Below are 72,089 nucleotides of genomic sequence, written 5' to 3'. Positions count from 1 at the left end.
TCTTTGGCAAACATGAGGTGCACAACAATGTTTTTGGTGGAAAGCAGTGACTTCCTTTGTGGTGTCCTGCCATGGACACCATGCCTATTTAATGTTTTCCATAGACTCATGAACAGAGATGCTAACCAGTTCCAATAATTCCTTTAAGTCTTTAGCTGTCACTGTAGGGTTCTTTTTTTACCTCATTAAGCATTCTGCGGTGTGCCCTTTGAGTCATCTTGGCTAAACGGCCACTTCTAGGGAGAGTAGCCACAGTACTAAATCATCTCCATTTATAGACCGTTTGTCTAACTGTGGACAGAAAAAAATCCAAGCTCTTTGAGATAACTTTGTAACCCTTTCTAGCTTCATGCAAAGCAACAATTCTTGATCATATGTCTTCTGAGATCTCTTTTTTGCGAAGCATGGTCCATGCCATTCGATGCTTCTTGTGAATAGCAAAATCAAAATGTTTGAGTGCTTTTTAGAAGTCAAAGTAGCTCTAAACCACACCTCCAATCTCGTTTCATTAATTGGATGACAGGTTTGCCAACTCCTGACTCTAATGATGTTATTAGCCTAGGGGTTCACATACTTTTTCTAACTTACACTGTGAATGTTTGAATGATGTATTCAATATGTACAAGAACAATACAAACTTTTTTGTGTTATGAGTTAAAACAGATTCATTATTGTAACTTATATGAAGATCATACCAGATTTTTAGACAAATTTATACATAAATATACATAATTCCAAAGAATTCACATAATTTTTCTTGCCACTGTGTGTGTGTGTATGTATATATATATATATATATATATATATATATATATATATATATATATATATATATATACTGTATATTGAATTATATGTTATACATTCATTTTTTTGATGTGCGGTCACAGGTGTGCATACAGAATTTTAATTATTTTACAACTATCCGTTTAATAATAAATAGCTGAAAACTATTAAATGCTATTTAGATATAATTCATATAGAATATGAATATATATTCATATTGATATAGAAATATGTTTAGAAGTACAGCAGACCCGGTGTCTACATTCACGCTCTATAAAAGCATAAAAACTGATCATGTATTTATTGTAAATTGGCATTGCCTAGGTTGTATTTTAAACTGTGCTATCATAGTTCTGTCAATTTTTATTGTGTTTATTCCCCTGTAAGAAATCGGTGCAACTTTTCACTAAAGCATAACAAACTCAACTGTGATTAGCAGGAATTTATGTCTAAGGAAGCATGACATTATTGGCTGGTGTACAAAAGCATAATTTGTTATTATTTTCAGATGACAGACTTCTAGTGTTACTGCAACAACAAATGCTTTCAAACAATATCAACCCCTTTAGATTATCCAAAGTTACTCCAAATCAGTAGTTCAAGTGTGATCTAACCAGCACTTTAACTGTGGGATTGCAATGACATGAGGGCGAGTAAATGAACTATCCCTTTAAGAAGTCTCTCTCTCTTCAGTATGAACTCCTCACTCTCTCATTCCGAACAGACACACACATCTCATTTCACACTAACACAAATAAAAACCCCAGCCGTCTCCAGCACTCTCTGATAGTGGCACATGTATAATTGCATTGTGCAACAGTGTGCACCTTAGAGGAAATAATTACCACCATAAAAAGAGCAATTACTAACATGGCAGAGAGCAGCCGTGGGTTTTAATGTGTCTGCCTGTTGAAGGCAGCTCCAGCAAATCTGTTTGTTTATTTGTCTGAGTTACAGCATTGACAGACATACACTAAAACCCCTCCAACCCATAAAAAAAAAGAAAAAAATGAGATCTCTTTAACATCTCAATTGTTTCTCCTAGACAAATAGATAAAATGGAGAGCAAATTTTTAAAAGGGATAGTGAAAATTCTGTCATCATTTACTCACTCTCATGTTGTTGTTCTGTGAAACACAAAAGGAGATGAAATATTGGCTTCAATCACCATTCACTTTCATAGTTTGGAAAAAGGATGCAATGTAGGTGAATGATGACTGAGACTAACATGATTCTTGGGTGACTTATTTCTTTATGTCTCCTGAACTATGAAAGAGCAATAAAATGTGCAAATGTTTCAACAGATGCAATGAAGACCGATCTTCACTTCTCACTTTATGTTTTACTTGTAGCCATTATGATTTTATTCCAGTTTCAAAAATTGAGCTAAGGACACAATATGGCTCATATGCATCTCTGATTGAGTAGATGTTGTTCAATTAATCTCACTGTACTAAAAGATTCTACAAATTGGAAATCATTGTGAGAGGGTAATTCGTTTTCATCTTTAAAACCCCAACTCGTAATAAAGAATTATCAAAATGATACGAATACACGAGTGAATGGTTTCTGTAATTTGCATCGCAAGCAGTAGCATAAATGAAAGGATGTATTATAAAGCACAATACAATTCCTGCGTCAACATCCGCAGTTGCACGTCAAAAAAAAACCTTTTGGGCGACGATTCTAGAAGATATCCCTGTCAGAAAATGAATCACAATCTACTAGCTGTCTCCGTTTGAAAAACTGTCATCAGTCAAAGAGTTCTTTGCATTATAATGGCTGGACTTTGATTTGCAAATCAAACGCACCGCAGAAAATACTCTTTTAAAGTTGAAAATTTTAAAAAGTTGAAAAAAACGAATTGATTGTAAGAGGCATCTTAGCATGCTGTCATTTAGTCTGAACCACATTGAAGAGGGTTACAAGCTCGGAGAAGTGTTCATTTATTAGGTGACAGTAATTTTAAAGCTTGGAAGTTAATAGCTTAAGGAGAGATGGCCTTGCCTTAATGGTGGCCTTTGGTTAGGCAAGCAGGGGCATAGATTCTGGGGGAGGAAGGAAGGAGGTAACCCCCCAATAATTAAAACAAGCAAGTACCAGGGCCTGGGTAGCTCAGCGAGTAAAGACGCTGACTACCATCCCTGGAGTCTCCTAAGCAACCAAATTGCCTGGTTGCTGTTACATGGGGTAACCACCTCGTGGTCGCTATAATGTGGTTTGCTCTTGGTGGGGTGCGTGGTGAGTTGTGCATGGATGCCGCAGTAGATGGCGTGAAGCCTCCACACGTGCTATGTCTCTGCGGTAATGCTCCCAACAAGCCACGTGAAAAGATGTGCGGGTTGACGGTCTCAGACATGGAGGCATCACCCGGAATGAGGCGAGTCACTACGCCACCACGAGGACTAAGAGTGCATTGGGAATTGGGCATTCCAAAAAGGGAGAAAAAGGGGAGGAAAAAAAAGGTGGGAAAAAGCAAGCAAGTACCCCCCACCAATGTTCAAGTCAAATCTACGCCCTTGAAGGCAAGTATCATTATATTACATATTGCTCATACTTGGGGTTCGGTATTTGAACAAACAAGTAAATAAATGACATAGACTTACATTAAAGGAGGGACTTCAGCCATATCTAGAACCATAGAAACTTATCATAGAAACTTGTGGGTGTGCTCTTTTGACTTGGGTCAGTCAAGTCAGCAATTACCCAAAACACACTAGCTAACACAAAGTAGCACTCCACAAATTACTCTAAATACCACATAGCAACATGACAAAAGCCACTCAGAAGTTAGAAAGCCCTAGCAGCCACTTTACCATGAGCTAAAGACCACAAGGAACACCAGCAACCACATAGCAATGCCCTAATAACCACCCAGAACACCCTAGGAATTGCAAAGCAGTGTGTCAAAGACACTTAGAATACATTATCAGCCGCATAGCAACACCCTGACAACCATCCATAAGACTTTAGTAACCACATAGCAATGCCCTAGTAACTGCCCAGAACACACAACATAACAGTGTGCAAAAAACACTTAGAATACCTTAGCATCTTAGCAACTTCATAGCAACGCCCAGGCAACCTCCTAAAACACCCTTGCTACCACATAACAAATCACTAAAAAAACTCTGAAAACAACTTAGCAACTACATAGCAATGCCCTGGCAACCACTGTGAGAACACCCTAGCAATCGTGAAGCAATGCATTAACAACTACTCAAAACACCTTAGTAACTAGATAGCAACATACTGAAAAACCACTCAGAACACCCTTGCAACTGCATAGCAATATGCAAACAACAATTCAAAACACTTTAGCAACCACAAACAACGCCCTGGCAACAACCCAGAACACATTAGCAACTGCATAGCAATGCCCTGGCAACCACCCAAAACACCCTAGCAACCGCATAGAAACGCCCTGACAACCACTCAGAACACCCTTGGTACCACACAACAACACACACGAGAACCACTCACAACACCTTAGCATCTACATAGCAACTCCCTGGCAACCACTCAGAACACCCTTACGACTGCATAGCTAATGCTCTTAATTATAAAGGAACCTTCTAGACAGCGCTTCTAGGTACAATTCGAAAACATTAAATGTAACAAATTATATTTTATCATTAGTTTTACCTCAAATTGGTCACATTTTAGCTTTTGAAAAATGTTCAAATTCAGTCTATTCCATCAATTAATGTCTTGAAATTGCATACTATGTTAAATATATATATTTGTTAAATTTTTATTGTTTACTTGCATAATTTGTACTGTTTATAAGTATTGTACTGTTTCTCTTATTTGTTGCTTTTAATCAAAAACTGACTGTAAAAAACAGAAAGGGTATTAAAAGAGACCTTATTTAATGACATATGGATTCGTGGATCTCATCTTTGGACACACAAAACGTGTTAAACCAAACTTTTTCTCTCAACATGTAGTGAAAGGACCTTTGCTTCATTGCAGATGTAAGTTGTAATATTATATTAATGCTGCTGAAGGCTTGTTTATCTCATATACTTATATGATGCGTTTGAAAATAGGTGATTAAAAAAGCGCTTAAGTTTACCAGGGATCGGTGCTTTCATCTCTCGACATGCATCTTAGATGAAAAAAAAATTCTTACAATACTATGTGGATCATTTGAATTAACAAGGTTTTATTCAACAAGGTATTTCATCTTCTAAAAGATTGTCATTGCATTGGTAATATCTTGCTGTGTTGTTTATTTCTCATCATATTTTCGTCAACGTTTTAATTAACAAAAAATTAAATTATCCTCATAATCCCGTCTTTGTTAATGGAATCAAAGAACACCTCAAACATTTGTTTGTAACTTCGTTGACGAGATTAACACCGCATTCTGGATGTGTATTCAGTGCAGCTGGAAACATCATAACTCACAAAAAAATAAAAGCATCTGACAATTGAAAAGTGTCCAGCAAAGGTAAGACTGAACTGTTTTATTACTGTCCAGCTGTTTAGTGATATTTAGTCGTGTTGAATATTGGAGTTTCACAATATTAACAGAATCTGACATCTGGAATATAATCCTTACTTCTGATGTATAAAATCAACGGTATAGTCCAATAACAGACAGAAATGGTAAACCAATGCAAAATGTTTTGTTTATTTGTTATTTGGGGTATTTTGTTATATTTTATAAAGGGTTTAATTTTTATTTTGTGTTCAATTATGCACTTTTCAAGTATGATGCACAATAAACGCGTAATTTGCGAGCACTCCCTCCCCCACCCTTCAACCACCGTATGACATTATCCACCAGCGGCCCCTAACCACCGCGGTGGTAAACTTTTGCCATCGCAACAGCCCTATAAATCCTAATTGGGGGATTTCCATCTCATATCTGGCAACCCTGAGCATGTTAAACATTTGTGGAGGCACATTGGTTCCCAGTGCAAGATAACTCAAATATCCATTGAAAAAACACTTTTAGAATAAATGAGGACCCGCCAGATTAAACCATGTGGCGGGCCGTAAGCGGCCCGTGGGCCGTAAACCCTTGCAACTGCATAGCAATGCCCTAACAACCACTCACAACACCTTAGCAACTACATAGAACCCACTGGCAACCACTCAGAACACCACACAACAACACACTTATAACAACCTTAAACACCTAAGTAACCACACCCTTAGAATCATGGTGGCATGTTTTGCACAGGTAATCAAATTTTGTTTCAAAAATGTAAAAACATAGTTTTGACTGTTATTCATTGCGTTTTGGTATCATGTTTCTCACTTAGTATAATTTCATCTGTATGCTGAGTCTGAGTTGTGTTCTCACATCACTTTAAATTCACTACAGTCTCCATCAAATCAAAGCAACCTCCAAAAAAATGCCATAGCACAAGCAACACTGTCAATGCAGATAACACCATTGATTGATGACTGTAAAATATGCTTACAAAACACAATACTGCTACTGTGCCAAAAAGAAAACTTGTGCTGTTGAAAGCTTTGCTTGATGCAAATAATGGTTATCCTTTTACAGGGCAACAGCTGTCAATCAAACAGCATTCAATGGCGTGGGCGGCACTATAGCGTTGCCAATGTGACTGAACTTGATCTGGCATGACTCCACTTGCCACTTACTATGTTTCTATATCATTTATTACTCTCAACTTTTAAAAAAAAAAAAAGCCTTACATAAATCCAAATAAAGCAGCCGGAATGGGTTTGGAGGGTGAGTAAACGATATCAGAATTGGTTTTGCAGTTGGCCACAACAAAATTAGTTATCCTGAAAATATGTGAGGCTGCATTACTCTACTACAAACTTTATGGCTTCCAACCTATTTTAAGGTAGACAGCTGTTTCCTAGTTTTTATAGGGGTAAGGCCAAAATGACACTGAAGCAAACCCACAAACAAAACAAACAAACCCAAAGCTATGCCCGCAGTTGGTCACTGTACCCCAAGAGTCTGAGATGAGACAGATTGCACTCTGGGTTATGCAGCCATCAGTGTCTGATGTAAGTAACATAATCTGCTGTCTAACATCCACCAGCTGTTCAAATAGCCACCGGAGAGGAGTGCATTGCGACCAGGAAAGAACACCTTGATGATGCGCGGCCAAACAGATGACAATTAATTTTTCATACTGAGCAGATCGCATTAAAAGAGGGACATGAGAGTGCTTAGCAAGAGGGGATGGATGGATGGAGACACACATGCACAACAATGTACGTAAACACACACTGTTGGCTGTGGATTCATACCTTCACACACACAACACATACAAACTTTTTCTTTTGTTTGTTTATTGTTTTTTATCAGAAAATCCTTATATCTGAATAAAAACAGGACACTTTAAAGCTGATGTGTGCAATAGAGCGCATCAGTGGCCACCTAGTTTTTCAGCCGCCTTGGTTCCGGAAGTAATTTCCCATTCATTTTTTTCCATAGGGATTTTATTAAATACTTCATAAAAAAAAGTTCTAAGCCATGAACCAAACCAACCAGCTCTGAGGTGAATCACAACATTACAAACTTAATTTGAAGCAAAAGAAATATTTGAAAATCGGATAAAAAGACAAAAGTTACAAGAATGTGTACTTAACGTATTAAATGAGGAAATGAACTACAGTCCCATGAAGCATTGCGAATGATGTAATCGAATTAAAAACTAGGGATGCACCATATGAAAATTTCTGGCTAATACCAATACCGATTTTAACAAATAACTACTGACCCGATACTGATATTTTGCTACTTACCTTTTATGACATCAGATCATTGTTTTGCTCAGGAACTGTGTTTTAAAAACAAAGAGGTATAAAAGCTTTTGTTCTAACAATAAATAATTTCCATTGAACATGTATTGGATCTGTTGAACACATGATAGGCCAAAAATTTAAAGAGAGCCACAGTGAAAGCCCTTTTAAATTCTATAATGGTGTAATGGATAATGGATAATGGAAAATGTCGTACAGACCGCTAGAGGGTGCCGCTTGCTTACACAATGCTGACTGAAGCACTAACTGAAGAGACAATTGCAGTCTATTTTTAAACGCAGCCTTTCAAGCTTTTGTAATCGCACAAGACCTTATTTACTGCAGTTTCAAATTTAACTTAATCAATCGTGCAACTTTAATGGATACCATACCAATGTCTCAGAAGTCAAAGTTTGCTGGTTTCAAAGCGTTTGGCTGGTTTTACCTCATCATGTATAGGTAAGTGCCGCTTTCACAAGTGTCACGTAACAACGGTTTTTCCTCGTTAATGTGGGAACGAGAAAGAATAAAAATTTAATATTACAAATTTAGGGGGGCCTGGGTAGCTCAGTGGTAAAGACGCTGGCTACCACCCCTGGAGTTCGCTAGTTCAGCCACGTGATAAGATGCGTGGGTTGACGATCTCAGACACGGAAGCAACTGGAATTCGTCCTCCGCCACCCGGACTGAGGCGAATCACTACGTGACCACGAGGACTTAAAAAGCACATTGGGAATTGGCCATTCCAAATTGGGAGAATAAGGGAAAATATATATATATATATATATATATATATATATATATATATATATATATATATATATATATATATATATATATTACTAATTTAATTCTCTAATTATTAATATGTTTATTGGAGTGCCAACCCTTCTACATTCTGTGGCTATCATTATTTCTGGATTGTACATTTGAATTCAGAGAGTTTTTACAAAGTGTGATGATAATTAATTATAAATGAACCATCTGTATTTTTAAATATCAGCAGCTGATAAATCAGTCCATCCCTAATCAAAATTATGGAAAAATACAAAACTCTTGATAAAAGGTTGTTGATTATAACTATATAATCAATATATTTAATGTATATTGCAAAATATTCATATATGCTGTATACAAATATATTTGTACTTTTAGAGTGTAGGGAGACCGGCTCGATTTTGGCATTCAGTGCATCATGGCAGTGGGCGGTCGCTGCAGAGCTCTTTTGATGCGATCTGTTTGCCCCAATTCTATGATTGGTGGATTTCCCCTTTAGAATAATGGGTAGTATAGTTCTACACCAGGAAATCCACTTTTTTATCAATATTAACACTATTAACACAATAAAAAAAAATGGAGTTGAAATAACGCAGACTGATGGCTTCAGCAAAAACATATTCCATCGATTAACAACCTCAGAGCTAATGGGATTTTTACGTCTGGAACCAGACTGTTGCTCTCTATTTTTCTGTTAAAATACTGTTAAATATAAAAGTATTTCACTTTTATACTTTCATAAATACTTTCAAACTATAAGTAAGCCATTCATTGGTTGATGCTCTGTTGAAGAAAAAAAAACATATTAAACCTGGTTTAGCTAGTTTTCTGGTTGTTTTAGGCTGGTATTTGCATGTTTATGCTGGTCTACCACCCTGACCAGATGAAAAGTGCTCAAAACCCCCATCCTAGTCTGGTTTAAGATGGTTTAAGCTGGTCTCCTGGCCTGACCAGCTAAAAAGTATTAAAACCCCCTTTCAAGCCAGCCAAATGACTTGCCTGGATTCAGAGACCAGCTAAGATCAGCAAACAAGCTTAGGCTGGTTTTAGCTGGTTTAAGCTGGTCTCCCAGCCTGATCAGCTAAAAAGTAGCAAAACCCCCTTTCAAACCAGCCAAATGACTAGTTTGGATTCAGAGACCAGCTAAGACCAGCAAAAAATATTAGGCTGGTTTAAGTTGATCTCCTAGCCAGACCAGCTGGAAATTGCAAAAAAAAAAAAGAAAAAAAAAGAAAAAAGAAACTCTAAAACTGGCAACAGACCAGTTTTGGCTCAGAAACCAGTACAAGGCAGTCCATGCAAATGCAAACAATACATAACAAAAGGGTATGTGTTATCAAGACACCATTTTATTAGTGCAGGGTAAAAATATTGATTTTCCGATGCACCGCAAAATTTGTTTGAAGGATCTTGATATTGATTCTTAAATCCCAAGATAGATCTTTCACTCTATATTTCAACCCTCTATAATGCATGTAAATCACTTGCATGCGCAACCAAATCTCAAACTATGCAACTAAAACTTTCTATAATTAGTCACTTACTAGAATATTTTCAGATTTCACTCACCAGTGATAGAGTAGTACAGTAGACGAGAAGTTATTAACACAAAGGTCCTTTTACTATGTGTTGAGAGTAAAAGTTTGGTTTAACTCATTTTGTGTGTCCAAAGATGAGATCCACAGATCCAAATGTAATTAAATAAGGTCTCATTTAATACCCTTTCTGTTTTTTACAGTAAGTTGTTGATTAAAAGCAACAAATAAGAGAAACATTTAAATCTAATCATGCATGAAAAAAAAACAACAAAAAAAACACAGGTCTTCTCTCGTTATATGCGCTTGTCTTAAAGAGACAGTACCCATTTAGCACGTGTTCTACATATCACTGCAAATATTTGTAAACAGTACAAATTATGCAAGTAAACAATAAAAATGAAACATATATATATATATATATATATATATATATATATATATATATATATATATATATATATATATATTCAATATAATATGCAATTTCAAGACATTAATTGATGGAATAGACTGAATTTAAACATTTTTCAAAAGCTAAAATGTGACCAATTTGATGAAAAACTAATGATAAAATATAATTTGTTACATTTAATATTTTCGAATTGTACCTAGAAGGGGTTGTCTTGAAGGTTCCTTTATAATTAAGAGTATTAGCTATGAGAGAATTTATTTTATATGCAAGCAAAACAGAACAGAAATGTACCCATATGAATCTATAGTATATCGAATCGAGATCGGAATCGAACGCTTGTGAATCGGATTCGAATCAGAAAATCTGTATCAATACACAGCCCTACATTTTATGATGTGTTAGTATGTCCAAAACTGGTGTACTCTTTTGCTACACACTCAAAAGTATGTACTTTGCCATCACCAGCAAAGTACTTTGAGTGCATATTATAACTTCATGACTTGGAATGTTGCAACACACTCACACACAAGGACTCTTTTTGGTCCAAAAGAAGCACGAATAGCATACTACTGTTGTACTCTTTCTATTTCTGCAGTATATACTACAAGAGTTTACTATTCCGAACTTGGTGAATGTCTTTGGCAGACTTGTCATCAAAGGGGGAAAACTTTGACTAATCAATTACGATGAAAAGTTCTCGCCCCAATTGCCAGCCAATCAAAAGCACTTAGTGGAAACTTGTATATTGGAGTCAAATATACAATTTGCACATTACAGCCATTTATGCATAATGCAGATACATACCAGCATAATAACCCATTTACCCCCTCACGCTGCGGAAACAGTCACATTTAATAGTATTTCATTTCACAACCTTTTTGTAATTAATTTAAATACGATTTCTGCTGTGCATTCCCATAATCCAGTTCTGATTTTCTTTTTATCTTGCAGAATTTACTCACTACACGTTTTGAATAAACATTTATTCTCTCTACACTAATCTCGCTAATAAATTGGATGGCGCATGAGGAGAGCGTTCGCTATCGGTGCCGAGACGCCTCACTGCCCACTGGGACGCCTCGCCGCAGAATAGGACTGACACTGTGGTCACTTATTCGAAAGTGTGCGCTGATTGCTCTCGCAAAAATGGCAACCACACATTTTTTGTGAAGGATTACAATTTATCTGTGAGGAGGAGAAGAGACTTTCTAATCAACCTTTGGCAGAGAGTTTCTGGCGACACAGGCTTTGGTTATTTGGAGTGTGTAGCCCCTTATTTGACCTGAGACCTCTATATATAGTGAGGTTTTGAGGATGGAATATCAGTTTTTATCTTAGTCTTTATATATTTGATTTCTATGCTTATTTATGTATTGCTGTCTAATATCAGCATGCGTTTTGGGGTCCGTTTTATTGCTTGTAGACAATGGTTATGTTCAGAATGTAATTTTAGCATACTGCTCACTGTATTATGTGTATATATATTGCTTACACCTTTTTTTTTTTAAAGTAGTTGGTAACACTTTACAATAAGGTTCCATTTGTTAACATTGGTTTGTGTACTATGAACTAACATGAACAAACAATGAGCAATTGTATTTGTATTAACTAACATTAACTAAGATTAATAAATGCTGTAAAAAATATATTGTCCATTGTTTGTTCATGATACCTAATGCATTAACTAATGTTAACAAATGGATCCTTTTTGTAGTGTTACCAAATAGTATGTGAAACACTTTGTATATGTATTGCTAAGCTATGTTGTTGTTAATGTTTCAATTAGTATTATGCATAGATGTTGTCACATGACCTCACTACGTTGCATTTTTAGTTCAACAAGTGGCATCCAGTTACTGTCTCGCAAATTAATAAAAATATAAATTAATAATTGGATCTATTTATTATTTAATACATTATTAATTAGTTATCATTTTAAAAAGTAAAACTTCATGTTTCTAGTTTGCAGAAATGTTTTCAACTGCATTTTTAATTCAGATCATTAACGACATAACAGCCAGAAAGCTGTACATCTACTAGTCTGCATTTACACTGCAAAGTCTAATGCACAGATCTGATATTTTGACACCTACCTGAATTTTTTGCACCTGTTTGCATTCACAAAGAGATAACCGACTGTGTTTACACTAACCCCTTGCAGGACAGGCATTAGAACCAAAATGCCTTTCCATTCGTGTAGCTGCATCGTTTTTACCAATAGCGCTAGCGCCTTGAGGTAAACGCAGTAATGCGTTTATTTACAAATTACGTGCTACGTATTTCCACCTTGCTTTCAATGTGTATCACGGTGAAAAAAAAATCAATGAACATTCGAATGGAACCTAATTGAATCACTGATAATTCATTCAGCTCTGATTCAAAAAAATCTCTGTTTTCCTACACACTCTTGAGTCCGCCATCTGTTCTGATATTTTTTCTGCCTGCGCGGGAACAACATCAGAAGTAGCATAGCTTTGAGGAAACATTGGCCTCATGCTGTTCCAAACCCATATGACTTTGTGAAACCTAACCCTAAAAACTGCTTGGTTGATTGGAATGTTGTTCCAGAACATTGTTGATGTCCAACTTGAGTAAATCACATTAACTCACACAGCGTACATTTTCTCCCTCCCCCTCAGCACCGCATAATCCCTTGACAGTGCAACACTGAGTCCTATACGCTCAGATAAAGATGTATAGAGACAGATAGCAACATTTAAAGCTCTCTCCATGGTGTATGTGTGCGTACGTGTAAAACTGTGTACTTGCGCTGCTGAACTGTGAAGGGGAGACTGCCTCGGGCCAAACGCTGATGGGGACCTTTCAAATCCCATTGCATTGTCTCCGTCCTTCATTTTCCCATCGCATTGCCATGGCAGCAAATAACATGCTGAAGTAAAGGTTATAACGCACACTGACATTTCTGCTGAAACCCAACAACAACTAGATTCTTAATAATAGTGGGCCACTTTGTACATTTGTGTGTGGGGATCAGGCCCGGCTCCAGCTCTAATATGTAAGGTGGGCCACTGGACCCTCCGGGTGGGACATACAGTTGGAGGGGTGGGTGGGAGTGTGATTGCCAAGGTGGGCCAAGCTCATGATTGGGTTGGACAGGCCCACCCAACTTTAACTCAACTTATCAATAAAATTATCATTACAGTTAATTTTCCTTGAAAAAAATAAGCATCTAATTTTCATCTGGGTCTTTTCTGACCCACATACTGTATGCATTGTTTTGGGGGTGAAGTCACATGCATTCTACGGTTAAAATTTGAAATAATGTATTCACTCCTCTAGAGTGTGCATCGCAAACTGGACGTAGTGTGGAAATTTCTAACCTGTTAAAAGAACAAATTCAGTGCTAGTACACCCAGCCTATCATCTTAAATGCTGTCAACATGGTTTCAGCTGGTTTTGTCACACTCTGTCCTACCCAACACCTGCTGAGCAGTCTGTATACACAACACTTCCTTCTCCCCTCTCATGACCATTTTTTATCATTCTCTTACCAGTGCCAGTCCAGTAACTGTGCACCCGAGCCTCATATTATAGACGTGGGGAGACCGGCTTAATCTGGTGACACATCTTTTAATGCCTGTTCATAATTGAGATGGCTTTCTGAACAGGTGATGTCTGTCTAGCGTGACAAATGGGACCTCTCTCTCACCCAATCTTTTGCTGGCTATCTTATTTCTCAACACTTTTTTCCATCATTAAGTGATTCTGCCACTTTTTTCAGCTGGAAAAAAAATTACATTTACATTTATTCATTTAGCATACGCTTTTATCCAAAGCAACTTACAAATGAGGAGAACAATATATGCGATTCGTCCAACAAAAGGGACAACAATATAACAAGTGCTGTAATACAGTCTCACATAGCTTAGAGGAGTACACATAGCAAAGAAAATTTTTTTTCTTCTTCTTCTTCTTTTAAGAGCATGAAGGTAGTGCGTTAGTATGAATGGGTTAGGTGTTCATGAAAAATATGTCTTTCTAGCTGTTTTTTTTGAAAGAGGCTAAACACACAGCCGCTTGGGTGGAATAAGGCAGGCCATTCCACCAGCGGGGAACAATCAAGGTAAAGGTCCGGGACAGTGATTTTGTGCCTCTATGAGATGGCACCACGAGGTGCCGTTCACGCAGGCTTCTGGAGGGCACATATGTCTAAAGTAGTGAGTTTAAATAGTGGGGTGCAGAGCTAGTGGTTGTTCTGTAAGCAAGCATCAATGTCTTGAACTTAACGCGAGCAACCATTGGCAGCTAGTGCAATTTGATGAAGAGAGGCGTGACATGCACTCTCTTGGGCTCGTTGAAGACCACTCTCGCTGCCACATTCTGGATCAATTGCAGAGGTTTGACAGTACATGCTGGAAGGCCTGCCAGAAGAACATTACAATAGTCCAGCCTGGATAGAACAAGAGCTTGGACGAGGAGTTGTATAGCATGCTCCGATAGGAAGGGTCTGAGGTTTCCTAATGTTGTACAAGGTAAATCTGCACAATTGGACAGTCCCTGCATTGTGGTCTGTGAAGTTCAACTGATCATCAAACACAACTCCAAGATTTCTGGCTGTCCTGGATGGTGTAATCGTTGACAAGTCTAGCTGAATGGTGAAGTTGTGTTGAATTTCTGGGCTCGCTGGAAGCACGAGCAGCTCTGTCTTAGCAAGGTTGAGTTGGATGTTGTGATTTTTCATCCAATACAAAATGTCTGCTAGGCAGGCTGAGATCCAGGCCGCTACCATTGGATCATCAGGAATGGAATGAGAGGTGGAGTTGTGTAATCAGAATAGCAGTGATAGGAAAAGCCATGTGTCTCAATGACGGATCCTAGTGATGACATGAATGTGGAGAAGAGGAGCGGTCCAGCACTGAATCCTGAGGCACCCCGGTAGCTAGTTGTTGAGACTTAGACACCTCCCCCCTCTAAGACACCCTGAAAGACCTACCTGTGAGGTAAGACTTGAACCAGTGGAGCGCGGTTCATGTGATGCCCTTTGTCGTGAGGGTTGACAGGAGAATCTGGTGGCAGCAGACAGATCCAGCAGGATGAGTACGGATGATTTGGATGCTGCTCTCGCCAGTCTCAGAGCTTCAGTAACTGATAGCAGGACAGTCTCTGTAGATTGTCTGCTTTTGAAGCCAGAGTGGTTGCTGTCTAGCAGGTTGTTCTGTGTTTTGAGACTTGGTTGAACACAACTCATTCAAGTGTTTTAGCAATGAATGGGAGGAGGGATACTGGTTTGTATTTTTCTAAAAGTGCAGGGTTTAGGATGGGTTTCTTAAGCAGTGGGGTTACCCGAGCCTGCTTAAATGCGGTGGGAAAGGAGAGAGGAAAAAGTTTTGAAAAGTGTGCGAGTATCAGAAGAATTGTTAATTTTGTTATTATAGTATGATTTTTTTGCAGTGGAGACATTAGCAGAGATGGCAGAGAGGAGAGACTGATACATCCTTAGGTCAGGGAGATCTTTCGATTTGCGCCATTTCCTCTCCAGTGCTCTAAGTGTAGAGCGATGTTCACAGAGAACATCGGATAGCCAGGGGGTGGAGTGCAGGCTGGCCTGGATGAGAGGGGACAAATGTTATCTAGACAAGATGTTAAAGTGGATCATACAGAGTTAGTAGCATTATTTGCATCAAGTGAGGAGAACTGGTTAGAGGGAGGAAGTGAGGATGACACCATAGAGGAGAGACGGTAGGGCGAGAGTGAGTGTAGGTTAGGCCGAAAAGAGACCTGAGGAGGAGTGTGTTGTAATGAGGAGGAGAGCCCCAATCGGGCTAATCAGCCGAGGAGAGGGATAAATGTAGCCGGATGCGGTAGTTCGAGAGAGAGAGAGCCACACGCAGCTGCCGTGTGTACATTTGTGTTTGTGTCTTTTTGTTTCATTAAATATTACTTTGACTGTTCAGCCGGTTCCCGCCTCCTCCTCCTTATCAGGGTTATAATTTATTATTATAACCTGATAAATGTGTGTTGTGCCAGGAGGCAAGTTAAGGTTGAAACTAAGGAAGAGGTGATCAGAAGTGTGCAGTGGAGTAACAAGAACATGATCTGTGGAGCAGTTACCTGTGTAGATGAGGTCCAGTTGGTTACCTGATTTGTGAGTTGCCGCAGTTTTGAGTTGTTTGAGGTCTATATCCCAGCCCATCATAGTAAGGAAAGAAGAAAGAAGGAAAGAAAAATGGGAAATTAATGAAGACACTGCCTGTCAGAGGGAGAGAGCTGGTTAACTGGTTGTTTCCTCTTTTGCTACAGATGGATTGAGTGTCTTACAGCTGTATTTCAGCAGTAAGGTAAATTACCTGATGCAATTTTTTTTTTTAAGTTATTCAAAAATACATAAAATATAAAATTCACACAAACATTTATTTGATGAATATAGTTAAACATGTTGTCAAATACAGAGTTCAAAATGGAGATGGACCGATAGTCGATTATTCGATTAATCGGCCGATTTTATTTCGAATTGATTTTTAGAATGTTAAAAAAATATATTTTTCTTTACTATGATGGGCAGGGACATAGAGGCTATAAGACTCCGAAATGAACAAAATCCCATGCAGTTTATTGTTCAACCAAAATCCCAATAATAACCAGAGAAAATGTAAGATTTTGTACATAATGCAGGATTTTTATTTTAACCTCGTGCGACCCCGCATCCACATGCGTGGACGTTGTAATTTAGCTTCGCCATAACGCCTAATTTAATTTAATTGAATCTGACTGATCTCAGTTCAGGAGACTCAGTGATGTCAGTAAAGGTTTAAACTATCAACACACGGACTCATTTGACAAAACAACAGGGCAGCAAACACAGAGGAGTTTGTGTTTGGTTGAAATGCCAACAAAACTACATCTGGTAAGAAACCTAATGAACTTTTTACATTCAAACCTGTTTTGAGTCAAAAGATTAGTCTCAATTTTCATCCGAAATGCCATTTTTTAAATATGAGCGATTTATCAGGAAACGGTACGCTGTTAAACACAATGACCACATTCGTGGACTATATGCTCAGTTTCAGTTAAAATATCCAATATTTACTGTGCATTATCACATTGAGAATTAATAAATGCATCCAAAATGTTGCTTTTAGAGGCTTTATGTATGGAGTTAGAATGAAAATAAAGTGCATTTCAAACTGTTCTGAGACCAGTGCAGACATACAGCACACTGGAGGTGAAGTCATTCACTAAATAGTGAGCAAGGGAGCAAGGGGACATCCTATAGCTCTCTATGCAGCAAAGTGCATTCAATCCAAACTTCTTATTTAAATTCAGTTTCAGGCTGCAGATGATGTTTGTTTTGGACAGTAGTAATCAGTACACAGATTCAGAATTTATAATGTATAATTTTATTTTTAACATGGTTGGCAGTGATTGGATTATGCTGACCAATATTTTGAATATCAGAATTATTTATGCTAATTTCTGATGTAACACCTCAAATACATGAATAACCAACACTCCAGGAAACATAATAAACAATTTGATTTAAAAAATCTGACTTTCTATAGCTTGGTATTATTTAAAATTTCACGATTAAGTCTCACTGTCCACATATGGAAAACTACTTGGTCTAAAAAATAAAAAATAAAAAATAAAAAAAATAAAAAAATTACGGGCTACTAGTTACAAATAAAAAAGGGGAATAGAAAATGCTACCAGAACGCAGGGGTCTCAGGAGTATAAACAAGCCCGAAACACACCTGGGACCCTTATTTTGAAATGACGTAGACTTGGCTCCATTACAATGCTCTTTATTAAGTATTAACCACATTAAACTTTTTATTGCCTGTACATTCAACAGATGAAAGGTTTTGTTTATATATATATATATATATGGTGGATTTAACAAGCTTATTGCGCAGGATTCGTCCAATTGATTCAAACCAATAACTGGTAAGTTGGTGAGTCGTTTGGAAAGATTCATTCAAAGAACAGGTTTATAAAAATTATTTGTTCATGAATCAGACTATACTAGTCACGCGTTCCATGCTTGTTTTTGACTGTAGCCAGCGAACAAAACACGGTAGAAAGATGCGTTTGTTTTCATGTTATTTTGCAGTACACACTCATTGGATTAAATTCAAACTGCAAGCTAATGACTCGAGTACAATAAAAACACTTTGAATCAGGCCCAACTCTGCTGAGCAATAGCATTAAAATATTGAAAATAACATGATATGGTTTTACAGTATATTAACCCTACTAAACCATCTTTTTCATGGCCCTTTTAGATTACCCTTACGCTGAGATTAGAGAATTGAACAAATGTCGGATAGTGACACAATTTCCTTGATCTATTGTGTGAATTAAGATGAAAGACGCTTTGGATATGTGTGCCACAGCACTTGGGTGATTGTTCAGTCAAAAGTGGCATGAGTTAATCTTCAAATTAACGTCCTATCCAGCGTGATTGTGATTCTTGAATGCATATGTGAGTAGAGAGCTCACGGTCTCAGAATAGGCGCAAAAATGTTCTTTGTCCCTTGTCCTTTCAAGGTAACTCCATCAGAATAGCTCGCTAAAAATCTTCTCCCCACCAATCTTCGCCATCTGTTCTGCTCTCCATCCCTCCTTCAGAGCCTGTCTCTCTCCATCATTGCTCTTTTGCCCCTCCCCCTCCCCAAGAGCAAGCGCTCTAAACCAGAGTAGTCCATGGGTAGCTCTGTAATTGGCTGTGCTGGGTGGTGGTGTTCACAATCGATTATGCCACGCCGGTCTCCAGCTAACAGCTTCTACGTGCCACACGCTCTCCTTTTATATCGCCGTACCTGCCTGCACAAATCTGAAACCCCTCACCAAATCTGCTCGTTTTCTATGGTCTTTTTCTTCCTCTTCTAATCTCTCTCGATTTCGAATTTTTCTACGCCAGACTGTCACTTCACATCTGGCAATATCACCTGTTTTAATCTTCCCTGCTTTTTTTACTTTTCCATCTGTTCTTGCCATAGGAAATTAAAGCAAACTGAGACTTCTGTTAACAGTCAACATGAAATCAAAACTGAGCCTATTTACTTTTGTAACATCAGTTCCTGGTCTTATTGTGTACGATGCATCAATGTCTTTATAATCTTTCATCAAAATGTAATAATTTGCTCCACTTCTGAAACGACTATCCTTTTCAGCTTATGTCATCTAGGCCGGAAATAATGTGAATCTACCACAGCCAAATGATAATTTAGGCAATGTTTTAGACTACTGTTGTAACGGTTCCGGCGATAATAGCAAATAATGATACATTTTTTTAATGAGCTTTACCATTGGGATACGTTGAGATGCTCTCAAGGTTGGAAAAAGCAAGTATAGGTCTTTGCGGAACAATAATGGTTGTTTTCCAATCTGTGGCCATTTTCAAACCGGGATGGGCATTTCTAAACTATCCAATGAAAGTAGGGAATCTCAATTAAGTAATCAGTGGGCGTTTCCAACCAGGATGGGTATTTCTAAACTGTCCAATGAAAATAAGGAATTTCAATGGTTTGAAAACACCCACTGATTGGGAATAGCCCATTTTTGTTCAGCAGAGACATAAGTCTCGAAAAAAGGTCAAAAAGCCTCCACAAAAGTGGGTGCCAGTGATGTTTCAGTCTTTCACAAAATACTGAGAACTCGCATTCAGGTCTGGTTTAATTCTGGTATGGAACGTCCACTTTTTCACCATCCAATCAATTACAGACTCATCTTACCTGTTTTCTTCTTGTTGAAAATAACAATGCCTAAAAAGCTAGTGGAAACTGATTAACATTATTTTCCTTGCCCGCATAAGGTGACTTCAGCCAATAAAGAAAAGTTGTTTCAGAGACAGAGCAATTTAGGTAAATTAATTTTGAGGAGAGATTATGAAGATAAACATTTGGAAGTCGGAGGTATTTCCAACTGAAAATTCTCACAATTGTGACTTTATGCAAGATTAAAGTCGCAACTGCGTAATATAAAGTTGCAATTGTGAGAAATAAAGTTGCAATGGCGCAACCTAGTCTCATAGATTGAGCATTATTACGTAACAAAATTTTTGCAAACAGAGTTTTACGTGCCGCGTTCTATGTCTCGTTGCAGTTTCCTGGTGAAATTAACAGTAGAGGCGGTACAACAACTGTGCATTTCATTTATTTGCACACATATCAGGACCACAACAGCTTATTAAGACTTTATAAGCACATTTTTCACACTATTACTCACACACTGCTGTGTTATGATATTGAAACACTTACTATAACACATCATTTGAAAAACGATACATTTTAATGCTTGTATTACAGACCCACCAACATTTACACACTTATTCCAATGAGATTAGTTTACGTGTTAGCTCACCTGGTAGATTGTAGGACTTTAGACTCAGAAAACTGCGGTTCAAGCCCAGCCAAACACACAAGCTGACATGTGAGACAAAAGTGTCATAGAAGCAACACGAAATGGTGTGGTTGCTACAGAAAATGTGCGTTTCATGTCGCATTTGCTTTTAGGACACTATCGGTTAGGTTTAGGTGTTGGTTAAGGGTAAGGATGTCTGTTCTGTTAACCTCTAATTTGCTTTTAGGACCAAATTAGTTAGATTTAGGTTTAAGTTTTAGGTAAGGGAGGTATGTTTTACTCCTCCATCTAATATTCGACTTAACCTCATCTGATTACAACACCATTTCAGTTGCTTTTGGAGCCCCCTACTGGACATTTCGCTGGGAAACTGTGAAGCATGTGATTTCGTTTTTTGCAAAAATGTTGCCACGGTCATGTAATATTCATGAAATCAGGCTAGATATAAACTTTATTTCTTTATTTGCTTTTTCAGTTCCATGGTGGAATCAAGGCACCATACAAACATATTTTTCTTTAGAATAACATGCACAGAAGAGAAAAATCTTTGAGCATTAACATTCTCCTTGGAATTGACTTTTTTTTTTTTTTTTGTTTTTTTTGGCAATTGACTATAAAATCTGAAGAAAAAAAATGCATGCCTGTGGCTCTCTCACACTTAATTTACCAGCTATTAAATTATTACCCAACAATTTCTCCTCAATAATCCTCTATTATTCTCAAACTCTGTCCTCCGGCCACAGGGACCACAATGTTTTTGCATTTAACTAAGAGAAAACCATTATGAAATTATCATGGCTTTGTGTTTGTGAAATGTGGCATACTTGTTTGGGGCTTTTTGATTTCTCTTCCTTTGTACATATGTGTGTGTTGTGTGTGTGTGTGTGTGTGTGTGTGTGTGTGTGTGTGTGTGTGTGTGTGTGTGTGTGTGTGTTTGTGATCTGTTTCATTGAGGCTGGTGTGGAAAGAGGAGAATTGCCTGGAGAATGCAGGATAAAATGTTTCTCTTTCTGTCTTTTATCATCTTCTATTTTGTATTATTGAAAGGCAGTGAAGCGTTCGCATAGAAGCGTTGAAATGAGAGCTGGACAGGGTGACGCCTTCGTCTGCCTGGACACAATGTTCTCTGCCTGTCTCACTCACCCTCACTCACTTTCACTCAGTTTCTCAAAGAAAAACACAAGAGGCAAATGTACCTTGAGAAAATGAGCTATCTCACCTTGTTTGATTTGTATGTGTGTTTGTTTCATACATGGTGGGTCGTGCATTGAGCTAAGCCATATTCTGTTAGTTTGTTCTCATTGTAGACTGCTGTAATGGTTTTTCTTCATTTGATATCAGCAGCTCATCAGAATCATTAACCACATCAGCCTTTACCAAATTTCCAATTTTACATTCTGAACCCATATATAAAAGCTCATATCTATAGACATAGCCCAATTTAATTTATTATGGCCATGAGACACTATACACGCCTGACTGTGCTGGTGAATGTTAGTAGTGATGCCAACAAAATATGAAATGAGAAATTTAATTCAGGATGGGGGCAGTTCAAGAAAATTTCTTGAAACATTCTGTCAGTTATCAACATTTAGATCATCTAAGAAACCATGCATTTAAACATTCAAAACATATTTGCTGATCTCAGGCAACATATATTAGGATTGTTGATTTAATGCATTAATTCAGTGTGATTAATTGCGATACATCTATAATTTGGGTAACTGGGTTGAACTTTGACCAGTACAATACAGAACAAATAATGAGAGAACTTGCTTTTTGTTTTCCCATGGTATTTAGGATATAAGGACAATGTCACTTCCTTTTGAACATATGACTTGTGGAATATTCAAAATATTTCATAGGGATGAATGTGTTCAGGGACAGGGTTGAGTCATTATGGGACACAAGAAAAATTTGATTTTATTTCTAACTAAAATGAATTACTTATGATCAGTTGTGTTTTGCACATAATGTATATTATACTGTAGATTTACAAAATAATGCAAAAATGATTTTGAATATCTAGCAAAAATGTCAAATGTAGTCCTGGGGCAGAGGGATGAGTGAAAATGTTTTTTTATTTTATTTTATTTTTATTTTATTTTTTTTTCATCTTTATAGATAATGTTTTTTAATGTTTTAACTTACTTGCATTGTGGGTTGCAGTCATTTATCTTAATTCTAAAATGTAATTTAAATTCCCCTGAAGCTTTAGTGTGTAATTTCTGCACCACTAGCATCACCAGACAGAAGTGCAAAAATAAACATTGTTTTCAAACAGCTTTCTGCACAATGAAAAAAAATTAAAAAAGTTAATATAGAGGGGACTGGGTAGCTTAGCGAGTATTGACGCTGACTACCATCCCCTGGAGTCACGAGAATCCAGGGTGTGCTGAGTGACTCCAGCCAGATCTCCTAAGCAACCAAATTGGCCCGGTTGCTAGGGAGGGTAGAGTCACATGGGGTAACCTCCTTGTGGTCGTGATTAGTTGTTCTCGCTCTCAATGGGGGGCGTGGTAAGTTGTGCGTGGATCGCGGAGAGTAGCATGAGTCTCCACATGCTGTGAGTCTCCGTGGTGTAATGCACAGCGAGCCACGTGATAAGATGCGCGGATTGACAGTCTCAGAAGCGGAGGCAACTGAGACTTGTCCTCCGCCACCCGGATTGTGGTGAGTACCTAGTAAGTAGTGGGAATTGGGAATTCCGAATTGGGGAGAAAAGGGGATAAAAATAAAAAAGTATAAAGTTAATATAGCACAAAAAATTAAGTACTTTCTACATTGAATAAGTTAAAGTGTTAACTTGAAAATACTATGTAAATTCTACATTTGTACTCAATTCAATGTAAAAACGAATGCTCTAGCTTATAAAGTAAATATTATTTATAATTGTTTGTTATCTTTACAATGCGTCATCATGTTTCAGACAGAATTAGAAGCCCTCTTTCCTATTTACTTGCCCATGTGGGTAAATTTCAGAGGTAAATTAAGTAAATTGTACTTAACTTTTCGAAGGTGGTGTTCCCAGGATGCACCGGGCTTGAATAATTAATGAGCTTGCATGGTTTCACTGTTTGCAAGTTGATTTACACCATTTTTATTGTTGATTTCATTCTTTTGATTTGGTAACTTCTCATTTTCTACTCAAAATTACACATCCATGATAAAAATAAATAAATAATGATCTGTTGATTTTTACCGTCATGGTGTTTTGTGCACCAAATGTAGAGCTCTGCATGCGCAGCACTGGATCTTGTTGCTTTTGACGTTAAAGCAAGGTGTAACATATATTAAGTTTCCCTGTTGAAGGCTTGTGTGTGTCATGTGATACATGACTAAGTACATTAAAATGCATTGAAATGCTAGCACACTTTTAAAAGTTTGGCTAAACTTGGTAAAGTTTACTGGAAACAGAGTATTGCAATGTAAACTTTACTAAGAATTGTGTGGAGCCTTCCCTTGGAAATATGGTCTGTTAAATTTACTAGCAATTTCTGAGTGGAAATTGTTTCCTAGGGTTTTTTTGTGTGTGTGTGTGTGTGTGTGTGTGTGTGTGTGTGTTTTTTAAGTAAAGCCCACTCCAATTTTTTTCAGTGTATACACCCTTCATCTGCCATTGGTGGACAAAACAGATAGTCCCACCCCCAACTCTACTATTGGTTAAGCCAGTGTTGCTGCATCAGGTTGGCCGGGCTGCTCAAAACAAACTTTTAGAAAGTGCAACATTGTTTACACTTTTTTTAAGGAAATCTACCAACAAATGGCTTACTTATAGTTGTCTCTGCATATGAAGCTGATAGCAGACCTTTTACACTGAAAAAAAATTACACACATCAGCTTTAAAATGTATATTGGCAAAAGTAAGTAATTGGGACACAAAAGGCACAGCAATCGTGGAATATCGAAATAACTGATTTATTGATTAGTTGATAATTTGGTGATGTCTGTTTTTCTTTATGTACGTATATTTTTTATTTATTATTTCACTCATATATTTATCCATGCATTTATGTCATTTTTATGTTTGGTACTGTATTTATTATCCAATGAATCAAGTCAACCTGTTGCAATTGTGTAAAAGATAGGCCAGCCTGACCCATCCTTCTGTGCCAGCTACACAAATAATCACAAACCAACCTGATCTTGACAGCCGGCGCTTCAACAGAGAATGGTGAGCAAAGAGATTTCTTCAGGGGTTTTTTTGTTGATGGCAAGGGCTGGGAATAGGGCTGTTTGTCTGAGGAGTGTGTTGTCTTTTTCTGATTGTGTTAACTAAAGCAGGGTTGGACGGACAAGGTCGTTGGCATCGGTAACAGCCAGCACAGATTCCTCTATTAGATTAACTTGCTAATTCTTCAAAACACTGACTCGACAGCTCTTTCGATGTCAAAGTACATCAGTGTGTATTCTACAAGTGTCAGTGCAGTATTGATTGGTTTAATATGTTATTGATGATCAGAACTAAATGGTAATGTAAATAATGTTAGAATCTGAGTGACGCTTTGGGTTCAGGGGTAATGCTGTAAATAATTTCATTTCTGTTTACTTTCACTGGCATTGGACACAAAATTTTGTATTGATGTAATAGTAGAGAGAAAGGGGAATGATGCAAGCTAGACTCAAACATGTGTTACCCAAATGAGCACCATAGCTCAACGTGTCAGAGAATGTACGCTAGGCCATGGCTCCAAAGTACTTTAACAGTTTATAAGTAGTTTGTTAGATTAAGGTAAAACTGTCCAGGAAGTATTTAGTTATAGGAATGAGCTTGAAAAACCTAATTACTGGTTGATTTGATCCACATGCTGACCTGGAGTCCGCCTTTGTACCGGTAAGATCAAACCTAATGTCCGTTTGGACTGTGAACTACACCAGGACACCAGCGATGAGTAATGTAGATTATAGCTGTACTATCATACTCCAGCAGTCTGCTTATCAATTTGAACTCCAATAACTCTCTCTCTCTATTTTATTTTTTACTCTCTTTATCAGTTTAGTGGGCAGACAGACAGTCTGGATATTAGCACATGAAAGCAAGACAGTGGCACCATTATACAATCATAATTTTCCCTAGAACCGTTTATAAGAATGGAGAGACACCTGCTATATTTAATAATGCAAAATTATGTACTCAAAATTCCCACAATGCAATGTGTGCTAATTAATTAGTCGTCTTAATCACTATTACTATTGTTCATATTTGGGGTCAACTCGCTATTTTTTAAGCTGGTCATTTTTCAATACTATGGCAGCTGATATTGCCCCACTTTAAACCTTAAAAAGTAAAGATGTGCAAAACTACCAATTTTCATAATCGACTAGTCAGTGTTGAGGATAATAATGTATAATTAGGTTCCGTTATGTTCCCTTTACCCTGATCAGACACCTTTTAGAGGGGTATACGGACGATAAGTGCAGCACTTCAACATGGTAACTACAGTAATAGATATTCAACCAGTAAATAGGCAAAATAATTATAACAACTTATTGCACAAAACGATCAAAGTAAGAAATAAGAAAGGCTCCAATCCAGAGAGGCACAATATGAGGTACATCAACGTAACTGAAGCGTTTCAATGCCATCCTCGCGGCACATTCAAAAGCACAGAACTGCAAGATAATATTGCGAGTACAAATCTAGTTCATGACATCAGCAGTTTAAACCTTTTACTGCAGCGATTTATTTAAGCAGTTCCGTCAGAATCAGCAAAAGACTTCAATCTCTCCACAACACCTCAAAAATAGGGGAGCGTGCACAACATCTTATCCAAGTGCAATTTTTGTGCCAGCGCAAAGCGCAAGTGGCCGTGAGTGGGAGTGTTTGTTATTTATTCATTTGCAAATTTCCTGAGGAAAATATAATTGCGTTAAGACGTTTCAATACCACCTCTAAAGTCCAAACTCAGTTCCTGCATTTGCAGTTTGGAGATTCCACCAGCAGGAGGTAATAAAGTTCATGTCCAAATTCTGAGAGTGCAGAACATCAATAATGTCCTTGACAATTGCTGTTGAAAGCATTTGTTGAAACAAAAAATTATGAGATTTGTGTTAAATTATTGTTATGTTTAAGTCACTGCAAAAGGGGCCGGTAGAAGAAGCAGAGAGTAAAATGTTTGGATTTGCAGGATTTTTTTTAACCACTTCGTTATTTTGATTATATTTTATTTTCGTTTGAAGTGTAATTTGAATTTAGAAATATATTTGGTTTAATTTTTTTGTGTTTCAATAAATTAATTTATTTTTTCACAATCGACAGGTAGAAGTGTGCACCGATACAATCACTTACTAGCCATGATTTGTGTGTCATAAAAATGATTAATAATACTTACATTATCTGTAGTATAATGGAGCCTACATCCATATCCTGAACCACATTTTCCATGAGTATAAAAGGAACGTGTCCAATTTAACAAGGACACACAACATAATGTAAATCCATATTTCTATTCGTCTAATTCATTGCATACAGTCCATTTACACTACCAACTTCTTATTAATGTGCTGTTTTTGTTTATATCGCTGGTGCTTGACAGGGAATGGACAGTATAATAGGGCAGAGACAGTGCCAGAGAAGAATCTTCATTGACTCGATTAGCGCCTTGCGTGCACAAATTCGCCAAACCCACTTGCGCCTAGACTTAGCGCACGCTTACACAAAAATACCAACACTTCATGGCCATGCCCATTGACTTTGCACTTATGAGTTAAGGCATAGTGCTGCGCTTAACGCTTGCGCACTTTAAATAGGGCCCTAATCCTGAAGGATTAAAATGATGAAACGTCATCATCACACAAAAAAGCTCTCTAAGAAGTTGCATCTCTTAATTCATTTGAGAATTGCGTTTCATTAAAACCACCACCACTAAAAATATTAATGTTAGTTTTTGACCCCACTAATCGACTAGTCTGTTCTTGCAGTCGATTAGCCGACCACCCTAGCACATCCCTGTTGAAAAAGGTCCTCTCTCGTAGTGCTCAGGAACGTGCAACAGGCCTCAAGATTTTAACCTAAAAATGACTTCACATGCCTTTAAAAGACTTGGAATATGATGCATGAGTCACATGGACTACCTTTATGATAATTTTGGTTCCTTTTTAAGCTTTAAAGTGAGTCACTATGCACTGCAATTGTCTCAAAAGACAGCCCTGCTATATACATTAAACATTTATTTTTGTATTCCGCAAAGTCAAATAGCTTTGGAACAACATCCATCAAAGATGTTAGACAAGGCAAGAGAAATAAAAGGAAATTGGAGGTCTTAAGGGGGCCGCACACTAGAGCACATTGGGAATTGGGCATTCCAAATTGGGGAGAAAAGGGGAGAAAATCCAACAAAACAACAAAAAAAACTAAAAAAGAAGGGAAAAACCTTGGTAACTTTTGTGTGTACTGTCTGCCACCTGAACCATATCGACGTGCCCTGTGTTTGATATCTGTGCCGTGTCCTACCTGCAACCCAGCATGGCGTTACCAAGAAAACAAACAATTTATTACATCATTATTACCAGATTTACCAACATGATAAATTCATTGGTTAATATTCAACAATTATATATTATTGCATCAAAATTAATTATCTTATTGGAGAGAGTGTAAAGTAAAACTCTTGAGTCTCATCAGAAAATGACTTCGAAAATGATCTTACAAGTACAGAATGACGTTTTATGTGACACCTGTGCTTTAGTGTTCTTCTTGGCCATTCAAAAAGTAGCTACTTTAGGTATACTTTGCAGGTGTTTAGTATGAATACATTTAAGGACATACATCATCCAGAAATGTGGGCATGTTCCAGTGACCCAAATATATGATATAGTAACAACAACCACAAAAAATAATCTTTTTTGTTAAACAAGTACAATTTAACCACAAGGAACATCTTTTTAGGTATACATATATAGCACTTACATTTGAAAATGTACAACTTGCGGTTCTCCATTGTTTTGTTTTTTAATTAAGCATTTTGAATTTGGCAGTTCTGAAGCTACCATGACATTATGGGACAGTCAAGTGTCCAGTGGAGGTACACATCAGAATTTCGCCGGATGTAGTAGGTCATCCGGGTATTTTTCACCTAGTGTTGTAGGCAGGGGTGCAACTACCCATTTTTGGGAATGAATGCAAAATCCACATTGGCACCTATGGCCGTCTTGAACTGTGTCAATGACTGGGGAGGGGGGCAAACAGCTCCCTCCTTTAGCACCTGTTTGCGGCCTCTTTGTGTGGCGCCCCTATGCATTGCATACAATGCATATATAGCTTTTACGCCTCTGGTTGTAGGAATACTGAGGATTCAGACACACTACTCCATTGATGTACTGCTTTTGGCATACTATATAGTAGGGAAATACAGTATGTATATGCGGATGTCCATATGGCCTCGCACGGAAAAGAGTATACTTTCAAAGGCTGAGTGCTCAGCCATGCATGTGAAAAAACAAAGTATACACTAGCCTTTAGAAGGCAGCTGCCTATGTAGACTGTAGACAGCAAATGAGCTTCAACGGGAAAATTCAATGACATGAGATCTATTTGTTCGTACACGGTTCGTATCTTCTTCTCTCTCACCGTCTGTTTCTCTTTGGCTTGCACAGAGGTAATCACAGTGTGTCAGTGTGCCCTGTTCTAATTGGCCTGTCGCCCTCCATGTGCAGGCGGGGAGGGAATGGCCTTTGTGTGGCTGCCATAGCGACCGTCCGAGCTAATGAGCGGCAGAGGGCTGTGACTAATGACACTGGTCCATCTATCTGAGCAAAACAGAGCAAGGCAATAGATGCACGCCAGCATACATTTGCACACACACATGCATACACACCACAGAGATGAATCACTTACAAAGAAGGACTCCAACAGTACCAAAAATACCATGGTAGTACCATTTTTTGGTATGGTATGTTGTTACTGTTGGGGTCCTTTTTGTACCATGGAAGTCCAAAAAAACTATGGTACTACCATGTTTTTGTACATTGTACCATGGTAATACCTTGGAGTACCTTGTTTTTTGGATATTTACCATGGAAGTACCATGGTATTCTTTGAATTACCCTGGAGTTTCATGTAAACTCCAATGTAAATACACCTTTTTTCAAGGTAAGTACCAATAATACCATAAAACATTAAAAACAAAAATCAAAAATATGGCACTACGCTTACAAGAAAAGTATCCTTATACCATGGTAGTACACTGGTTTGTTTGGACATGTACCATGGTACTATTAATACTGTGTCATGCTATTTTTCTACTGTGAGGATTTGCTCAATTTAACGAACTACCATGGTATTACTGTGTTTTCAGGCATGTACTATGGTAATACCTTGGGGTACCTTGTTTTTTTGGAAGTTTATCATGGTAGTATCATGATACCATTTAGTATCATTTAATTTGGAGAACCATGTATATACAATAGTAAAACATTTACAAAAAAGTAACCTTACAGTACAAAAAAATACCATGAAACATGTCCAAAATAAACATGGTAATAACACTATGAGGTACCATGGTACTATGAGGGTACTTTTGAGAAAAGGTACCATGTTTTTTGGACATGTGCCATAGTAATACCAAGATATTTCACTTATAAAAAGATACCCTCGTAGTACCAATAATACTATGGTATGTCCAAAAAAACATGGTACTACTATAATGTTTTTGTACTGTGAGTACTTTGCGGTATTATGCGAATACCATGGGGTGAATACCATGGGGTGTATCACAGTACTATGGTATTACCATCAGATACCATCACTTTACTATGATACCACCACAGTACTGTTTTATAAAGCAGTCACTTGCTCTGCCTGGGTTAAAGCTCCTCATTTAAGGTCATTAGATAACACATTTTCAACATTGGCTTATTTGTGTTCACTAACCATCTACACTAAATCCAAACAGGGTCTCCGTTTAATGTCGAATACTTGATTAAACACAGACTAATAATCTGTGATTACATGGCTAACTCTTATTATCTACAGTACAGAGTTCACTGTAAGAGACAGATGGTCATGTTGAGTCTTTACACAAGAGAAACCAACCATACAGCCAACAACCATCAACAATAGGGATTATCTGTCATTCATTCATAAAAAATAAAAAAAATCCCATTATCAGCGATACCTCATGAGAATCTCAATTGCCATCGTGTTTTGATTCAGGTGTCTTAGACGTTTGTTTGTTTGTTAGCAAATCAACCAGCACTAACCAAACAAAAAGTGCATGGTACCATCATAACACCATGGTTGTACAAACATTTTTGGGGCATGTACTTTAATAGTACCATGGTATTTTTTGGTGCTTTGAGAGTACATTTCTGTAAGAGTTGAAATACCTTAGAATACCATGTAAATACCATGGTAAATAAATATGGTAATCATTCATTACCATGGTATAAATCGACATACCAGTTTTATGAATTTATAATGCAACATCTGTGTAGCAAATGGAACTAAAAGATCCCATCATAACTTTTTACCTTGTAGAACATCCTGTTTTACTTGGTATTACATCACATTAAAGAAGTAAAATGGGTCTCGAAACTTTGTTTCCTAGTATTCCTATTTCTTGTTCAAACAAATACAAATATGGCCTGTACAAAATGTAATGAGGGCATTTTAATTGAGTAATCAAAGAGTGTCACCATGTTTATATTTTATTATGATGGATTAATGATTGGCTTTATTGTTTCATCCTGTGTTTTTTAAAGTGGTTCTTGGCAGGGTGCCACAGCTACAGTATTAAGGGACAGTTCATCCAAAATTAAAATTCTGTCATTATTTACTCACCTTCGTGTTGTTCCGAACATGTATGCTGTTGTTTTTTTCAGCTCTTTCCATACAATGGCCACAGTAGAAAGTCATATGGGTTTGGAACAGCATTAGGGTGAGTAAATAATGACAATTTTCTTTTTTTGTGGTTGAACTATTCCTTTAAGTCTTGACACAAAACACAATATACTGCCCCATTCCCTAAGTGCTTTGTTTAAGTTCATTGTTAAATTCAAATCTATGGCAGATTATTGTAGAAAGTGGACATACAGGTCAGGCCGGACCAGGACTCACTCTCTCTAGCCCTCACAAACCTGTCGTTCTAAATTATGGATAGATCTACATCATTCCTGGCAGTGATATATTTCAGAACCGGCTAGGTGTGACTCCATTTCCACACAATTAAACTCATTACCTATTAATTACTGTCTCAGTTTGATATCAAACGCTTTGAAAACGTCTGGCAAATCAAAGTCGAGATGAACATGCTTGGAGAACCTTAGTCAGTGGTAAGAGAGTGACTGAAATGTTCCAGTGAATACCATCATACAGCTTTTAAACAGCTGACTGACTGACAGTGACTCTTGTGTGGAGAGAGGCTGTACATTTTTGTATTTGTGAAGTTTATAGATGTAGGTTATCAGAAGTCAATGCTGATACGCTAGACAGCAGGGTGACGTTAGCTGATATAATGTCAACATTTATATAATACATTTTAATGTTGGCAAATGAGATGCATACAGATTTGTCAAATTATATGTTGAATCAAATCAAACTTTGTATTTATTTTATTTATTAATTATTTAATTATTAAATTAATTTGTATTTTTTGGTATAATTAATCAGTATATTCATATTTTTATTATTAATAAAATTATAAAACAAAATATTTATTTTATTTTTGTTTTACAAAATATATACTCAAATGTTTAAAAAAAACTGAAAATGACATGTTGTATTAAATAGGGCATATATTCTCAAATTAATTTTAGCTAATATTTGTATAATACATTTTAATAGCAAATGAAACATAAACAAATGATTAAATGTTAAATTAAATAAAAATATTAATTTTATTTCAAAATAATGTAATAATTATTTAGTCATTTATTTATTTTACAGTATTACATTTTTAAGTATATTTGTCTAATTCATTAATATACTAATATTTTTAAAAATAATATGTAATGTGCGTGTGTGTGTGTGTGTGTGTGTGTGTGTGTGTATGTCTATATATATATATATATAATGGATTAATATCCAAATCTGAAAAGTTTATTATCCTTTGACAAGGCTGTTATATTATATAGGCAATGTACTGTATTTTATAATTGATTATTATAGGTGAATCTCTATCATCTTGAAACTTGTTATTTTCCTCTATATCATTTAATTATATTTTTGGTTCAACGGGTTTAGTAAGATATCTTGAACGTAGAATTCTAAATAGCACTAATGGTTCGCATTACTTCTTTTTAATTCTCGATTATAAAGTTCTGACTGTAATTTTTCAATTGATGAGCCACTTTCAAAAGCATTGTAAAATGCTAATAAACGCACAACTGTGACCACATATTCTATATTAAGTTGGTATGTTTCTTGGCAACCATAAACAGCATACTGTTCAGCTCATGAATTACATTTCTTGGTGGAAAAATTATTTATTCTGATAATTATTATTTAAAAAAGTAACATTTATTTAAATGTAATATTATGAGAAAAAAAAAGGTTTTATTGGAAACTTTATTGCAACATTATTGTAACATATTGTGTCTTTTATAATATTGCTGTTGCCGCCATTTTCTAAAAACACTAAATCACTCAAGGTCACTCGTTAAAGTGATTTTACCTCGATTAAGGGGTTTTTAGGCAATCTGCTTTTCGCTGTACCTCAGAATACCTCTTACCCTGTAGTAAAATTCCTGTAACACGCAGCCTCGAGTGGCCTAGTGTGTTATTGCATCTTGAGTTAACAATGAAAGTAAGTTGGGCCCTGGGTAGCTCAGCAAGTAAAGACGCTGACTACCACCCCTGGAGTAATGAGTTCGAATGCTGAGTTACTCCAGCCAGGTCTCCTAAGCAACCAAATTGGCCCAGTTGCTAGGGAGGGTAGAGTGACATGGGGTAACCGCCTCGTGGTTGCTATAATGTGGTTCGCTCTCGGTGAGGCGCGTGGTGTTTGTGGATGCCTCAGAGAATAGTGTGTAGCCTCCACACACGCTATGTAATGTGCTCAACAAGCAACGTGATAAGATGCGCGGATTGACGGTCTCAGACGCGGAGGCAACCGAGATTCGTCATCCGCCACATGGATTGAGGCAAGTCACTATGCCACCACGAGGACTTAGAGCGCATTGGGAATTGGGCATTCCAAATTGGGGAGAAAAGGGGAGAGAAAAAAATCAAAAAAACAATGAAAGTAAGTAAATAAATAAAAACTGACTTTTGTCCAGGGGAGTGGGAACCACGGTGAAAAAGAATGTTGGCGCTATGACAGCGAGCGACCTGACCGCGGTTGACAGTTTCAGTCAGTGTGAGACAAATTACCTGTCATTAGACCCTCAGCACCAAACAATACAGCCTCCACCGCGACATCGGTCGGCTAACAAACACATAAATCCATCTGCCGCAACCGGTTCCGGCCGTATGCTCCAGAAACATGTCTGTTTGTAAAAGTGCTCTTAAAACTTGACATAGCATGTCTCATTTGTCCACTGATACACACACACATGCACGCACACTGTGTCCAAAGCCAAAGGTAGCTGTCTTGATGCCCAGTCAGGCAATGGCTTAAAGTCAAAATGAAATCAAAATGTACTCTATTTACTTTCTTAATGCATATTTCTCATCCTAGTGTGAACGACTCATCAGTACATGTTAGTCCAAACTATTTTTTCTTCGTAATTTTTAGGGCTGTCGATTTAACACGTTAATTCAGTGCATTATATAAAAAAATAACATGTTAAAAAGATTTATGCAATTAATCATCGCGTATGGAAGATTCCTGAGCAATTCAAGCTTGAAGTACCACCTGTTTTCTCCAGGGGGCAGAGAAAGCGAAACTCGCTGTATAGGCAACGTGCAGCTTAAACAAAGAACAAACCACACTTACGGAGAGCAGACAACACAATATGACAACACGTTCTTGCATACAACACAGCTTGATGGAGCACAAATCCAAACGCAGGGATCTCAAGATGTGTTTTTCTAAGTTTCAAACTTCGTTTAACAACACAGCGACCTGAAAACAGATTGTATATGGTGCAACGCAACCGAGATGCTTTAAAAGCATCCGTTTGACGCAGGTGTATATTGACACGTCCTTAAACAAGCACTTATAATAAATCTTGGAATTATTGACGAATTCAATAGCAAAATGGATTGCTGTGAACTGTAGGCCAATGATACCAATGTTCAATAATATGGAAATAAACACTTGTATAAGCCACTTTTTGTATTGTCTTTTTTAACTTGTGTGCCTAATTAATGTAACGTATTTTAATTATCTGTATTATAATTTATATATATATAAAACTATTGTTATTTGAGGGGCTTTCTCAGCAAATATTTATGTATGCGATTAATTGCAATTAATTCGATTAATTAATCGGCATACCATGTAATTAATTTGATAAAAAAATTTTAATCAATTGACAGCCCTAGTCATTTTTAATCAGAACATAATATATTGCTCTTCCACTAAAATGGCTCTCCTTTTAGGCTCAATGGGTTTCTGTCTAAATGAGTATTGGGATATCGCATAAAAAATGCTGGATTGAAACACTAAAATGCTGTTCCAAAATGCGCATAAAAACCTTATTCAGTTGCAAGGGCATAGATTTGGCTTGAACATTGGGAGGGGTTGCAGCGTGAAGCATTTCCCCATGTTTCCATTGATCATGGTGTTTCAAAACTTTTGTTTTGATTATTGGGGGGGTTACCTCCCCCAGTCCACCCATGATAGAGACACAGTTGTATAGGTGTTTTGAAGCGCATCAAAAAAAGTCATGTGACTTTGCCTCAACAAGCCATCGGAAAAAATAATTACTCGCTGTTTTTAAAGTTTAGCCACAAGACGTAAACAATATTTTAGCGTTATAAAATCACTTACTAACCTTTTCTGTGTAATGTTACATCCAATTTAACAACTTTGTTTTCATGACGATGCAACACTGTAAACCCCTTAAATGACTGCAAACATTACAATTTAAACAAATTTACAACTCAAATACATGAGTTATAACAGAAGAATTAATGTAAGTGCTTTTATAAAACTATAAGCTTCACATTTCTGCCTTTAAACCCTCCAAAAATTGGCCCCATTGACTTCCATTAACATCGACAACTTTTTTCTTTTTTGTTTAAAGAAAATGAGGGATGAGTCGAAATTATAATTTATTTGGTAATCAACATTATGCCACAAATGCTGTCGATTGATCTTACCTTCTACTTCCTGAAATATTCCTTTAACATCCTACACAATTTTACTTCTCAAATTCTTTTATCTTGCTTACGGATGTTGTATACTGGAAAACAAGACAAAAGTTCTGATTAAGAAAATCTGAAATGTATTTGCAGTGTAGTGCCTTGATGCATTCTGTACTCTTCCTACAAAGGTATTCTTTTTCAGGTTTCAACCACAGCCATAATGAGCAAGTGACAGTCTAATCAATTTATTGTTTTTGCCTGATGGACAGTTTTGGGCACACACACAACCGTTTTCCCACACATATCAAACCAGCGCTACAGCTGTAATAATCCCTTCAAATGGTACGCTTTTCATAAATGGTCAAATCACGGCATTATTTAGAATGATCTAGCATCGTTCTCCTGCTTTGTCCATGTAGCCTTTCAACATTGATATGAGCTCCAGCAATCCAAGGGGCAGTTTAATGGCGTGTGAAGAGATAACGGCACATGGAACGCAGTTTTTTTCTGAGATCGTTTGCAGGTGGCATCCCTCTGGTAATGTGTGTGTGTGAATTTAAATGGTGACTTTTGACCTTTGCCTCGCACCTTATTAATGAAAAGTATCAATCTAGAATCCATCAAAATATTGAATGGGAAAATATTCAGCATAATCAATTCTAGTAGATTGTTTATTGAGGATTTTATGACTCTGCAAATGTACTTGAGTAAAATACAGTATATTGTATTACAATTTGTTTTATTTAAACATGAATGGTTTGCTTTAGCATTTTTCTCATAAAGTTTTTCTAAATTATTTTTTATTGCATTATGACCTCATTTGGTACATTATGGATTAGGGATGCACCAATATAAACATATTTGGCTGATACCGATACCGATTTTAACAAAAACCTATTGGCCGATAACAATACAGATTTTTTTTGCCATTTATCTTATTTTATCATCAGATTCTACTTTGGAATTATGCTTTAAAAATGTACAAAAGAGGTTCAAAAGCTTTTTTACTGTTCTAACAATAAATAATTTCCATTAAATTCCGTGGATTGGATTTGTTGAACACATGACAGGCCAAAATTTTTAAGAAAACCACAATGAAAGTTAAATAGAGGATAAAAAGACAAAAAAAAAGAAGATACAAAAAATTACTAAATATGATAGCATGATGACTGCTATGAAAAAAAAGTTATTTTGTACTTGTAAAACATTTTTGCACTTCTGTTTGCAGTAATACAACAGAACATTACAACTGAAATAGATTATTACAAATGTATGGTATGAATATGTTGGGCAATTCCACGGAAATGTCAACTACATCATGGAAAAATAAAAGGTTTTAACCAAAAGAACAAAACCCCCTTTTAAATCCTGTATTATAGTGGTATAATAGATAATGGAATGTGCCATCCAGACCGCTAGAGGGTGCCGCTTGCTCACACAGCGCTGACTGAAGCACTGAATGCAGATTATATTTTAAAATACAGGCTTATTCAATCAGTCAGCAATAATGGGTGACATACCGAAGTCTCAAAAGTAAAAGTCTTCTACATATTGTGGCTATTATTATTTCTGGATTGTGCATTTGAATTCACAGAGTTTTTACAACCTGTGTTACTAATTAATTATAAATAAATCATCTGTTTTCATATCTGCGTTTTCATGCTTGTAACCGATATGGCGATATGGGGGGGGGGGGGGTAATTAAAGATTTTAGTCCATTTTGCTGGCAAAGAAACACAATTGTTAAGAGTTTATTTTGTCAACTTTTAGAATATACTACAGTAGATGACCAAAAAACTAACAGACATGTACTAAAGGCCACAAAACATGAAAGATGTTATTGTTTTGTAATTTTTTATACAACTAAGATCCTAAAAACATGCACTTATGTATAATAACTGTGGACCTGCTTGTAATTACATAAACCATTTGACTGCACTGTGCAATTACAATGTGTTATTTTGCTATTGTATAATTGTGTAATTATGTGTTAATTTGCTGTTGAAATTAATTTATATTAATATAGTATGTGTAATATGTTCACAGTAAGGTGTAAAATGTTGCTGTATGTGCATCATGTCACTGTTGCTAGGCGATTTGTTCTAATGGGATGTGTTGCTGTATAAAGGGAAAATTTGCTAGAATGGATTTTGTGCAGTCACTGTTTTAGTCAATTGGTGTGACCAAACAAGCAGCCACTGTTGAGCAAATGAATTATACAGTGTCATACACTCAATTTACCCCTGCAAATGCACTTAACAAGGGACAGAACCACACAAACACTCTCGCTAGGGTGAGACACATGCAATAGGCTTTTCTTTTTAGTAGTCCTTTTGTATATTTCCTAGATTTCTGCAATAATAATGCCTTCAGGTTAGCCTGATAGACCACATTTTGTCTATGGTATTACATTTTCTTCCTGTTCAAGGGCATGCATGCACTCACAGGTTCATTATGATATCACACTGTTGCCCTCGTATTAAACAATTTGCTCGTGCTGCAATTTCACAAGTAATCACTCAAACTGTCCCTGAATTTGTGGCCTGTGTTATTCAAACAGCATTTGACTTTCAATTTGCTTTTCACTCAACATGGAAACACTTAGGAATAGAAATATAATTATTTTTTTATTGAAGCAGCTGAGTGTAATTTCTGCCCCACATGCAGCAACAAACAGAATAGCAAAAATAACTCTAAATAATTTTTTTTTTTACATTTCTCGGCACTGGTTTGTGCTAGTGTTGTTGTGTCAGACACTTGAAACAAACAGAGCAATATTTGGAAAGCGCTACCAGCCTAAAGGCATTGTCAAATTACATTGGCACTGCAAAAGTCTGTGGGCAAAACAGTAATTTCAATGGGTATCCTCGCAATTGTAAATTTCGCGCAATGGACTTCCGAAGAATTTCCCCTAGCGAATTTCACGTGGAGTTCAAGTTTAGTGAAGTTTGACAGGTGAATTCGCCATGTCAACCAATAGGTAGTTGCTTGGTTTGACAGTGACCACTGTGTGGGCAGCGCTTCGTATACAGCTACATATAATACTACAAGGATAATACTACAAGGATACCATTGTAGCGGTGACTCTTTTTAAAGCTTAAGTATGTAATGTCTGCGACACTAGCGTCACCGAATGGAATTGCAAAAATAAACAGTGTTTTCAAAACAGCTTTCAGAATACACCCCTAGTTTCTGTTGTTCAAACAGTCAGATAATCCCGTCCCCAACTCACGCCATAGGTTGAGTAACGTTGTTGGGGCGGGTCTAAGCAGGTCGCTCAAAACAAACACAGGAATTTTTAAAGTGCCACAGAGGGACAGTGTTTAAGTTTGAGAAAATTAATCTATGAATGGCTTACTTGTTGTTGTCTCTGCATGACAACTGGGACAGGACAAAGTATTTTAACACTGAAAGCGCAACATTAAAAAGAGGTTGCTTGGCAATCAGTTTCTTGCCAGAATTTCCACCCACACCTTATTCGCTCGCGGAATTTTGCTGTGCAAATGTAAATGTGATTGTGGCTTAAGCTGGTTTGCTGGTCTTAGCTGGTCTATGGTTCCAAGCTGGTTTTTTGCAGAAATTAAGATTAAGGCAATAATAGTAAATAACAATGGGGCTGAAAAATAGGTGCTACCATTGGGACATGCTTAGATGCTCGCAAGGGTGATCTTGAACTTCAGTCTCTTCCCAATAGTGGAAAAGTGGCTAATGCGTTGCAAATCTGTTCGAAAAGGGATAGTAGGGAAAATACTATGCTAAATTCAAACAATAAAATGCAACTAACCTTATAATTGTGCATAGTTAGGAAAGCAAAGTTAATAGGCTTATTAACTTTTAAATGGGAAGAGAAAACGTTTTCCAAACCTTATGCTATTTACGTCAAAGTTTGTTTGTCCTTTCAAAATGTACGGTATTTTGGCATAAATTCATCTGTGACTTGGAAGAAGCTAGCCAAATTAGGCTAATGCCACTATAGACAGGTTACAATGGTGTGGTGGTGGCGTAGTGGGCTAAAGCACAGAACTGGTAATCAAAAGGTTGCTGTTTCAATCCCCACAGCCACCACCATTGTGTCCTTGAGCAAGGCACTTTACTCCAGATTGCTCCAGGGGGATTGTCCCTGTAATAAGTACACTGTAAGTCGCTTTGGATAAAAGTGTCTGCCAAATGCATAAATGTAATGTAATGTACTTGACATCCATTCATTCCAAAAAAACATGAGCAAAATTACACAAACTAAAAGAAAACACAACCCAGACTACATTAAACATGGGTTCACTTGCATCAAGGATAAACATGGTTTGTGCTGACCACAGTGTGTTTATAATTTTGCATATTGTTGGGCCCATGCAGTTTATGGTAATATCAGTAAATTTCAATGTTTGCATTTCTGGACATTTTTGTTTACATTCGGATGAGAGATCATTTTGGTACTCTAGTCAAGTTGAAGCAAAAACAATTGAAAACCACTGGCTTTGAACAAATTAGAGCTTTAGCTAGACATAAACAAGCAAACATTTCACAACTTCAGTGTGTATTTCTCAGTAGAAATAAAATCATAAATTAAAATAATAATAATAATTAAATTATTTTAAACCGTTCTGTTGGATGCCATTTTTATGCGTTTCACAAATTGCCGAACCTCACAAACAGGACTGTGAAATATCATATGCAGTGAATAATCTCTATGCTTCAAATAACCCACCAGATTAAGACATCTTAAAGGTCAAAGTATACTTAGTTTCTCCCATGTGCCATTCCGTTTCGCACATGGTCAAGAACTCAGCCTTCTAAAGTATACTCTTTTGACCGTGAGACCATACGGACACAGTCAATGCCACATGGCATGTGGAAAATTGAAAAATACTTTGGCCCTAAAGACATGATGTTATGCAAATATAAGATTCTAACATGCCCTGACGCCTGCCTACCTTCATACAGTATACTACCTGAAAAGGCATCTTTATTCAGTATACATACAGACAATCAATATCTCTTGAGCTGTGAATAGTGGTCTTTACGGACCGCCGTTCCAAATTGGAGACAACAAATAAGAAAAGTTGCAAAGGCACGTCTGTTATCATCCTCTGTGGCTGCTTATCTGTCTAAATGTGTTACTTTGGGTCAATGCAATCAGTTCTGAGGGTTTGGAATTTTGAAAAATTATCATTGATCAACCAGCCATTTTTGTAGATTTTGTCTGTGTGATTTTACAAAGAAAGGCCATTTCTATGAACTAGTGATCAACCACGAAGAGGGCCTTTAGATTCGGTAGCTTTAAATTAAATGTAATTCAGTCTTTATGTCTTAAATTCCATGAAGCATTGCAAATTATGCAATCTAATCATAAAAGACAGTATAAAATTGACTATAAAAGTATAAAATGCCATGTATGTGAATTTGATGGCTGAATAAATTAAAACATAAACAAATACATAAGTTTGAGAGTGTTTAGGGAAAATGACTTATGTCGTTCGCAATGCTTCATATGAGTGGTTGGTCGCTGCTGAGCTCTTGATTAATGAATCTTTCTTCTGGAATATAGGCAGTGTAGTTCTTCAGCAGGAATGAGGTTGAAATCACACTGACTTGGCTTCTAAAGAAGTATGTCATCACTTAACAACCTCATAGCACACAGAAGGTCTGTCTTGAGAGGTTATCATTAAAAAAAACATTTTTACACGGAGAAAATGAAGGGTGCCACTGCCTTACCTCTGAAACCCGACTGTGCTCTATTAAGAAAGATCACAAATTGTCCTACCAGATTGGACTACGGAAATGCCTTCTTCAGTGTTATTAGCTCTGACATTTGGACCTCAAAATTCAGAATAGCTCAATTATTTTAGTGAAATTGCTGATAACTGCATCTTCCATTGCCTACTTAATCTCTGAAATATCCTCTCAATTGCCTGTTTGGTCTCCATGACCCCTAAAAGGTCAAAAACACACTGCTTAAAATTATTTTCAAAAGATAATACAATAATAGTAGGGAGATCATCATCTATGATTGAACAGATTCTTCAGTCTAAAAGCAAGTCTTCACAAATACATCACATGTCAGTATTTTGCAACTAGTGTTTGGATGCTGTTATGAACAGTTTGCAGAGTAAAAATATACAGGTATATACTTTGAGAGAGCTAACAATACCTATAACTCTTAACCTCTATAACAAAAGCTTTAGCTCTTCCCAGAGGCTGGTCATGTGATCTCAACCTGGTTGCCCCCATGAGGGAGACCCTCTCCATGTAGAAATAAACAGCTTTTATTTATGTTTGTTTTAAGGTCACTAGTATGACTGGGGTGTTCATCTTATATCATGATTTTATGCATAAGATTCAAAATTACTATTAATTTACTTTAGAGTACAATTTTAAAAAATAAAATAAAATAAAAATAAGGTTATGTGGCAATATTGTGTCTTTTCAGTCCAAAACTCTCTGCAATGGTTTCTTGTGGAACCATATAATAGGGAAATGAATATAATAGAGACTTTGGGGTGTGGTCTTTTGACTCTGACCTGAAAGCAACCACCAAGAACGCCCTAGCAACTGCATAGCAACATGCTAAAACACCTAGAACACCTAAGCAACAGCATGACAACCACCCACAACACCCAACAGACCCTACAGAAGTGGTAAATGAAACCCCAGGCCAAATCAGCTCCATTTATATCTTGCTTATCGGTCCTAATTAATCAATGTGTTCTACGTTAGGCAGTTCAGCCACCGGGTTTAAGTCAATTAGCAAGTCTCGACGTTCTAGTATGAGATGCATACAGAGTAATACATTTGTTATACAATTTGTCATTCATATTTATTAGGAAAGCATTACCTGATTGGTTAGAACAAGGTTTAGGGGCGGGTTTTAGAGGGGTTTCCCAGCTAAACCAGCTGAGCACCAGCTTGGCCAGGCTGGGACATCATCTTAAACCTGTTCAGACCAGTAAACATGTTTGTTTTTTTTGGACAACGTAACCAAATCTAATAAGCAATCAGTTAAACACAATTCATGCTGTAGCTTTAAATTGGCTACTCACATTTGTTTCCAGCCCAGGCAAATCAGTGTTACCTCTTTTATACTCAATGTCTCCACAAAATCTTTGATGTATTTAAGTGACTTGAACTGAATGTCCTCACTGCTATTATAGACCTTATTCACGCTAGCGCTATCTTTGATTGTTAATGGGAATGACAATGAGGCTGTGAGAGATAGACTAGTCTCTTCAATGGCACCCATGGTATAAAGCTGTAAAAAGCTCCTTGATCACATCTAATTTTCCACAACTCATGTTGTCTGGAGTTCTTTGTGTACTGAATGTTCTCGGACAGATATTTTATCAATGTTTTGTCCACAGAACGACCCAATCACACTTTAAACTGCAGTACAGCCCATAAAAGAGAATAGTCTATCCCTCCCAGCCTCGTTGTCATTCCCATTAAAAATCAAAGATGGCGCTAGCATGAATAAGGGATTGAAAGGTACCCTTGAAAGTGTGCGAATACTGTCATCTAGTGGTCAGACAGAGTACATTACTTCAGACAGCTTGTGATGCTATAAATCATAGGTCCTGTACCAAATAGGGGTGGTTTTGGTCTTGCCTACTTACCCACTTGTCTTACGTATTTCCGGTGTTTGACCAGTAGTGTGCAAGTAGACCTGAAGACTGCAAGTATGTGGATGACTTTTGATTGCATGCTGGAACACTAGTAGACTTAAAGATATTGGTGCTGGTTGCATCGGCTGTTTTTGTCTTTCCACTCAGCCGAAGACTGATTGTTTTTGGTAGCAGTGACTGTTACAGCCTACTTAAAATAATAAATAACTGAAATTGGTACCCATATTTTCATTTGTTAATACACTGCTGGTTGTTGGAAGTGTATTGTGCTGTGGAAAATATGTAAGTAACATTTTTTTTATAATGTTTTTATCGTGTGTAATTAATTGTAAATGTTAATTATTTTTACTCATTTTGATTTTCAATACTTTGCATAATACTTTGACCAAAATCACCAGCAGTATTAGGCAACAAACAAAATAAGGTGATTATTGGGCAAGAAAGATAACAAAGAGGTATATAAATATACACAGAAATATATCTTCCCCAGCACCGCCAAGATGCCACTGTTGGGCCCTTGAGCAAGGCCCTTGACCCTATCTGCTCCAGGGGCGCTGTATCATGGCTGACCCTGCACTCTGACCCCAGCTTAGCTGGGATATGTGAAAAAAAAGAATTTCACTGTATATGTGCAAATGTATAATGTGTGATAAATAAATATAATTAAAAAAATAAATAAATAAAATTAAATAATATTTTTTAATTATGATGCTGCTATTAAGTCATCCTAAACACGTTATATAATGTTGAATACTTTCATTTATACTAAGATAAATATACGCTTCACTTACGTTTCACTGTCTGGTTATAATAAATAGGTTATGTTGAAAAGCTTCCCTTGACGTCATCATGGCGAAAATACACCGATCGCTCGGGTAGGCGGGGTGTGGCTCCTGATCGTGATGAACTCTGGGATACACTTAGTGTGGATTCAGGCTGTGTCTCGTTTCGAAGGCTGCGTGCTAGGTAGGACACGTCCTTTGAAGGCTGAAGTATACAGAGTGTCCTCCTTTAAACAAGTCTCATTTAAACGAGAAGGCCTTCGTAGGACAAACGGAAACGGAACGTAACATGGTTGCTATGACAGCACGCCACTCTTTAACAAGCGCGAGCGCTTTGAGTGAGAAGGGAACAAAGTCCCTTTAGAAGGGAATGTATGAGGTACATTTTAGGAGAGATATAATGATGTAATGAGAAAAGTAAATAGATTTTACAGGTGTACTTTTAGTCTATAATACTTTATTTTAATTATATATTAATATAATTATACATATTATATACTCTGCACCCATCTACTGAGGTACTTCAACTTGGGAATTAACATTACTTGCGTTTGAACATCATATTTACGGGCAAATTGGCGTCATTTTTTTTTAGACATTTCCGTTGAAGCAAAGCATTGTGGGTTGTGAGTGCCCACAAAGGATACACCTCATGCATCCTCCGAATTCCCGTGAAAGAAAGTCGTATTCGAAGGCTGCATTCGAAGTGTCCTACTCGCTTTTATGAAACAAGACAGCCTCGATGATGTATGCGGCCGAGAAACAGCCTTAGTGTGGGTTAAGTGCACTGAGCTTTGGCATGTTTTAGACATGGGACAGTCTTGTACACTTCCTGTCGCGTGCACGCGCACTCAAGTGGCCAAGAGCGCAAGTATGGGTATTGGGACAGGGCACACACATAAACATCGGCCATGAACAAGTAATCTTAACTTTGAATAGTGCTTGCAAGGCAACGCTGTATTCCTCAAACATTCCTCAGATTTACACATTTCTGTGTCGACATTCAGTATGGAAGACGGGTCCCGCCACATAATAAAAAAAGAAAAGAGCTAATTCTGACTTTTTATCTCACAGTTGTGATTTTTATTCTCACAATTTTGACTTTGTAATTTCGCAATTGCGAGATATAGGGTCGCAATTGTGAGTTTTTAACACGCAGTTGCGACTTTTTATTTGCATGTGCAGTGACATTTCTCGTCATTGTGTCGCGTTCTCTCGATACAGCAATCTTACAAATATATCATTATCACAATTAAGTTAAAGAGTATATAACCATATTATACGGGCATAACGGCAACGTTTGTTGAAGCAACAGAATAACGCCTGCAAACGCTTTCATTGCCTGGTGTACGTAAGGGACCATCTGAAAATTCCACCCACTACACTAAAACGTCAGCAGTGTCCAAGCATTCAATCAACTGACTTATGCCTATTATATATGTTATATACAGTATTTAGAAAAAAAAAAAAATGTGAAAATACATTTTAAGATTCTGAAGGTTGTAGTAGGCTGCCAGTGTATAGACTGACTTACTACATGCCATATTTTCCCAATATGTGCAATTATATGTATAGTTTTCAATTATTTTAGGGGGGAAAAAATCACTAAAATTCATCAATATGTCATTTTCACATTCCTATGGTTGTTCCCAGTGTGCTATATGACTAACTACAGCCTTTCCGAGTTGAATGGACCACAGCATAAGAGGAAGGAACATTTTCAATCTAATTTTGTCAACTTTTAGGAGCACACTAGCATACACACACACAAATATTTTTAAGATTTGCACATTTCAAATTCATTACAAATTTCCATCAAAATGAACTGAGTAATCTTTAATTTTATCAGATTTCACAATTCAATATTTCAACTTCAATATTTTGTCATATTAAAACTTTAACAATTTGCTGAAATGCAAATTAACAATGTACATTTTTTTTAGGTGAACAATTTTGTAAATTCTCAGCAACCAAGTATTACCTTTGTTGTTTCTAGTATTTTAATTATGTTAATTCTAAAACATATGCATTGAAATATTCATAAAACTAAAAAAAAAAAAAAAACAATCTTTTTATAAAAAGCGATCATAAAAGAAAACTAGAAAGAAAATTATACTTAGTGATGTGACACAAATACTGATTGGTAAATTTTGTTTATTCAATGTATTCCATAGGATTTAACTGATTTATTTGATTTTTGTTGCTGTTTATCACAGAATCTGATGAATATGAATCAGATCATTCTGTATTGTGCTATAAAACATGGTGCATTCTCATCCTGGGTTTAGCATACTTTCATGTAGCTTATAAAAACTCCACAAAATGATTGAATGGCATAAAACTGCATCTTGAAGGAACTTAACAGATATTATAAGTATATCGTTTAGTAAGCAAGCAAGTGGTCATTTAGCAGGTACTTCTAAAGTGACTCCCAGTACACTTGTTAAAGAACCAATGGCTATAGAGAACCCACAGTGGGTCGTTCATGCATTGTTCATTGTAGGTTTGGACCCAGCAACCAACTGTTTACCCGCCCCGAGCTTTAATCACTCCAGTCTTCAGGTCTCCTGAAAGTTCTGTTATGTAAAAGACTCAGGAACTGGTTTCTGGCATTGTTCTCCTTGCCATCCTGGAAAACACTGACACTTAAAATTGGCTGAAAAATTTCTTGTGTCCTCCACAACCATCTAAAACCATTTGTGAGCTACAAAAGACGGACCCTTAATAACGGGGCCTGGCAACTTGGTTCTGTGGACGATGGACCATACGCCCAGGTCAAGATGGAGGTATGCTGCAATGCTCAGGACCCGTCTGACACATCGTCCATGGGACAAGCACACGGTCTGGCGAAATGCCGCTTCTGTCACATTCACAATGTAATGGCTGATTGTTTCATCCAGGAAATCTCGAAATGCTTCGCAGGCTTTCTGAACAGAGGGAACATGGAGTGTTCACACTGTATTATGTTTACGTGTGCATGTACAATATATGTAAATGTCAACTGTATGTATAATGGCTCATTGATGCATAACATGTACATGTGCTTTTTCTTAACATCAAGGTTTTAGGTTAAAATATAAATGAATGTATAAGGGTAAAGAAAGTATATATTTTAGGTGCTGTAACAGGTAACCATTTCTGTTAAGTTTTTCACCATTTTAATCACCTTTTATGGTCCTGCATTGTGAAAACTGAATTTTAAATATTCAAATATTCAAATTACAAATATTTGAAGTCATAAAAGCTGCATGAATGATCATAAAAGAATTAGCAAAATGCAGTTTACAACAGTTTTACATGATGTACAGTACTGTGCAAAAGTTTTAGGCACTTTGCATAGTGAGGATGTCTTCAAAAATAATGACATAAATAGTTTTCATTTATCACTTAATGTCATACAAAGTCCAGTAAACATAAAAAAAGCTAAATCAATATTCGGTGTGACCATCTTTGCCTTTAAAACAGCACCAATTCTCCTACTTACACCTGGACACAGTTTTTCTTGGTTGTTGGCAGATAGGATGTTCCAAGCTTCTTGGAGAATCACCACAGTTCTTCTTTCTATTTCGGCTGTCTCAATTGCTTCTGTCTCTTTATGTAATCTCAGACTGACTCGATGTTCAGTGGGGGGCTTTGTGGGGTCCATGACATCTGTTGCAGGGCTCCCTGTTCTTCTATTCTAATCATTTCTATGTGCAAAAGTAATGTTTGGGAGTCTAACATTTATATTTCCTATTGACACACTAAAGCTGAAGATATAAATAACCATCTTAAGACAAATGCTTTTGTGAAACACCTTATGTGCCTAAAAATTTGCACAGTACTGTATACCCTGTCACACCACAGGACATGTCAACTACCGAAATACAGGACTGCCAAGAACGACTAAACGTGTGTGAACTGTCCGCTTCTATGGTGAGTTTTCTCTTTCAAGTCAACTACTGTCATGGTGGAGCAACAGTTTGAAGAGAATATTGCTGTGCAAGTAAGATAAAGTCACTGTATTTATAGCTTGTATTTATAACTTACCTGAATAATGACAAATCTAGTTTAATGGCACAGACCTTTAAAGGTAACTCTGTCACCCCCTTGAGTACTGAGATTTGTTACCGCAACAGTATGTTCAACTGGGCCGTCAACATTGCGTGTTGTCAATGTGTCGCATTTGCATACGCATACTTGCATAAGTATGTTTCAGGCCAAATGCAAAACAACTGACCAGCTCTCTAAATATCAGCATCGGCCAATAAAAACCCCATATTGGTTGACCCCTTATATACATTTATCAGAAGTGTATGTTTAAGTGCATTTGTGTCATTCACTACATTCATTTGTGAGTAGTTTCCATCTCCCCACAGTACAACACCTCCAACTCCTATAGATACACTCTCACCAATAGTGTGAACCAAGTCCTCCTACAAAAAAAATAAAATTATACAAGAACAAATTCCAATTGCAACAAAGCCATTATGTTAAGAAAACCCTTAGTTATAATTAGCCGCTTTTCCACCATCGTGCCAGTGCGAGCCAGGTCTATTAACTGGTCAGCCTGGGCCAATAGCCTCGGACCTCGAGCTACGAGACAAACTCAATCTACATTCCCACCCTCGGGCCAATAGCCTCGGACCTCGAGCCGCGAGACAAACTCGATCTACATTCCCACCCTCGGGCCAATAGCCCCGCAGCGTTGCCCTAAAACCCACCCTTCATACACCGCCCTGGTGCCAACGTCACACATCCTGCCCATTTCACAAGCAAGAGGGAAAATCAAGCTGAGGTATCAGACTTTGGAGACTAGCTATCCCTCCAAATTAACACTGATTTGTACTTTGCCTGCAATTTGAAAAAAGAATTCCCAAACCTCTACCGTTGATAAGTTTGGCAACAATATACTTAATATATATTCCAATTGCAGACACCGTCGATCTGACATCGCACATTTTCATCAGCCTAAATATTCAGAAGAGCCCTGATCAATACTGACCAGTACTGACAATTCTTCATTCTCCATTGGTCTGTTGAGGTAAGCTAGTAGCTAGATATGGAAAAATTGGGAAATTAGTATCTTGGTGCTGAAACCTCTGACTTGACTCAACTAAACTCCGCCTTTGACATTGACCCCGCCTCAATCCCCAGTTGGCCTTCTTTGGCCGAAGGGTAATCGGCGGGCCAAAGGCCATTGGTCATTGGCCCCTAGGAATCCCCAAGGAGGCACGATGAAGCCCTGGAAGTGAGAGTGGGAAAGCGACTGGCCCTGGCACGCACTAGCACGCCCTCATTTGGCCTTGATAGTGGAAACGCGGCTATTGTAAGCGAATTGTTACTAAGGATTTTCTTAATTTAATTGTAAAAGGGCGCAACTTTTCAGCCGACTTTTTCCCATCCAATTTTTCCTTTGGGATTTCATAAAATCCTTTATAAAAGAGTTCTAAGCCATGAAGCAAACCAACCAGCTCCGAGGTGAATCACAACATTACAAAATTTGATTTGAAGCAAAAAAGTACTTGAAAATCTGACAAAAAGACAAAGTTACAAGACTGTGTACTTAATGTCTTTAATGACATAACTGAATAGAAAAATATAAAACATTGTTGATTTTAAGTATATAAAAATCCTTTTTTTATTTAATTGCAAAATGTTAAGATATATAAAAATATGTCAGCAGTTTGAGAGTGTAGGGAGACTAGGGGTGGGCGATATGACCAAAATCTTATATCACGATATGAGTAATTTCATATCAAGATAATGATATATATCATGATATAATAATATGTAATTTTGTAAAGTTATGTAATTGTCTCTTTATTTGGAACTTGTCAATAGTCCAAGTAAATAATAATAAAAAAACTCAACTTGGTTTTAAATCATTCTTAACATAATGCTAAATTTCACATTATGCCACATTTCAGTCTGATATGCTGTTGACCAATATTATTGTTATTATAAAATTTCCTCAAGAAACTCAAGCTCTTCCTAAAGCAATGCAACAAAGAAAATAATGCATAAGTTAAACAAAATCTGAAGTTACTAAAATAAGCAGAAAATATCCCAAATTATGTAAACACTTATTGCAGAAAATAAATATTAAATAATTATAAAATAATGCATTTACATTACATTTATTGATTTAGCAGATGCTTTCATCCAAAGAGATCTTTTATATGGAGCGCATCTTTTGGCTTTCATAATATTGTTTTGTGTGCTTCATTTGAGGAGGTAAAACAGATTTCTTGTTTTAAGAGTTATTATCATTGTGCGACACAGTTTGTAGATTAAATTTTTCTGCTCAGTGTTGACTTATGTCTCACCTGTTTTAATAACAAGCTCCTAATAATTTTCTTGACTTGTTTGGGAGTCATCCCATACTGTGGAGATGTTTTGGGGTTTTTTCAGGGTTTTTCAGGGTCAAAAATGACTGAGTAGCATGAGTGATCTCGCTCTGCACTCTCCTGTAAATATCGTGAAGCCTGCTGGACTCGCATGCACTTCATAGATATTGCGTGCAACACGCACATGAAACAGGTGCGTGTGTCAGATGAGCAGCATATTAAGCGCTTCTGAAGCTCCAAATGCAAGATGAATATCATTGAATTTGCTTTGGTGGCCACCAAATTTTCTTTAAATGCCATAAAAACTCTGTTCAAGTTTCTTAAAGGGGTCATGAAGTGCTATTTTTTTATAATTGTATTATCTTCCCTGAGGTCCAATGATAATGTTATAAAAGTTTTTTTGCACTAAAACAGTCACAATTTAGTAATAAGTGATAATTTTCAAACCTGTTTTTGGTCCTCTGTCTGAAATGCTCGGTTTTGGCCTAAGCGCCTCCTTAAAACTTCAACGTAAACACCCACTGTTATGATTGGCTAACATCATGCAGCCCCTCAAATTCAGCAAACTCAGTCAGAGGAGAATGAACAAGCCCCTCGACATTATAAAACAAAATTGCAAGGTTTAGACATAACGCACATCCAACACATTGCATCTGAATATATTAAACTGTTCATCTCAAGCACAACTGTTAACACTCAGCACCATAAACAGACTGTCATGACATTTGAAATATTCATGAATGAAACGGTTTACTTACGTTTTTGATCTTGTCCAAGTGTTTTTAACTGCTCCATCCTTCAATAATAGTTCCTTTGCCAAGCTTGAATCATATTATGACTGGTTCTCAAGCAATCTACGCTGACATGAGACGAAAATATCGAACATATCATAGTCCGAAGCACAGTGAAATTAAACACATATATTGAAGGCGCAGTGAGATGCACTTCGCATGTTTACATATCCGAACAATTAAATATAGCAGAGATGGCCGAAAGAACATGTTTGTGCTCAAAACAACAAGAGGCAGCATCTGAATGAAAGAGAATTGCTTCTCCGCTTCAGAGTTGTAACTTGACACCGCGTCTTTTAAAAGCGGCGAAATACATGGCAGCGGTCAAAGAGTCTGTGTAGTTCATGTTCATATACAAAAATAAAACAAAATAGTCCAGATGGGTCCCCTTTGGTTTTATGTTAGGAATAGTTAGCCACACAAGGTCTGCTCTCTTGACTTGAACTGTGCCAGTGGGCGGGGCCAAGGGTGTGATGACGCATGTTGTGCGATGTGTAAATACATATGAACAATGTTTCATGATGTCACGGACAGACAGATTTCAACACGAGATGTTTCAGCAGGGCAACTATAAATGCTTTTTTTAGACTTGGTAGGAAGTTTTGAGTTCTGAAATTTACAGTATGTTTTTTAGTAGTTACCTCTTATATGTCTAAATATCAAGGAAAATTTGCTTCTCCGTTTCATGACCCCTTTAAATTCTCTTCCCACTGATAGATAAGCCCACGCTGCGCATATGAATATTTACCTATTGCGATATACACGATATAGCAAAATCTCTATCGACTGACACTTTATATCGTCGCCACGATATATATCATGATATCGCCCAGCCTTAAGGAAGACTTCGTCATCCATTTGATTGCATCATTCACAGTGCGTCATGGGAGAAGGCAGTCGCCCGAGAGCTATTTTGCTGCACTTTGTTTGCCGTGATTCTCTGATTGGTTGATCTTTCTCTTTAGGATCATGGATAGTGTAGTTATTCAGCATAAATTACACTATTAAACCTGAATATAATTTAAAATGTAAACGTGATCATTTAAATAATAAACTTGAAATAATGCAGACTGATGGCCAAACAGAAGCATGTGCCATTGATTAACAACCTTGAAGCTCATGGTAGCTCTGTCTTTGAAGGGTTATAAGTTATCATTAAAAATCAATTCCTCTTTGCAAACAATTAATGGGTTTTTACTTCCTGAAACACACAATCTGACTGTTGTGTTTTATAGCACTCTGAACTGACCTGTGACAGAAACTCCATAGAGTAACTGTAGGCAATCCGGGCGTAAGGGAACACAGATGGCCGACTGTGGGCAGTCTGTTCTCTCACCCTCATGGTCTCCAGGTACAGCAAAATTTCACGATCGTGACCCCTGAGACCCAACTCTAGGTAAATATCAGGGTACAGGGCCATGCTGATGTTCCAAAGCCAAGTGAGTTTATTATTCCTCTTCATTTCCAGAGACGGACACTTGCCCGTATAAGTTTCATTCTTCTTGTACTGATAATTGCAGCAGTAGGGGAAACCATAAAAACCCCATAGTCCACCAGAGCGCTCTGTGCAGCCCAGTTTTAACATCTCTTCCATGAACGCCAACGAAGCTTCCTTGAATTCCTTAACAGCTTCAGTTTCTATTTGATCTGGCTACTTTAGGGGCAGTGGTAGCTCAGCGGTTAAGGCTCTGGGTTACTGATCAGAAGGTCAGGGGTTCAAGCCCCAGCACTGCCAAGATGCCACTGTTGGGCCCTTGAGCAAGGCCCTTGACCCTATCTGCTCCAGGGGCGCTGTATCATAGCTGACCCTGCACTCTGACCCCAGCCTAGCTGGGATATGTGAAAAAGAAGAATTTCACCATATATGTGCAAATGTATAATGTGTGATGAATAAAGAAAATTATAATAATTATAATTATAGGTAGGGTGTTTGGCCTTAACTAACGCCCTTGAACCCTGCCAGTACACTTATTTAATGTCCCAGTTATGTTCCCAAAGTGTCCGCCACTTCTCCCAGTCGATGATGGTGAGTCTGTGAAAGTTGCAATCAGGGATGTCAGTCCGCAAATCATTGTCAGCCTTCCAGAGGTGCTGGTTTAGGCTGGCATTCTGAGGAACGCCACCTTTAACTGGTTCATTGTGAAGATCATAGAAATTATATTGTCTCAACTTATCTGAGTAGAAAATGGTGATGTTGTCACCCATGAAGACCTGCTCGCGGTTGTGTACAATGTCAAAGACGCTCAAGACCAGGTCGACCCCAAATTGAGACGCACAGCATTCAGTAAGCACATTCCATACGGTGAAAAATGGGAGATGGGTTAGGAGGGAGGGTGAGGTAGGAGGGAGGCCAAAAACGGGGCATGCCAAACAGACCCAAAACAACACCCGAAGACACATCCAATGTTGACACATGTCCATGCCGGGCAAAAGCCGACACGTTGAAAGGACCTGCAATGACATGCACGCAAAGCATTTAGCACCCAGCTCAACACTTGACATTACACGAGCCGAGGCAATTTAAATGGAAATGAAGCTGAGCTACAGTCTAATTTCAAAAGCTAATTTCAATGATGGGAGGCAATTTTTTTTAACAAAGGTGTACTTTATCCAGAACAACTCATTATCCATAATAATCATCCACTTCAAGAAACATTACATTAAGAATATGTGTGCATGTGCATAGACTTTTTCCCTATAAATAGCTATAATATACATTATTTTTCCTTTAAAAAAAAAAAACACAGTGGTCACATATAGTGATGTTACAGACACTTACAAAAAAAATAAAATAAATAAATAAAATACCTCAAAGTTTCATGTTAATACCAATTGATATGAATATGGTAATCAGTACTATGTTATACAGTACATCAAAATACCAAGTATTACCATCTGATGATACCATAATTGTACCATGGACCTTTAATATATACCATGGTACTGAATGATTACCATATTGCCCTTACCAAAAACTACTGTGGTGGTACCATGGGTGAATTTCTGAAATTCATGAACCATGGTATTTATTTACATGGTTCTCTGAGGTAGTTCAAATAATATAATGGTACTACCATGGTACATGTTAAAAAAATAACATCATAATAACATGGTACTATCTTGGAACCATATTATACGGTGTCATACAACATGGTGTTTACATGATACTATGGTACTACCATGGTACCATGTCCATAAACCATCATACTAACATGGTACTTTTTTGTAAGTGAATGAAGTAAATTATTCAACACTGTCCATTCAGCCACAGTAACTTAACACATTATGAACTGCAACCTACATAACACATTTTCAATTACTTCCTCTGTGAATACTGCATCCTTCCTGTTAAGATGGTTAAGCTTTATTAAAGGACCAATAATAATAATAATAATACTGTAGTTGAAGTAAATTGACATGACTGAAAGATAACATCAAAAACCACATTAAGAAAAACTACCATAGTTTTTTGGACATGTACCTTTGGTGAAGCAATGGTAATGTACCATGTAAATACCATGGTGAATGAATACGATATTGTACTTTATATGAAACTGTATTGCCATGTGGTACCATCACTGTGCCATGGTACTGCCATAGTTCTTTCTGTAAGGGCAGAACAACCAAAAATGCCAATTAGATCAACTTTGAGGAGGAAATGAAAAATGACCATGGTAGTTTTCATTTACAGAGACACTACTACATTTCCTGTTACTACAGTAAAGTCATAAGAAATGAATAAAAATAAACGTATTTATGTCATCTGAACATAAATCATACTTATCAGCTCGTGACCGAACGCTGTCGATTGAATGTAACATTGCTGTAACCAATAGGAAAGATGAGGGCGGGGCATAAGGAGGAGCTGAATTCAGCGCGTCCACAAGCAGGGCTGTGTCTAGAAGGTAACCCCCCCTAACCATAAGTCTCGCGAGAGTCTCATTCGCTGTGACAAAGGTTAAGTTTAGGGTTAGATTTAGTGGTAGGGGTAGGGGTAGGGTATCTGTAGAAATCTAAATAAACACACAAAAAAAAAAAGTGTTAACGTTTAATGCGACTCTCGCGAGACTTGAGGTAGCTGGGGGTTACCTTGTTGACACGACCCACAAGCAGCACGGAGATCTCCAAACGGGGGCGGGAACGTCAAAAGAGGGCGGGGTAACTCCATAATGGGCGGGGTTATTCCAGAAGAGGGTTGGGCCATCTCAAAAAGGGAGCTACACTTCCACAATGTTAAGGTTAGGAAAAAAGATATTATACATCATAAAGAAATTCAAGACTTTCACCCACTGTTGCAGTTGTGTATATGGTTGAGTGACAATAAAGTAATTTGATTTGATTTTGAAATGCCTTTTGCCAATGGTAGCCTATATTTGTTTTAAAATACACGCACATATATATTATACACTGGTGGCCAAATGTTTGGAATAATGTACAGATTTTGCTGTTTCGAAAGGAAATTGGTACTTTAATCCACCAAAGTGGCATTCAACTGATCACAAAGTATAGTCAGGACATTACTGATGTAAAAAACAGCACCATCACTATTTGAAAAAAGTCGTTTTTGATCAAATCTAATAATAATAATTAATTTAATAATTTTCTTTATTCATCACACATTTGCACATATACAGTGAAATTCTTCTTTTTCACATATCCCAGCTAGGCTGGGGTCAGAGTGCAGGGTCAGCCATGATACAGCACCCCTGGAGCAGATAGGGTCAAGGGCCTTGCTCAAGGGCCCAACAGTGGCATCTTGGCAGTGCTGGGGCTTGAACCCCCAACCTTCTGATCAGTAACCCAGAGCCGCTACCACTAGACAGCAGCCATCACGCCAACACCTTATCCTTGAGTAATCATGCTAAATTGATGATTTGGTAAATCACTTGCCATTATATCAAACACAGTAAAAGCTATTTGGTTTGTTAAAGGAAGCTTAACGTTGTCTTTGTGTTTGTTTTTGAGTTGCCACAGTATGCAATAGACTGGCATGTCTTAAGGTCAATATTAGGTCAAAAATGGCCACAAAAAAAAAGAAACAGCTTTCTCTAGAAACTCATCAGTCAATCATTGTTTTGAGGAATGAAGGCTATACAATGCTTGAAATATCCAAAAAACTGAAGATTTCATACAAAGGTGTACACTACAGTCTTCAAAGACAAAGTACAACTGGCTCTAACAAGGACAGAAAGAGATGTGGAAGACCAGATGTACAACTAAACAAGAGGATAAGTACATCAGAGTCTCTAGTTTGAGAAATAGACGCCTCACATGTCCTCAGCTGACAGCTTCATTGAATTCTACCTGCTCAACACCAGTTTCATGTACAACAGTATTTGCAACAACAAAAAATAGCATGGTCCATGCTATGCTGTATGGTACAAAATATGGTATTATAATGGTAAAAGTTAAAAAGTAAACATGCTAGTACCTTATAGGGAATAGGGGCTAGATGTCACACTAGGTTACATAAATATATCAAACCATTGTTTTGGTTGTTAGAAACTGTCATTTAAAAATAGCATGCAATTACATTACATAAAATACAAGTGAAAACTGACATTTATGACTGTTCTGTAAGTACAGTTCATCTTCAACTTCATTATATTAATCATTCTTGTCTTATTTGCCTGTGTGGTTTTGATTGTGTTCACTTTTTTACCCAAAAGCTACAAAATGTGAAGATCATTTTAGTTTTGAGGATAGAATTTACAAAACAATACTCAAATTTAAGACAGATCTGAAGTATTTGTTTGAAACCACAACATAAAATCGCTGCTAGAGGAAACATTTGTGTAATTGGGCTTTTAACTCGAAACCTTAGTTACTAACATACAGCCCTTGTGACATGCGAGACAACTAGCCCCAGTTTGTCTATTGAATACAGAGCTGTTGTAATTTTGAAAGCACTTACTGTATGTTGATATTCAGAAGAGAAACATTCTCATACATTTAAAGAGTTTAAATTAAAAAATAATTTCTGTGGGTAATGCCACACACAGTATAGACTGCAGCTGTCTGAATAAGAACCAAAAAATGTTTATAAAACTAGAGTCATTACAGATAAGCAAATACACAATACTTCATACTGTGTCACTGGCTAAACTCCAGTTTTCCTCCAATAAGTGAACGTTCACAGTTAAAGGCAACAAATATAACTTCTCGGTTTGTAAACCCTGTAATTTGGGCTGGTTCCTGCACTGTAGTAGATCCATGAGTTAGTCTGATACATGTTCATGTTATCCCCCTTTCATTAGTTCTTCTTTTCTCAAACAGAGTTCCATAAGCTGGGAAACAATGAATGGTGTATTGTGAACAAGACAATTTTTGAGTTAGCAGACAAAATTACACAACAAATATTGGACAACTTTAATTGTGAAAAGAAATGAATGCACTTCAAAATTCATACACATAATTTTAAAAAGCATAGCACTTTTTTATTAAAAGTGATAACATACAGGAAACTGCTGAAATAATTCCAATGTGTATCACAATTCAGACAAAAGTTCATTATATTGTCACAAAAGTGTTAACACCTGAAACTATAACAGTAAATAGTACTCTCACAGTCCAGTGCTTAAGTGTGGCTCACGTGTGAACATGAGTGCCGTAACAAAAAATCTAAATACTATCAACTATCATTTAGTCCTAAATTTCTTTATGAGAGTGACTTTCCTGTTGCGCAACATGCTTAAATGGCTCAAATAGTCAGAGTGGAGAAATATGTGTGACAACAAACAAAAGTGCTTATTTAAACTTAGAGATATCTGAGTTTCCTATTTTTATCCTATGCAATTTCAATTTCAAGCTCACTCACGTGATTTCAACTTTGTGAAAGTCTTCTTACAAACAGCATTTGAAGCTTACTGACCATTTCGTAAGTTAAAAAAAAACTAATGTTAAAGTGTCTGTGGCGGTGTGCATTTGAATGTGTGCGTGTGTGTCCATTTAAAGGAACAGTTTACCCAAAAAAAATTAATATTCTGTCATCATTTACTCACCCTCATGTCATTCCAAAACTGTATGACTTTATTTCTTTTAATGGAACACAAAAGAAGTTTTGAAGAATGCTCAAGCTGCTCTTTTTCATACAGTGAAAACATATTGTGACCATTCAAACTTGATATTTCATGTTAGTTTATGAAACACTGATGCCAGTTTCACCTGGCGTGATGCGTATTAACACGGCAAGATTGACAATACACGAGGTTAAATTAGTATTTATTAATGAAATACTAAAAATTGAATTGTAAATTTTACTATAAAAATTCCAATAAAAATAAAATAAATTATCATTATACATTATTAGACTTAAATTATTTATTAATAATTTATTTAATAAATAAATTCTGACACAAAGCGTTCATATGGCTTCAGAAGACTAGGAATATAGCGCACAAGTCAAATGGACTACTTTTTCATTATTTTATTGTGCTATTTTTTATTTATTTTTTTATTTTTTTAAGAGCCTTGGTTAAAATATGCTTACATTGCATAGAAAAGAGCAGCTCGAAGATAAAATCTTATTTTGAGTTCCGTAGTAGAAAAAAATAAAATTATACAGGTTTGGAATGACAAGAGGGTGAGTAAATGATGACAGAATTTACATTTTCAGTGAACTATCCCTATTTATAAATATAACCAAATTAATATAAACTACTCAGGCCAATAAATTAAGCAGAAATAGGGTGAGAATATAAAGCCACAGTGCTTTAAGTGCATGTGCCGCTCCTTTCTGGTGAAGAGGGTCTTCAAGACTGCATCTCTCGCCCTTATACCCGCTAAAACACTGACACTGAAAGTCCTCGCTCATTTGTCTCTGTTTTTCTGCGCTCTGTTCTCCTTCCACACGCAGTCCGCTCCCCTGACCCACTATAGTGTGCATCTGCGGGTCTAGGTGGAGATATGTGTCTGTGTCCGGGTATCTGCGCAGACATCGACCGTGGGAACTGCACAGGAAGCGACTGCACTGCTCGGCTGCCGTGGAGACGTTGACGAGGTACCGACCCAGAGGACCCCGCAAGTACTGGTTCAGACTGAAACAGCTCACCTTAAGGGTGAAAAATATAAAGAGAGGAAGATATTGTCATGTAAAGACACAAATTTTACATCTATTCAAAAAAATGCGAGTGGTGCTTGCCCATGCAAAAATCACCGCCACAGTTTATTCAGCCTCATGCCATCCCAGATGTGTATGACTTTTTGTTTTGTGGAACATAAAGATTTTTAGAAGAATATCTCAGTTCTGTAGGTCCATACAATGCAAGTGAATGGGGTCCAAAACTTTGAAGCTCAAAAAGCATATAAAGGCAGCATAAGAGTAATCTCCAGTGGTTTAATCCATCTCTTCAGAAGTGATATGATAGGTGTGGGTGAGAAACAGATTAATATTCAAGTAACTTTTTACGATAAATCTCCACTTTCAAACAGCCCTCTTAAGTGCTCTTCTCTCCAAAGAGTTGTTGTTCTTTTGTTTTTGGCAATTAACATTCTTTGTGCATATCGCCACCTACTGGGCAGAGAGGAGAATTTATAGTAAAAAATAACATAAATATTGATCTGTTTCTCACCCACACCTATTATATCGCTTCTGAAGACATGGATTAAACCACTGGAGTCATATGGATTACTTTTATGCTGCCTTTGTGTCTTTTTTGGAGCTTCAAAGTTTTGTACTTGCATTGTATGGACCTACAGAGCTGAGATATTCTTCTAAAAATCTTTGTTTATGTTCCACATGAGAAAGAAAATAATTAAATGGGATGGCATGAGGGTGAGAAAATGATGAGAGAATTTTTATTTTTGGCTGTACTATTCCTTTAAATTCCTATCTCTAAGTATGAGCAATAGTCATGATCAAAATAAGACATGAATGTGATTACTCACATTGCTACTGGCATAACTGGCATCACCCCAGAGTATAATACCAGCTGCACCCAGGGCCACACTTTCTCCAATGGTGGAAACCAAATCAGTCTGCAAAAACACAACTAAGAAAATTAATGATTGTTTCATGGCATATTTCAAACAAAGAAAAGTTGTTTTAGCTGATTTTGTTGGCGGTGCTTTTCTTAAATAGCAAATAGCATTTAGTTTACATCACTACATGAGGCACCATCAGTGGTATTAGGGGGAGGACCATTCTCATTCTTTAAAGCATTTTATTTGACAGAAATGTGGATATACCCGTTAGTGCAAGATGAGTCATCAATATTTTTGGTCCATTTTCCCAGAACAGAAAGACTGCAAATTTTGGATGCATATTATGCTGTATATGTAACAGTTACTTTTGTCAACTTTTTAATATATACATGGCCTCCAAGCTAACAGGCATGTACTAAAAGCCACAAAACTTTTAAAGATTTTGATTGCATGGGGTCTTTAAACAGTGGAAATAAACAAGGAAATGGTGTGTTGGGTGGTGGAACTAAAATGTGACCAGCTCCCTTCCTGTTCTTCTCGCACGCGTGCACACACACACACACACACACAACTCCTACATTATATTACATTCTTGTTTTAATGCAAACTTCAGTACACTGCTTCATACTCAATGTATATGAAAACATAATTAACATAATTTTAAGGATTTCTGCATAGTTTTAAGATCCATTAATATTTTTAGTGACTAGATATTTATACTGGTTTCAAGTCATTTTTGATAACCCCATTTGTAGATTTTTCTTTGCTTGATTATAAGAGATAGTTGCTATGTTTGAGTGTGTTTGCTTGTTTCAAGAGGGGCAATAAAACAAAAAATTTGATCCATTTGTACAAATTTTCTGAATCAAGCATATTTTGTTCTCAATACGAGATTTTGGTCTTGATGTACAGTACACCTATCAATAATGATGTTAAAACAATTTACTAAAGTTGAAACCACTCAAAAACACTTTTTTATTCATTTTTATTATTTATACATTATTTTAATGACTTATGGAAAATTAGCTTATCAAGAAATTATCTTACCAGAATGTTTAGATATTTTTACAGGAAACAATGGATTTCTACATTGTCTAAAGATAATTTTAGTGGTTCTTGCCCATGCAAAACTCGCCACTATTGATGCTAATGTGTTGCTATATACCTCAGGTCCCTCCTTCAATGCAAGTCTATGGAATTTGTTTACGTTTGATCACAAAAGTAATAGGACACCTCCCTTCAACCAGCCGCATGGCTTGAAGTATCATTCATGTGCGTAGCACAAATGGTGCAGGATGAGTTACACATCGAGGTTTTAAACCGGTCCTGGTTTACACATACCGCAAAGCTATCACGTTCCAGCCGGCTCCCGTTACACAAGCACCACTAACAAAACAAAGCTACTGATCAAAATTGGACGTTTCAACTTTACACACACAATAGAGCAACTATTTGTAGACCCTCAGATAACATCTTTCTAGGAGGTGAACAAACAGACCGAAGAGTCACTGGCCATTCTAAGTGGAATATTTTGTCCCGTAAGGTCAACCTTCATTTCCGTACAAGGTTAGCTGCAGATCATCTGGAGTGATTTACATAAATGTAATTGACCCGTTGCTAAGCCCCATCTTAAAAAACTTTACTAACCAATCCTACCTTAGCAAGCTGTTGCCATCTGCAATAATACTGTCAAACAAGATTTGCTCTTTTCTAATGCAAGTCTAATGAAGTCTTATGTGCAGATGGTTGTAAACTGTTTACACAGTTTTAAAGTTTTAAATGGTTCCCGAAGTAAAAATCCCATTCATTTACTCAAGTAAGATTTTTAATAATAACATATAAACCTTTCAAGGCCTACCATGAGCTCTGAGATTGTTGAGCAGCGACGAGTCATTATAATTTACACTTCAATTTTTTTAATAGCTGAAGAACTACACCACCCATAATTCTGGAGAGGGATCCACCAATCAGAGAAGTTACTATTACCATGGAAACATAAAGAGCTCAGTAGCGACCGCTCATTCTCATGAAGCATTGTGAAAGATGATCAAATGGCTGAAATATTTGTATGCAGTACTGTGCAAAAGTTTTAGGCACTTGTGAAAAATGTTGCATAGTGAGGATGTCTTCAAAAATAAATTGTTTTCTTTTATCAATTAATGTCATACAAAGTCCAGTAAACAGAAAAAAGCTAAATCAATATTAAGTGTGACCACCTTTGCCTTCAAAACAGCACCAATTCTCCTAGGTACACCTGGACAGTTTCTCTTGGTTGTTGGCAGATTGGATGTTCCAAGCTTCTTGGAGAATTCGCCACAGTTCTTTTTTCTATTTCAGCTGCCTCAATTGCTTCTGTCTCTTTATGTAATCTCAGACTGACTCGATGTTCAGTGGGGGATTTGTGGGAGCCATGACATCTGTTGCAGGGCTCCCTGTTCTTCTATTCTAATAATTTCTATTTGCAAAATTAACGTTTGGGAGTCTAAAATGTATTTTTCCTACTGACACACTAAAGTTGAAGATATAAATAACCATCTTAAGACAAATGTTTTTGTGAAACATCTTAAGTACCTAAAACTTTTGCACAGTACTCTGTATCTGAATAATTAGCAATAAAAATAAAATATATATCATTTTAAACGTATAAATAAATCTTTAGTTGTTTTATTGTGCCATTATATTTGATTCAGTAACATAATTTGCAATGCTTCATGGGATACTCTAAGTACAGTCTTGCACCTTTGACTTTTTTTTAAATAAATTTTTATATAGGCTACTTTTTTGTTTCAAGTTAAGCTCAATCAACAGCATTTGTGGCATAATGTTGATTACCACAAAAATAACTTCGACTTGTACCTCCTTTTCTTAAAAAAATCAAATAAAATATGTTACAGTGAGGCACTTACAATGGAAGTGAATTGGGCCAATTTTTGGAGGGTTTAAAGAGAATTTTGGAGCTTATAATTCTACAAAAGCACTTATTCTGTTTTTGTGGTAATCATCATTATGCCACAAATGCTGTCGATTGAGCTTAACTTGTATTGAACCCGGAATATTCCTTTAAATGTGGATCTTCATCCAATATGGATGAAACTCACTTCAGTCAGCAATTCCAGTTCATTAGCATAAGTGGGACGGGTATAGACAAAAACAGGGCGTGCCAGTCCCTCTCCAACCGATGCCAATCTCATTCCCTCCTTCACCCTGTTTCGGACAAACTGGCGACCAGAGGATGTCGAACGCAACACGGAGCCCATATATATTGAAGGAAAAAGGGCTGTGCTTTCAGTCCAAAGCCATTTAAGATGGTCGTTCCTGGCTACCTCGACATCCGGGCAACGGCCCGTGTAGTTCTCCAAGCTGTTGCGGTAATCATGGTTATAGCAGTCAGGAAAGAGGTAGAAGCCCCAAAGCTGGTTGGGACGCAAGCTTTTGGCCAGACGTAATGTCTCTAGCATGAATTTGCGGCTAGAGATCTCAAATTCCTGTTGGGATACTTTCTTTATCTGTTCAGAAGTCCAGTTTGGGTTTTTTTGGGTCACTAAAAGCCGCGACTGTCTCCTGTAAACATCTTTGGTGTCCCAGTTTCGTATCCATAGTGGGCGCCATTCTTCCCAGTCTATAACGGCTAAACCTTGTGCAGATGGGTCACGAATGTATTTCTCGATCCCCTCTGGCATCTTCTCCTGGTGGTGTGTGATGCTGGCGGTTTGTGGAAGTCCACCATTAATGGCCGTACCATCTGCCTCAAAGTATGGATACCGACCCAGGCGGTCTTTGTAAAATATTGTGAGGTTCTGTTTGGTAAAACCCTCATTAGGTGAGGCTACAATCTGAAACTGATTGAGCTCGAAATGGACATTGTGGCGAGGTCTGCAGTCTTCTGTCGGGGCGTTCCAGATGAGAACCAGAGGCTTGTGAGGGTAAAGAGGCCATATGGTGGGCTTCAAATCTTGAGCATGAGTAAAGTGATTGAGAATCAGTGGAACCAACAAACAGGTTCTCCAAATAGGTGGGAACCAGTAAGCCATGACTTTTGCCATTCACAACAAGGACACTCCCTGCAAAAATAAAAAGATACATTAAAGCAATAAAACAATCCATTGATTAATGATCATGACTTTGAATCATTAAAGTTTCTTTCTGATTTCAATATTCATTCAAAAAGGAAAAAAGAAGGCTTTGTTTGGAATCTTTCATGTGGGACATCATCATACTCACTGTGCTGGAAACTTTTGGTGTTAAGACCCTTTTACACGAATTACCAACAAATGGCCCATTCACACCAAAAGCAATGTGAATACTCACCGAAAGCATATTTACACCTTTACTCTGGTGCAGTAAATAGCGCAAAAATAATCCATTGTTTCAATTCAAAATCATTGCGCCGACAAAAAATGTGCGTTCGGTGTGAAAGGATCAACCCGATCTCACAAGAATGTCACAATAATACGAGGTGGCGAATTGGTACCAATTCGTACTACTACATTCGTACGAGAACGTACAACTTTCAACCAATCACCTACGCTTCACGAACACGCGTTTGGAACCTGGAAGTGTTGCTTTCTTCCGTATTACAAATCAGGCCTTAAACAGTTAATATCATGGTTATGTTTACGCTCTAGGGTAAGGTATAGGTGTTACACTTTATAGTTAGGTTTATGGATGGGGTTTGGGTTCGGGTTAAAGTTCTGAAAACACACATTTTGATTAACATAGAACAAACGCCACATCGGGAACTAAAAAGACACAAAGCCTCTCTCATTGGTTGGTGTATAACTCGCATTATTTCATACGAATGAATTCACCACAACGTACTATTGTGATGAAATCTTGTGAGATCGGGTTGGTTATTTTTCGGCAGAGTAGGCGCAATGAAGATTATGAATTGAAACAATGGATTCTTATTGCGATATTTACTGCACCAGAGTAAATTGATCATCGATCTGCGGCACAATATTGTAAAGGTGAGTATTCACATTACTTTTGGTGTGAATGGGCCTTTTGTTGGTAATTTGTCTCGATTTTTCACATCACATCTGGTGTAAAAGTGCCTTAACACCAAAAGTTTTCAACACAGTGAGCACGATGATGTCCCACATGAAAGATTCCCAACAAAGTCTTCTTGTTTCTCATTTGAATGAACATTGAAATCAGAAAGAAACATTAAGAAACTGAGACTATGTTGGAAAGGGCCTTTACATTATCTTTGTGGTGAAGTAGGGGACACTAGGGGCATTTGTAACAACCGTAACACACTACATTTCTTCAATCACAAATAATCTAGAGTGCCAACATTCAACATATGCAATTACATTCTTTCTCTGCCTGAAATTAAAGTGTCATTTTCAATAACAATTTTTTTTTTTAGTAATGAGCCATTTTTTGATGTAAAGTATTTTTCTTTTACTGTCTCCAATGCCTTTACATCTAAATGTATATATATTTTATCTCCAGGTATACAAAACAAATATTTTATGTCTTCCGAATCTATAAAAGATGAGATGAACATTATTTCATGAAAGTATGACTCATCAGCTAATCAGTATATTTAAGTAAAACAGACGTCTGGTGTCATTTCACATATCATAATGTGTGTACCATGATTCTCATGAAACCTGTCAAGAAAACATCCTAGTCCTATTTTTATAGAAAATGATTTTTCTTTACATTGTGACACTATTTTCATGACAGTTATGCACATTTTACCCACCAGTTCTCATTAGAAAAAGATGGTCAGTATGATAATTTCATTACCACAATGTTAAAAAGTGATATACTATTTAAAATGTGAAGTATCATAGTAGTTTCCCAGTTTATTTTTTGCAATTTTTTTGTTTGTTGAAAAAATCATTATACAACAGCATTTTATTACTGTAATAAAGAAAAAAATAATGCGTTATGGTAATGAGATTCATTGAAAATGTCCAGATGTGTTCAAGTAATGAAAATTTAGGGGGGAAAATGTGCTTAAGTGTCCTGAAAATTGCAGTGAAACACTGCAAAAAATCTTAATGGTCCTAAATGTAGGCTTCATTTTTTTATTTCATAATTTCTTTGTACTGATTTGGGATTAAATATGACCAGGACACCTTCTTGACAGGTTTTGTGAGAATTAACCTACTAAATTCAGTAATATTAATATGTAGTAAATCAATGATATTATTACTTTAATGTCTGCTCTTATTTGAGATACAGTGAGTTCATTGACTTTTTTCCCCCCAAGCTTTACTTTCTCAATCTAGATAATTGTAATATTAGTGTATATACACATATATTTCTTATACCAAAAGATGGCAAGTAGATTTGTATAGTTTTTGAGTTATGGAGGAACATGTAAAACAATGGTTGTCCAACATAGAGCTACTAAGTGATGCAATGCTATTTCAAGAAACACTATTACACAATAATACACTCAATTTTAATTTGAGGGACTCACAGAAAAGAAAAATCAAGATTAAGATCTCTTTAATATCTCAATTGTTTCTTTTAGACAGCAGTAAGACTGAATGCAGATCTAATGAAGACTTTTGCTTTCTTAAGTATTTGGTTTCTGTACAGCAGGGGCTTCTTTATATGTGTTGTGATTGACAGAACCAGATGAACAAACTCCTCCTGAACTTTAGTTTTAAACTCCATTCAAACTTCAGAGATCTCACAGGCTACTTACACTTCTTCCAAGATCCAAGAGCTATGCTATGCTATCCACATTCATTTCATATAGTTCTATCTTTGTACTGAATTTTGTCTTTAGGTACGAAGTTTATATATATATAATTTATATACTTTACAGCGTAAAATGCGTCTAAAACACAGCATCAGTCTATTCACATGGCAACGATAGAGCAACAACCATGAAAACTAAAAAAGGTATTTTTAGAAATAGTTTTTATTGAAAAAACTGTAAGCATAACTCACCTCTTAATAACAAAATTAATAAATAAAGTCATTCCCAGATAAATAAATCCATCCTGTGCTTTGAATCCATGTTGTTACATGCACGTCGCTTGATACCCCACACAGAGATATTATTCCCCCCGGAATATTCCTCTTTTGAAAAGTTGTAAGAACAGTTGAGACTAATATCACGCTTTCACGTTTCTTCTAAAGATAATACTGTAACATTCTTCATCTACAACGCTTTCATCTTTGCGGCAGCGAAACAACTTCAAAGTGCCGCGTTCACGTTTCATTGATTCTGTACAGAGGGCGTGACTTAAATACCCCAGCCGACTGTGGGCGTGATTTTCTTTATGCAAATTAGTACGTGTAATTAATTATGCGCTCTTACGCTAAAAATAAAAGTATCATTATATTACCATGATGTTTTTAGACAATTTTGGTCATTTTGATTTTGGTGATAGTTTCTGGAGTATCATGTAAATACAATTGTATTTGAATATGGTAATCATTCAGTACTATGATGTCATGTTCCATGGTATTACCATCCAATACCATCACTGTATCATCATGGTACTGACACTTTTTAGTAAAGATATCTTATTAAATACATATTTGCATTTTTTTTGGAAAATGTCGCACAGGTCATGAACAGTTGTTCATCATAATGTGCAAACAATTGAAAAAAGTACTGTGGTGTTACCATGGTAAAGACTAGTGATATTATTAAATAGTAAATCCATAGTTCTTTTATTGAAGGAAAAAAAATACCTAACCCTAACACTTTAATATACTATATACATGGTACTCCAAGGTACTTCAAAGAATACCATGGTATTACCATGGTCACATGCTAAAACATATGAAATAAAAAAACATTAACTCATAGCAACATCATGGTACCTTTTATTAAGTGAAGCTTTGTATAGTTTGAAAAAGCAGGTACTTCTATTCCAATATTCAGCACATATTTATTTAAAACAACAACATCAACATTTTATGATAATATTTTAATGCTTGTTAGTGTTAGGTATAAATTTAAAATACATTTCAAAATGTAAAATACAACTAAAAAATAAATTCTATATATATATATACAGTACTGTGCAAAAGTTTTAGGCACTTGTGAAAAATGTTGCATAGTGAGGATGTCTTCAAAAATAAATAGTTTTCATTTATCACTTAATGTCACACAAAGTCCAGTAAACAGAAAAAGAGCTAAATCAATATTTGGTGTGACCACCTTTGCCTTTAAAACAGCACCAATTCTCCTACTTACACCTGGACACAGTTTCTCTTGGTTGTTGGCAGATAGGATGTTCCAAGCTTCTTGGAGAATTCACCACAGTTCTTCTTTCTATTTCGGCTGTCTCAATTGCTTCTGTCTCTTTATGTAATCTCAGACTGACTCGATGTTCAGTGGGGGAATTTGTGGGGGCCATGACATCTGTTGCAGGGCTCCCTGTTCTTCTATTCTAATCTTTTCTATTTGCAAAAGTAATGTTTGGGAGTCTAACATTTATATTTCCTATTGACACACTAAAGCTGAAGATATAAATAACCATCTTAAGACAAATGCTTTTGTGAAAAATCTAATGTGCCTAAAACTTTTGCACAGTACTCTATACATACATACATTTGTTTATGTATCTTGTTAGGGCCCCATACCTTCATATATTATATTTTATTTTGTTTATTTATTTTTTTTTACCAATTTTCAAACATAAGGCAAGTGATTGATTTGAAGCTTTCCACTTATATTTGAATTACTCATCCATCACAGAAGTCTAATATGAATGTAAAGTTATACATTTTCACTTTCAGCTTTTAATAATTTATGATCTTAGATCTTGTTTCAAGTCTGAGATATTTTTTAAAACTGGGTTAATAACAACAGTGTGGATCACTTAATGCATAGAAATAAACATTTTGAAGATACATGTGATAGATATGATATCAGTGGCCTGCTTTCAATCGGTTCCTTTTAAACTATGACCCGTAAGATCCTGTTCCGCCGTATCTCCATATTCTGCTGACTCAAGTGTCACCTCTGTCAGTGCATGTGTGTGTTCATGAAAGAGAGGACTCCTTCCTTCCTCCGGTCTGTTCCTGCTCTCCCCGTTCTTGGTGTTTTACATCACCCTTTCTTCCAGCTAGGTAGTACCAGGAAGTTCTAACAATGTGAAAGGAACTAGACACACACACACCCTTTACCGCCCGCCACCCAAAAATGGCAAAATCACATCCTGAAGCACTACGAGATATCAGAGGCAGCAGTTCTCCTGCATTGTCTCAAAATCTATTCTCCTGTATGACACTCACATTGTGACTCTTAGGCTTGTGACTATGCTCAAAGGTCACTGAGCACCTTTATCATAGTGCAGAGAGAAAGGTTTGTGTGTTGTGAGGTTAAAAAAAAACAAAAAAAAAAAACACACATTTCAGAAAGATCTTTATATGAAAGCAAATGTTTACTTGCAATGATTTTCACACCCTGTCCTTAAAGGGATAGTTCACCTTTAAAAAAAATGACAATTATGTCATTATATACTCACCCTCATGTCATTTCAAACACATTTGCTGTTTTTTTTGTTTGTTTGTTTGTTTGTTTGTTTGTTTCCTGTGGATAACAAAATGAGACATTTTAAAGAATTGTTATGCAACTCTTTTCCATACAACATACTTCAGTGACCATGTATTTCAAGCTCCAAAAATTACAGAAAAGTACCATAAAATTATCGAATGACTTGTTCATATGATTTGCACGCTATATAAAGACAGAAACATACTCTATGCAAGTACACAAATGCTGACCCCTCTATCTACGCAAGCTCGATTTTGTGAGTTGTTGCATTCCAAAATGTGTCAGACCGCAATTTATAACACAACGCAAATACGCGTTGCATTCTCAACATTGCCACAAGGGGTGCTATAGCGAAATTAGTGTGAACTATCCACTTCGACAGTGAGTTTTCTCTTTCAGGTTAACTACTGTCATGGCAGAACAACAGTTTGAAGAGAATATTGCTGAGCAAGTAAGGTAAAGCCAATATATTTATAGCAATTTACCTGATAATAACACATTCATTTTAATGGCACAAACTTTAAGTAACTCTATTGCCCCCTTGCGGACTGAGGTTTGTTACCGCCACAATAACTCTTGTTAAAGGGACAGTTCACCCAAAAATGAAAATGTTCTCATTATTTACTCATCCTCATGCCATCCCAGATGTGTATGACTGTTTTTCTTCAGCAGAACTCAATCAAAGATTTTTAGAAGAATATTTCAGTTCTGTAGGTCCATACAATGCAAACAAATGGTTATCAGACCTTTGTAGCTCCAAAAATCACATAAAGGAAACATAAAAGTAATCCATATGACTCCAGTGATAAAATCCATATCTTCAAAAGTGATATGATAAGGGTGGGTGAGAAACAGAAAAAAATTAAAGTCCCTTTTTTACCCTAAATCTCCACTTTCATTTTCAGATGTGAAAGTGAAACTAAACAGGCACCACATGTGGTTTTCAGATGTAAAAGTGAAAGTGAAAATAGAGATTTATGGTAAAAAAGGACTTACATTTTGATCTGTTTCATACCCACACCTATCATATCAGTTTCGAAAACATGAATTAAACCACTGGACTCTATGGATTACTTTTATGTTTCCTTTATGTGATTTTTGGAGCTACAAAGGTCTGATAACCATTCACTTGCATTGTATGGACCTACAGAGCTGAGATATTCTTCTTATTTGTGTTCTGCTGAAAAAAGAAGGTCATACACATCAGGGAAGGCATGAGGGTGAGTAAATGATGAGAGAATTTTCATTTTTGGGTGAACTATCCCTTTAAGCATCTTCATACATGCATGAGTTAGCCAAGTATTCGCATCAGAGTATGTGTACTTGCGTAAAAAATATGTTTCTGGCCTGATCTAAAACCTTATTTGCGTTCGCATTAAGATTAAATGGAAGATTTGATACCAAACGGTATTGGTTCTTGTGTGTGTCGTAGCTGAACGTGTGGAATGGAGAATGGACTTTCAGAGCTATGCCTCAAATTTCAATCTGTTGCTCACAAGTTGTATGGCTTCTGAAGACTTGGAAAAAATATTAAAATATTCGAAACAACATAAGAGTGAGTTTATGACAGAATTTATATTTTTGGGTGACTATCCCTTTAACAATATCTAAGCACATACAGAACAGCCCCTGAGGGATACTGTAACCTTCAACGTGTCTCATCACGATTTCACCGTACTCCCTCCAGCAGCTTAGTCTCTTTCAGCCTTATCAGTGTTAGTGATTGTGCACAGACATGGCATCCTGTCGGAGCTTCCTGTATTTCACTCACATGGGTGGGACAAACATTCCCAGTGTGAAGTCATTTACATCAAGTTAGGCATCTGTTTCTAATAAAATGTACCTTTGAGGGCCTGGCTGGCTCCGATAATGCGTCTATCACCATGTTGATGAAGCAGAAGTCTCTGAATGGGAGTGAAAGCCTCCCAGTGGTGAATTTCAAAGCAGGGAGGACACATTACAAAGAGTTTAACCTCTGACATTTAACCATCTACCACAAAAAAATTCCTGATGCCAGGCAAAGTACAGAATAGACAGCCAAAATAAACTATTTATAGGAAAGGAAACTGCACACTACCTAAACCAAGATAAAGAAATATCCAAAACATTTTTAATATTAAATATACAGTATATTATATAACGAATACATAAAACATATATATATATATATATATATATATATATATATATATATATATATATATATATATATACACTAATATATGTACTGTATATAATATAATTATATAAACATAATATACTATTTTAAACATTCATATACAATAATAGTATTATAAATAGCTACAATCAACTAGAACAACATAGAAAAAATTTGTCATGGTTGCCTGTGCAAAATTCCTCACCACAATGCTAGGGTGCTCAAGATGGTTGTCCA

At 36.8% G+C, this 72,089-nt stretch overlaps 1 protein-coding gene and 1 pseudogene across 1 annotated transcript; both read right to left on the bottom strand.

Annotated features, from left to right (window-relative positions):
- Positions 1 to 46,308: 46,308 nt before the first annotated feature.
- On the bottom strand, positions 46,309 to 55,095 carry LOC127446296 (hyaluronidase-1-like; annotated as a pseudogene).
- A 2,556-nt stretch (positions 55,096 to 57,651) lies between these two features.
- On the bottom strand, positions 57,652 to 67,391 carry hyal2a (hyaluronidase 2a). Its single transcript, XM_051707098.1, has 4 exons — positions 67,129 to 67,391; positions 63,309 to 64,271; positions 60,175 to 60,264; positions 57,652 to 59,338 (listed from the first exon to the last, which is right to left on the bottom strand). Exons 2-4 carry the CDS (start codon positions 64,251 to 64,253, stop codon positions 58,949 to 58,951), a joined length of 1,425 nt encoding a protein of 474 aa, XP_051563058.1. The 5' UTR covers positions 64,254 to 64,271; positions 67,129 to 67,391; the 3' UTR covers positions 57,652 to 58,948.
- Between the last annotated feature and the right edge of the window lie 4,698 nt (positions 67,392 to 72,089).

This window comes from Myxocyprinus asiaticus, chromosome 9 (assembly GCF_019703515.2).
Source record: "Myxocyprinus asiaticus isolate MX2 ecotype Aquarium Trade chromosome 9, UBuf_Myxa_2, whole genome shotgun sequence".
In the NCBI taxonomy this organism is placed as follows: Eukaryota; Metazoa; Chordata; class Actinopteri; order Cypriniformes; family Catostomidae; genus Myxocyprinus; species Myxocyprinus asiaticus.
This window is presented reverse-complemented; position numbering and strand designations above follow the sequence as displayed.

What these genes read in the sequence shown, in the direction of transcription:
- hyal2a (XM_051707098.1), bottom strand. Translation starts at nt 64,253, where the DNA reads ATGGCAAAAGTCATGGCTTACTGGTTCCCACCTATTTGGAGAACCTGT. An exon ending in AACTGGAATTGCTGACTGAA is followed by an intron (nt 60,265 to 63,308) that starts GTGAGTTTCATC and finishes GTGTTTTTGCAG; the next exon opens with ACTGATTTGGTTTCCACCAT. An exon ending in CCAGTTATGCCAGTAGCAAT is followed by an intron (nt 59,339 to 60,174) that starts GTGAGTAATCAC and finishes TTCACCCTTAAG; the next exon opens with GTGAGCTGTTTCAGTCTGAA.